Here is a 72,089-nt window from a genome sequence, read left to right as displayed (position 1 = left end):
GTGCCTCTGTACTAATGATGAAGGATAAGAAGAAATGTGGTGCTGCTGTTTTAAAAATATTATGTTGTAAATAAGTTTGTTATGTAGAAGCAGCAGCATGAATGTAGTTTAGAGTTTAGTTAGAAATTAACTGTTTTATGTTTATTAAAGTCACAAACGTTTCTATGAATCCAATTTTAAAATGAAGGAGATACTTGATGAATGTATGTAATAATGAATTAGGTAAGATTGAGCAATAACTTTAGGACGGAGCAGAGTAGGACCTTTACTGACCTGAAGGGTAACCAAACCTACAAGGTAGATATGGAATCAATCCTGTGATCCACCCCGCTTCGCGTTCAAGATCAAGAGGACGGCACGTAGCCATCTAAAATGGCCATCTGCAAAGGACCATGGGAATTGTGGTCAGCTTGGACACAGACAGGTACACTGCCTCTGTGCATTGTGCAAAGAAGCCAGACCTGACTGAAACTTGTATCCATTAAGAGTCAATCACCACCAGAGTTTGAATCAAGGAGTTACAATAGTAGCAGACTAACAGGTGCCACTTCCCCAAATTTGGAACGGCCTACGTGCATATGACAATGGTAGCTAGGACCCGCCCAGCCACTGAGGTATCCACCCCCTAATTGGCCAGGATCAATGAGGGTGATCGAAACCCTATCGATTTATTGGATGTGGAGATAGGACCGTCCAAAAGGGTGCGAAAGAGAAGAAGGATAAGAAGTCCTGCACACTAGGGATTGGCCTCTTTTGGACCGGCCTATGTGCGATCAAATGTAGCATATCAACTATCCAAGTTCAAGGACCCGCGATCGCTACCTGAAGGACGAGCCCAGCCGTGATGAACCTGAAGACTTCCAACCGACCCACGTTGAAACAGATAAAGGCCTTATCTCACACGGAGCCGGTCACCCCGAAGTTAAGTAAAGGTCATCTTGGTTAATAGGCCTCGTTTAGTGCGTAGTCACATGAATTAATGAATACAGAAATAAGTATTGTAATTAATAAACTGTCTTTGAACTAATACACTAGTGGTGTGGTCATTTGGTCAATATAAGAAACAGCTTGTGATTCATATAAATATAGAAGTCAACACCACCCAGTTTCTATCATTAAGCTAGTCCCATTTGCCCGCATTTGGCCCATATCTCTCTCTATACCCACACTGCCCATGTAACTGATTAACTGCTTTTTTGAAGACAAAATTGTACCCGTTTCGATCACTGCCTCTGGCTGCTCGTTCCAGACACTCGCCACCCTCTTGTTTGAAGAAAGTTCCCCTCTGGTCTCTTTTCTATCTCTCCCCACTCACCTGAGACCTCTAGTTCTGGACTCCTCGACCTTTAGGAAAAGATGTCGACTATCTACCTTATCTGTGCCCCTCATTATTTTACAGGCCTTTTATAAGATCACCCCTAGCCTCCTACGCTCCAGGAAAAAAATGTCCCAGCCTACCCAGCCTCTCCTTATAACTCAGACTATTAAGTCCTAGTAGCATCCTCGGAAATCTCTTCTGCACGATTTCTATTTTAAAAATATCCTTAGATTGGATGTAATTTGTTACGTGTGCTCAGGAAAGTTTCCTCAGGCAGTATTTCACGGCAGCCGAGCAGGAAGATACGTTGAGGGCAGCAGTAGTGGGGTCATGCCCGATTATATTATACTATAAATCATGTTTCCCCCCATTCTTGAGTGTACCTGACCACATCATTGAGGGGGAGGGGGGAGAAATCTAAACCTCTCAAATCCAGTTTTTGGGCTGTCACCAGATTTAGCGACCATTACGGGATTTGTGCCGGCAGCAAGCACAATCACTAAATTGCAGCGCGAGTGTCAACCTGCCCTCTGAACGGGAAAGTAAGGACCATAGTACGTCTGTCAAATCCCGCACTGTCATTAATAGGTATTAATCTACATATTCATAAAGAAACACTGAGTCACTTCAACTAACTGTTGCCCAATTGGTGATGGTTTCAAATGTACAGGTTTAGAATTTAACTTTAAATACACGCAGAAGCATCAAGTATTTCAGACAAATTCAAAAAACATACAATCCTGCTTTTCCAGCCTTCCAATTTCTGCTCCCCAGATTCATAAAAAAAAATTTAATGTACCCAATTCATTTTTTTCAATTAAGGGGCAATTTAACGTGGCCAATTCACCGAGCCTGCACATCTTTGGGTTATGGGGGCGAAACCCACGCAAACACGCGGAGAATGTGCAAATTCCACATGGACAGTGATCCAGAGCTGGGATCGAACCTGGGACCTCGGCGCCATGAGGCTGCAGAGCTAACCCACTAAGCCACCGTGCTGCCTTGCTCCCCAGATTCTGACACCCCAAGTGATTCCCAGAAGTGAAAAAATAGGTTTGAAATTTCAATTCCTTCATTTACCTTTGAGTCGGCTGGATATTTCGGGCGATTCTCGGATCATGTTCATCTAACCAAATAAATCAGAGCCTGTTTAAATAGAACATAGAACGATACAGCGCAGTACAGGCCCTTCGGCCCTCGATGTTGCACCGACATGGAAAAAAAACTAAAGGCCATCTAACCTACACTATGCCCTTATCATCCATATGCTTATCCAATAAATTTTTAAGTGCCCTCAATGTTGGCGAGTTCACTACTGTTGCAGGTAGGGCATTCCACGGCCTCACCACTCTGCGTAAAAAACCCACCTCTGACCTCTGACCTATATCTATTACCCCTCAATTTAAGGCTATGTCCCCTCGTGCTAGCCACCTCCATCCGCGGGAGAAGGCTCTCGCTGTCCACCCTATCTAACCCTCTGATCATTTTGTATGCCTCTATTAAGTCACCTCTTAACCTTCTTCTCTCTAACGAAAACAACCTCAAGTCCATCAGCCTTTCCTCATAAGATTTTCCCTCCATACCAGGCAACATCCTGGTAAATATCCTCTGCACCCGTTCCAAAGCTTCCACGTCCTTCCTATAATGAGGCGACCAGAACTGTACGCAATACTCCAAATGTGGCCGTACTAGAGTTTTGTACAACTGCAACATGACCTCATGGCTCCGGAACTCAATCCCTCTACCAAATAAAGGCCAACACACCATAGGCCTTCTTCACAATCCTATCAACCTGGGTGGCAACTTTCAGGGATCTATGTACATGGACACCGAGATCCCTCTGCTCGTCCACACTACCAAGAATTTTACCATTAGCCAAATATTCCGCATTCCTGTTATTCTTTCCAAAGTGAATCACCTCACACTTCTCCACATTAAACTCCATTTGCCACCTCTCAGCCCAGCTCTGCAGCTTATCTATGTCCCTCTGTAACCTGCAACATCCTTCCGCACTGTCTACAACTCCACCGACTTTAGTGTCGTCTGCAAATTTACTCACCCATCCTTCTGCGCCCTCCTCTAAGTCATTTATAAAAATGACAAACAGCAACGGCCCCAGAACAGATCCTTGTGGTACGCCACTCGTAACTGAACTCCATTCTGAACATTTCCCATCAACTACCACTCTCTGTCTTCTTTCAACTAGCCAATTTCTGATCCACATCTCTAAATCACCCTCAATCCCCAGCCTCCGTATTTTCTGCAATAGCCGACCGTGGGGAACCTTATCAAACGCTTTACTGAAATCCATATACACCACATCAACTGCTCTACCCTCGTCTACCTGTTCAGTCACCTTCTCAAAGAACTCGATAAGGTTTGTGAGGCATGACCTACCCTTCACAAAACCATGCTGACTATCCCTAATCATATTATTCCTATCTAGATGATTATAAATCGTATCTTTTATAATCCTCTCCAAGACCTTACCCACCACAGACGTTAGGCTCACCGGCCTATAGTTACCGGGGTTATCTCTACTCCCCTTCTTGAACAAAGGGACCACATTTGCTATCCTCCAATCCTCTGGCACTATTCCTGTAGCCAATGATGACCTAAAAATCAAAGCCAAAGGCTCAGCAATCTCTTCCCTGGCTTCCCAGAGAATCCTAGGATAAATCCCATCCGGCCCCGGGGATTTATCTATTTTCACCTTGTCCAGAATTGCCAACACTTCTTCCCTACGCACCTCAATGCCATCTATTCTAATAGCCTGGGTCTCAGCATTCTCCTCCACAATATTATCTTTTTCTTGAGTGAATACTGACGAAAAGTATTCATTTAGTATCTCGCTTATCTCCTCAGCCTCCACACACAACTTCCCACCACTGTCCTTGACTGGCCCTACTCTTACCCTAGTCATTCTTTTATTCCTGACATACCTATAGAAAGCTTTTGGGTTTTCCTTGATCCTACCTGCCAAAGACTTCTCATGTCCCCTCCTTGCTCGTCTCAGCTCTCTCTTTAGATCCTTCCTCGCTTCCTTGTAACTATCAAGCGCCCCAACTGAAACTTCATGCCTCATCTTCACATAGGCCTCCTTCTTCCTCTTAACAAGAGATTCCACTTCTTTGGTAAACCACGGTTCCCTCGCTCGACCCCTTCCTCCCTGCCTGACTGGTACGTACTTATCAAGAACATGCAATAGCTGTTCCTTGAACAAGCTCCACATATCCAGTGTGCCCAACCCTTGCAGCCTTATTCTCCAACCAACACATCCTAAGTCATGTCTAATGGCATCATAATTGCCCTTCCCCCAGCTATAACTCTTGCCCTGCGGGGTATACTTGTCCCTTTCCATCACTAACGTAAAGGTCACCGAATTGTGATCTGAAATTAATTCAGATTTTATCAAATTAGACCTGTGCATTTTATAGACATATCTGCAGTGTTTGAATCTGAAATTGAATTCACTGTGATTTTACCGACCACGTTTTTGTATTTCTTTCAGTGTTTTATCCAGCTTTGGGACCCCGTTGCGTATTTTCACAAATGATTCCCACATCACTCTCCGAGCACGAGAGCCTTTCTCCATCACCAGATTTAGAAGTTTGGAACTGTCCACCCTATTTCTCTTCTGTACAAGCTCAGTGACTTTCTGAAACTATATGAAGAATAATAATAAGATGCAGAGTGAAAGATAAACACTGAGAATGAGAAGGAATGGATTTGCTGAGTGATGGGATTTCCCAGTTATTCTGGGTGCAGGAAGAAGTCAAGGCCAGTTCCTGGTCAATATAATTCAGTCATTAACGAGAACTAAATCTGATTGCACAAAATCAATTCTGAAAAAAGAAACTTGAGGAAGCACTGAGAATCTGCTTCATAATTCATCTTTATATTAATATCTGCTTACTCATTATTAGTTTATTTGTCCATCAGTGGTCAAACTGTCAGGTCTTATGAAGCAGATCCCTTTTGCACGTCTTCCTTCACATCACCACCCAAAGTGGAAAATTTTGTTGTCCTATCCCCCATTTGGAATATCACTTCACCTATCTACCTCGCCCTCCTCCATAAACCATACCGTTTTGCTTTGATCCAGTCCCCCAAAATAATCTGATGGGAGGATGGTCATTTAAACAGGAGGCTTTCAAAAACAGGGAGCCATTACAGGTGAACATACAAACAATTCAAACATGACATGCGGAGGGTCAAGGGACAAATAACACAGCTCAAGTTTAAAGAAGGTGGAAGGCCAACCAGGAGTTAGACAGCAATGCAGGAAGTGAGCTGTTGTGGATTTGGAGATGCGCAATATCACCAGGAAAGAACGTGATCTTTGTGTTCAAGGGTTCAGCTTGAATTTGGACCATCTATCAATGGACAGACAGTTAAACTCAGACATTCAATTGTGAAGTGTCATGGAGATAGTCTTTGCTGAGACCACAAGATGATTGAAAGGGTTAATGAATGAAACATATACAGGTTTTAAATAAAACCCAAGCGTTCACACGGCCTGCTGCTTGCTGTAGCTGGTGAATTCCCAGACAGAAACAAGTTAGTAGAAAACTGTAGCTATAACAACAGATAAGGATACAAAGACCTTAATTACAGCAAGGATGCAGTCACTTGCAAGCAAATATTCAATTGATTATTTTGTAGCTGCCACTCTTGTGTACCTTACATAGACACTGGACAATGGGATGGGAGTATTGGTACGACAGCTCAGTATTCACTTTATCTCAAATGCCTAGCAGCTAGGAGGGAGACACAAATATGTGCTTGGTGATATTATAATACATACGTGCCTCGATTATGCTGGATAGTTATACTCATGTGATGCATTATGAAATCCTAATTATTAGGTTTGAATTGGGTATCGATAATTTCTAAGCTAATGTATTATTTTGATTGGTGTATGTGAATTACTTAAAAGGTAATAAACAATTTAACTACTTGGTATTTTCTGTGATCGGGGAGTTGATAAGCTACCTAGTGGATAGTTAGCTGCCGTGCTACATCTGGAGTGAAGAACCTGAACTGAAATAATGTCTGGCTTTATTTCTAACACTGAAAACAAAACTAAAACATACCCTGCAGCAAACAGCCTAAAACGAAAGTAAAAATCTGACTGACATCACTGCAGTTGTAAACCCCCATTTCTTAAAGGTACTACTACTTGTATATGAGGAAGTTACCTGTCTCCTTGGTGATGAGTCTCTGCCACTGGAGGCTTGGGACAAGTCTTTCCAGAGTGTCAACCTTCAGTCACTGAGCGTCTCTCAAGTTTCTGAGCTGCTATCCTTTTGTCTTTTTCCTTTCTCAGATTCTGATTATTGCAACGTAGACCATTGTTCCAGAAATCTGCCCGGCGCTCTTTTCCAAGGACACCGTCTCGTGCAGACATGTTTGAGATTTCTGAGATTTTCTAAATTGCACAATGTTTGTATTTCCTTGAACTCTTTGTGGCGCTTGCTAGACTTCTCAAGGTGGTAATAGACTGGAACAAGCAAGTCCACTGACTTGCCCCTTTCTCTGCAGACTGATGAAGATGGACGTCCAAGAATGAAAATATCTGGATTTTCTTTCTTCACAAAGGAAGCAACATTTTTGTGGTTCCCATCAGGGCCGGCTTAAGGTACCGGCAACTCGGGCAGTCGCCCGGGGCGCCATGTGCTCGGGGGCGCCAATCCCATCACGAGACAAAATCCCATCACGAGACAAAAAAAAAACTAACTTGTTTGAAGGAGAGAAAAGGAACCAGACGAAGGAATGAGAGAGAGAGTCAGAGAGAGAGACTAAACAAACTGTGAGTTAAACCCTCACAATCTTAGTTTGGGCTACAATAAGCTGAACAGCCACAAGTGGGCTGAAAGCAAACTTTAGGAGAATAATGCCTCAGACTCTGAGACTGGCTCGGAATTTTTCCTCCTCGGAGCGCTGCAGTTTCTGAGCTGCTATGCCTATTTAGCCCTCTTGGTGGAAATTGGAATGCGCACCTTAGGTCAGCGAGAGTCAGGTATTGTAGATTAACTGGGTCTAATTAGCTTCCCGAAATTTCATTATACTTCTGATGCTCTCTCGAAGTGTTGTTTAAAAAAACACACACACAAGGCAGATTTTGCCGCCGTAAATAGCATTTGGAGGGAGCTTCTTGTTTCTGGGTACTCCTTGCCGAGTTAACCTTATCTGTTAAGTTTATTTGCAAGGCTGAATTTTGAAACCTAAGCGTCGTGCTTATTGCGTGATTCAGAGTTCGCCCAGACACACTAGGTTTTCAAAATTCATCAGTTACAATACATTTAAGCAACTGACTGTAGTGTATTGTAACTGATGAATTTTGAAAACCTAGTGTGTCTGGGCGAACTCTGAATCACGCAATAAGCATCGACGCTTAGGTTTCAAAATTCAGCCTTGCAAATAAACTTAACAGATAAGGTTAACTTGGCAAGGAGTACCTAGAAACTCCCTCCAAATGCTATTTACGGCGGCAAAATCTGCCTCGTGTGTGTGTTTTTTTAAACAACACTTCGAGAGAGCACCAGAAGTATAGTGAAATTTCGGGAAGCTAATTAGACCCAGTTAGTTAATCTACAATACCTGACTCTATTATAAAATATAGAGTTTTATAACTCTTATAATAGAGTCAGGTATTGTAGATTAACTAACTGGGTCTAATTAGCTTCCCGAAATTTCATTATACTTCTGGTGCTCTCTCGAAGTGTTGTTTAAAAAAACACACACACGAGGCAGACTTTGCCGCCGTAAATAGCATTTGGAGGGAGTTTCTGGGTACTCCTTGCCGAGTTAACCTTATCTGTTAAGTTTATTTGCAAGGCTGAATTTTGAAACCTAAGCGTCGATGCTTATTGCGTGATTCAGAGTTCGCCCAGACACACTAGGTTTTCAAAATTCATCAGTTACAATACATTTAAGCAACTGACTGACCCTGACTATATTTTATATTATCTGAATCTGATTTACATAGACTTACATAGAATTTACAGTGCAGAAGGAGGCCATTCGGCCCATCGAGTCTGCACCGGCTCTTGGAAAGAGCACCCTACCCCCTATCCAAGGTCAACACCTCCAACCTATCCCCATTATCCAGTAACCCCACCCAACACTAGGGCAATTTTGGATACTAAGGGCAATTTATCATGGCCAATCCACCTAACCCGCACATTTTTGGACTGTGGGAGGAAACCGGAGCACCCGGAGGAAACCCACGCACACACGGGGAGGATGTGCAGACTCCGCACAGACAGTGACCCAAGCCGGAATCGAACCTGGGACCCTGGAGCTATGAAGCGATTGTGCTATCCACAAGGCTACCGTGCTGCCCCAGATGTTGACACAATGACATTGACACACGGACAAATCACAATAACGTGAAGAGCATTATATGAAGAAAACCCACACTGGTGGTAAACAGATTTATTCTGAACAGTTCCTCATCAGACTGGAACAAAAAGACCAGTATCTTACACTCACCAACAATAAATATATATATATATATATATATATATATATGTATATACTATACATATATATTATATTCCATTTTAGATTTGTTTTATTATTTTCCTAGATAGCAAATGCCTCCAAAAAAGTTATCCGGCTATGAAAACAGAAAAAGACGTCTTCAACAAGAAGCAGCAGCCAGGAAACACCCAAAGCTATCAAGTTTTTTCAGTCCTAAGTCTAACAGTGGGGACAATGCAGGCTCAACTTCTTCAGCTACATCTATCTCTCCAGATTTGTCATCTAATGATTGTGAAGTCAAACCAACTGAAGATACTGTACTTTCTGAAGGAAAGAACAATTGCATGCATGAATTAAAACATCAAGATCACAATTGTAATGCTGTTGACGACTTAGGCAATAATGTCACAGCAGGTAATACTGAGAATGTTGAAAGTAAATTTGAAAACTCCCCCAAAAGAAATATCAACTACAATGATCCAGCACACTGGCCAGATGAATTATCAATGGCTGAAAGTGATCACATCATTATGAATGGGCCGCATCCTATTAATAAACAGTACAATTTTCCAAAAGATGCAAATAAACGTAGTTTCTCTGTGACAATGATGTATAGGAAAATAAACAACGGTGAGAATTTTCTTAGAAGGTGGCTTATTTATTCAGAGAGCGCCAATAAAATTTATTGCTTTTGTTGCAAAATTTTTGGCTTCTCAAATAAGTCATTGTTAGGAAAATCTGGAATTAATGACTGGAAGCATGCTCATAAATATTTGCAGTCACATGAAAATGCAGTACATCATCTGGAATGTCTTAAGAAGTGGTTTGAAACATCACTGCGATTGCAGACTAATAAATCTATTGATAAGGGGATGCAGTCACGAGTGGGAAAAGAACGAGAGCATTGGTGTAAAGTTTTGGAACGTTTAATGAGCATCACTCTGTATTTAGCTGAACATAATTTGGCTTTCAGAGGAACTTCAGACACATTATTTACACCGCACAATGGGAATTTTTTAGGTCTTGTCGAGCTACTTGGAAAATATGATCTGACAATGAGTGAACATTTACGTCGGGTTGTGTCTAAAGAAACTCACATACACGATTGCGGAAAAAATGTTCAGAATGAAATAATCAATTTGTTGGGAAATGCTGTTCAGGAAAATATATTAAACCGAGCTAAAGAAGCCAAATATTTTAGTCTTATCTTAGACTGTACGCCAGATATAAGTCATGTGGAGCAGCTTTCATTTACAATACGATTTTTAGATGTAGAAGACATTTCAATAAAGGAACATTTTGTTAACTATAAACCAGTTATAGATACTACAGGCAAAGGATTATATGAAAGTATACTTGATTTTCTGAGAGCGAGCGAGCTAGAATTACATAACTGCAGAGGTCAGGGCTATGATAATGGTTCAAATATGAAAGGAAAGAATAAAGGGGTTCAGGCACGGATCATGAAAGAAAATCCACAGGCGTTTTATATGCCATGTGGATGTCATAGCCTAAACTTAGTGGTTGGTGACAGGGCAACAAGTTGCCGGGAATCCACTTCATTTTTTGGTACTGTCCAGCGCATATATATTTTGTTTTCTGCCTCTCCTTGCCGATGGCATGCACTGAAAAAACATGTTAAATGCCTCACTGCAAAACCTTTATGCGAGACTAGATGGGAGTGCAGATTAGAATGTGTCAAAGCCATTAAATATGAAATTATAGGAATCCGAGAAGCTCTTTATGAACTTTCAGAAATGCCTGCTTCTGATCCTGCAATGCGACATGAAGCAGAGACTCTTGTAACACAAATAGAAGATTACAGTTTTCTAGTGATGCTGAATGTCTGGTATGATGTCTTAGGCAGAGTAAATGTTGTCAGTAAAACTATGCAGAACACCTCTGTGGAAATGTCTACCGCAGTTTCATTAATGAATAATGTCACTGATTACTTAATTGATTATCGTGCAAATGGATATGAAAAAGCACTAGAGTCAGCAAAAGAATTAGCTACAGAATTAGATGTAGAGCCCATTTTCAGAAGTAAAAGAATAAGCAGAAAAAGGAAGCTGTTTGAATATGAGTGCATTGACGAGGTTCCAAATGCAGATGACCCAGAAAAAAGATTTCATAATCATGTGTTCAATGTAATACTCGACAGAGCTATTAATTCTTTATCAGAGAGATTTGAACAGTTACAAAGTTTCAATAACACATGGGGATTTTTAAATAACCTAAAAGATCTGCCAGATAAAAGTAAACTCAAAGTAGCATGTCAAGGTTTGGAGGATAAGTTAAAGTACCAAGAAAATAGTGATATTAATGGATGTGATCTCTTGACTGAACTGGATATTGCAAAAGAATTATTTCCTGAAGATGTAAAGCTTCCAATAGAAGCCGTTAGGTTCATAAACATTAATAAGTTACAGGCTGTCATGCCAAATCTGTGGGTTGCATTAAGAATAATGCTTACAATACCTAGTACTGTAGCCACCGGAGAGAGAAGCTTTAGTAAACTGAAGCTTACAAAGACATACTTACGGTCGTCCATGACTCAAGACAGATTAAATTCTTTGGCAATTTTGTCAATAGAAAATGATCTTGTAAAGAAGATAGATATGGAAAGTGCCATGAAAAGATTTGCAGATCTAAAGGCTAGAAAAAAAATGTTTTAGGTAGGATAATAAATGTTTTCCAGCGTCACTGTCTGTGCGGAGTCTGCACGTCCTCCCCGTGTGTGCGTGGGTTTCCTCCCGGTTCTCCGGTTTCCTCCCACAGTCCAAAGATGAGTGGGTTAGGTGGATTGGCCATGCTAAATTGCCCGTAGTGTCCTAAAAAGTAAGGTTGGGGGGGGGGGGGGGGGGTTGTTGGGTTACGGGTATGGGGTGGATGCGTGGGTTTGAGTGGGGTGATCATTGCTCGGCACAACATCGAGGGCCGAAGGGCCTGTTCTGTGCTGTACTGTTCTATGTTCTATCTGTTCATTTGTTTATACTTTTTATTAGGAGCAAATTCGTTACAGCTAGTTTTTATCATCGTGAACTTACGGAATATAGTATGCTTCTCAGTTTGTTCAGATTCTGTGCAGATTTGAATGCCTCGATTTTGTAATATTGTAATAAACTCTTTATTCTACATTTTCAGTTTTTCTCCTTGTGAAAATTAAAAAAAATTATACTTGTAAGGGCGCCGAAGTTCAGCTTGCCCGGGGCGCCAGCAACCCTAGGGCCGGCACTGGTTCCCATCATCACTGCTGCATTGTCTAGAGAAAATTTGTAGCACAGTGGTTAGCATTGTTGTTTCGTAGAGCCAGGAAGACGGGCTCGATTACCGCTTAGATCATTTTTTTCTATCACTGATTACCTTAATTTTTTTTTTCGTTAGGTTGAAGTAGTTTCAATAATTCTCGAAGACTTCCAGCTATAAACCGCAAACTTTATTCGAACATATTTACAGTAAGAACATTCCCTTACGCTAGCTTTGATTCATGCTGCTTCCTTCTAGACTCTCAGGTTACAGTGAATTGTAGAAACAGAGAATCCCGACAATGCAGGAGGTATCCATTCGGCCAAGTGAGTCTGCACTGACCCTCGGAAGAAGCACAACATCCGGGTCCACTACCCCACCACAACTCTGGAACCCCACTTCACCTTTTGGATACTAATGACAAATCCACCTAACCTGCACATCTTTGGACTGTGGGAGAAAACTAGCGCTTCCGGAGGAAACCGGCGCAGACACGGGGAGGAAGTGCAAACGCCACACAGGCAGTCACCCTAGGTCGGAGTTGAACCCAGGTCCCTGGCACTGTGAGGCAGCAGTGTTAACTATTGTGCCACCGTGCCTCCCCACAATATTGCAGACTACAACACCTAACTCCTTATGAGACATAGTCTAACCTACTCAAAGCGAAAGCAACCAAAACACCATATACTGTCCTGTGACATCATTAATTGCATGTACATTGTCATGAGTCCTGGTTCAGAGGACTGGAGAATCATGCAGGCACAGACACAGTTATCAAGCCCAACGGGCTGACTGGGATGTGTAACATGGTCAGGATGAACAGGGATCAATGTGTGCAACAGGCTGACTGGGATGTGTAACATGCTCAGGATGAACAGGGATCAATGTGTGGGACAGGCTGACTGGGATGTGTCACATGGTCAGGATTAACAGGGTTCACAGTATGGAACAGGCTGACTGGGATGTGTCACATGGTCAGGATGAACAGGGATCAATGTGTGGAACAGGCTGACTGGAATGTGTAACAAGCTCAGGATGAACAGGGATCAATGTATGGAACAGGCTGACTGAGATGTGAAATATGGCTAAGGGTGAACAGGGATCAATGTGTGCAACAGGCTGACTGGGATGTGTAACATGGTGAGGATGATCAGGGATCAATGTGTGTAACAGACTGACTGAGATGAGTAACATGCTCAGGATGAACAGGGATCAATGTGTGGAACTGGCTGACTGGGAAATGAAATGAAATGAAAATCGCTGATTGTCACAAGTAGGCTTCAAATGAAGTTACAGTGAAAAGCCCCCAGTTGACACATTCTGGCGCATGTCCGGGGAGGCTGGTTAATTAAACCGTGCTGCTGGCCTGTCTTGGTCTGCTTTAAAAGCCAGTCATTTAGCCCATTGTCGGATGAACAGGAATGAATGTGTGGAACAGGCTGACTGGGATGTGTAACATGGTCAGGATGAACAGGGATCAATGTGTGGAACAGGCTGACACGGATGTGTAACATGGTCAGGTTGAACAGGGATCAATGTGTGGAACAGGCTGACTGGGATGTGTAACATGTTCAGGGTGAACAGGGATCAATGTGTGGAACAGGCTGACTGGGATGTGTAACATGGTCAGGATGATCAGGGATCAATGTGTGGAATAGGCTGACTGGGATGCATAACATGGTCAGGATAATCAGGGGTCAATGTGGGGAACAGGCTGACTGGAATGTGTAACATGGTCAGGATGAACAGGGATCAATGTGTGGAACTGGCTGACTTGGAAATGAAATGAAATGAAAAATTCCATATTGTCAAAAGTAGGCTTCAAATGAAGTTACTGTGAAAAGCTCCTAGTCGCCACATTCTGGCGCCTGTCCGGGGCGGCTGGTACGGGAATTGAACCGTACTGCTGACCTGCCTTGGTCTGCTTTAAAAGCCAGCGATTTGGACCAGCGTCGGATGAACAGTGATCAATGTGTGGAACAGGATTACTGGGATGTGAAACATGCTGAGAATGAACAGGGATCAATGTGTGGAATAGGATTACTGGGATGTGAAACATGCTGAGAATGAACAGGGATCAGTGTGTGGAAAGGCTGACTAGGATGTGTAACATGGTCAGGATAAGCAGGGATCAATGTGTGGAACAGGCTGACAGGGATGTGTAACATGCTGAGAATGAACAGGGATCAGTGTGTGGAACAGACTGATAGGGATGTGTAACATGGCTCAGGATGAACAGGGATCAATATGTAGAACAGACTGACTGGGATGTGTAACATTGTCAGGATAAACAGGGATCACTGTGTGGAACAGGCTGACAGGGATGTGTTACATGGTCAAGATGAACAGGGATCATTGTGTGGAACAGGCTGACTGGGATGTCTAACAAAGTCAGGATGAACTGGGATCATTGTGTGGAACAGGCTGACTGGGATGTGTAACATGGTCAGGATGAACAGGGATCAATGTATGGAACATGCTGACTGGGATTTGTAACATGCTCAGGATGAACAGGGATCAATGTGTGGGACAAGCTGACTGGGATGTGTCACATGGTCAGGATGAACTGGGATCATTGTGTGGAACAGGCTGACTGGGATGTGTAACATGGTCAGGATGAACAGGGTTCACAGTATGGAACAGGCTGACTGGGATGTGTGGAACAGGCTGACTGGAATGTGTAACATGCTGAGAATGAACAAGGATCAATATGTAGAACAGACTGACTGGGATGTGCAACATTGTCAGGATAAACAGGAATCACTCTGTGGAACTGTGAAAAGCCCCTAGTCGCAAAATGCTGGCGCTCGTCCGGGGAGGCCGGTCCGGGAATTGAACCGTACTGCTGACCTGCCTTGGTCTGCTTTAAAAGCCAGCGATTTGGACCAGTGTCGGATGAACAGTGATCAATGTGTGGAACTGGCTGACTGGGATGTAAAACATGGTCAGGATGACCAGGGATCAATGTGTGGAACAGGATTACTGGGATGTGAAACATGCTGAGGATTAAAAGGGATCAATGTGTGAAACAGGCTGACTGCGATGTGTAACATGCTGAGAATGAACAGGGATCAGCGTGTGGAACAGGCTGACTGGGATGTGTAACATGGATCAGGATGAACAGGGATCAATATGTAGAACAGACTGACTGGGATGTGTAACATTGTCAGGATAAACAGGGATCACTGTGTGGAACAGGCTGACTGGGATGTGTAACATGGTCAGGATGAACAGGGTTCACAGTATGGAACAGACTGACTGGGATGTGTCACATGGTCAGGATGAACAGGGATCAATGTGTGGAACAGGCTGACTGGGATGTGTGGAACAGGCTGACTGGAATGTGTAACATGCTGAGAATGAACAGGGACCAATATGTGGAACAAACTGATAGGGATGTGTAACATGGCTCAGGATGAACAGGGATCAATATGTAGAACAGACTGACTGGGATGTGTAACATTATCAGGATAAACAGGGATCACTGTGTGGAACAGGCTGACAGGGATGTGTTACATAAGAACATAAGAACTCGGAGCAGGAGTAGGCCATCTGGCCCCTCGAGCCTGCTCCGCCATTCAATGAGATCATGGCTGATCTTTTGTGGACTCAGCTCCACTTTCCGGCCCGAACACCATAACACTTAATCCCTTTATTCTTCAAAAAACTATCTATCTTTACCTTAAAAACATGTTAAACTCAGGAGTACCCAATTCATTTTTTCCAATTAAGGGGCAATTTAGCATGGCCAATCCACCTAGCCTGTACATCTTTGGGATGTGGGGGTGAAACCCACACTGTGCAAACTCCACACGGACAGTGATCCAGAGCCGGGATCGAACCTGGGACCTCGGCGCCGTGAGGCAACAGGGCTAACCCACTGCACCACCGTGCTAATGACATGGTCAAGATGAACAGGGATCATTGTGTGGAACAGGCTGACTGGGATGTCTAACATAGTCAGGATGAACTGGGATCATTGTGTGGAACAGGCTGACTGGGATGTGTAAAATGGTCAGGATGAACAGGGATAAATGTATGGAACATGCTGACTGGGATTTGTAACATGCTCAGGATGAACAGGGATCAATGTGTGGGACAAGCTGACTGGGATGTGTCACATGGTCAGGATGAACTGGGATCATTGTGTGGAACAGGCTGACTGGGATGTGTAACATGGTCAGGATGATCAGGGATCAATGTGTGTAGCAGACTGACTGAGATGTGTAACATGCTCAGGATGAACAGGGATCAATGTGTGGAACTGGCTGACTGGGAAATGAAATGAAATAAAAATCGCTGATTGTCACAAGTAGGCTTCAAATGAAGTTACTGTGAAAAGCCCCCAGTTGACACATTCTGGCGCCTGTCCGGGGAGGCTGGTTAATTAAACCGTGCTGCTGGCCTGTCTTCGTCTGCTTTAAAAGCCAGCGATTTAGCCCATTGTCGGATGAACAGGAATCAATGTGTGGAACAGGCTGACTGGGATGTGTAACATGGTCAGGATGAACAGGGATCAATGTGTGGAACAGGCTGACACGGATGTGTAACATGGTCAGGTTGAACAGGGATCAATGTGTGGAACAGGCTGACTGGGATGTGTAACATGTTCAGGGTGAACAGGGATCAATGTGTGGAACAGGCTGACTGGGATGTGTAACATGGTCAGGATGATCAGGGATCAATGTGTGGAATAGGCTGACTGGGATGTATAACATGGTCAGGATAATCAGGGGTCAATGTGGGGAACAGGCTGACTGGAATGTGTAACATGGTCAGGATGAACAGGGATCAATGTGTGGAACTGGCTGACTTGGAAATGAAATGAGATGAAAAATCGCATATTGTCAAAAGTAGGCTTCAAATGAAGTTACTGTGAAAATCCCCTAGTCGCCACATTCTGGCGCCTGTCCGGTGCGGCTGGTACGGGAATTGAACCGTACTGCTGACCTGCCTTGGTCTGCTTTAAAAGCCAGCGATTTGGACCAGCGTCGGATGAACAGTGATCAATGTGTGGAACAGGATTACTGGGATGTGAAACATGCTGAGAATGAACAGGGATCAATGTGTGGAACAGGATTACTGGGATGTGGAACATGCTGAGAATGAACAGGGATCAATGTGTGGAAAGGCTGACTAGGATGTGTAACATGGTCAGGATGACTTGGAAATGAAATGAGATGAAAAATCGCATATTGTCAAAAGTAGGCTTCAAATGAAGTTACTGTGAAAATCCCCTAGTCGCCACATTCTGGCGCCTGTTGGACTTTAACCTGGTGTTGTAAGACTTCTTACTATGGTCAGGATAAGCAGGGATCAATGTGTGGAACAGGCTGACAAAGATGTGTAACATGCTGAGAATGAACAGGGATCAGTGTGTGGAACAGACTGACTGGGATGTGTAACATGGCTCAGGATGAACAGGGATCAATATGTAGAACAGACTGACTGGGATGTGTAACATTGTCAGGATAAACAGGTTTGTTTCAAACACGAGCTTTCGGAGCACGGCTCCTTCTTCAGGTGAATGGAAAGGCTTGTTCCAGAAATGTTTATATAGACACAGTCAGAGATGCCCCGGAATGCGAGCACCTGCAGGCAATCAAATCATCAAAGATGCAGAGAGAGAGGTAACTCCAGGTTAAAGAGGTGTGAATTGTCCCAAGCCAGTTCAGTCGGTAGGCCTCTGCAAGTCCAGGCTTGTTGGTGGGGGCCGAATGTAATGCGACATGAATCCCAGATCCCGGTTGAGTCCGCATTCATGCGTGCGGAACTTAGCTATAAGTTTCTGCTCAGCAATTTTGCGTTGTCGCGTCTCCTGAAGGCCTCCTTGTAGAATGCTGACCCGGAGATCAGAGGCTGAATGTCCTTGACTGCTGAAGTGTTCCCCAACTGGAAGGGAACAGTCCTGCCTGTTGATAGTCGCACGATGCCCGTTTATTCGTTGTCGCAGTGTCTGCATGGTCTCGCCAATGTACCACGCTTCGGGACATCCTTTCCTGCAGCGTATGAGGTAGACTACATTGGTCGAGTCGCACGAGTATGCGCCGCGTACCTGGTGGGTGGTGTTTCCACGTGTAATGGTGGTGTCCATGTCGATGATCTGGCATGTCTTGCAGAGATTACCCTGGCAGGGTTTTGTGGTGTTGTGGTTGCTGTTCTGAAGGCTGGGTAATTTGCTGCAAACAATGGTTTGTTTGAGGTTGCGCGGTTGTTTGAAGGCCAGTAGTGGGGGTGTGGGGATGACCCTGGCAAGATGTCCATCCTCGCTGATGATGTGTTGGAGGCTGCGAAGAAGATGTCGTAGTTTCTCCGCCCCAGGAAAGTACTGGACGACGAAGGGTACTCTGTCAGTGGTGTCCCGTGTTTGTCTTCTGAGGAGGTCGGTGCGGTTTTTTGCTGTGGCGCGGTGGAACTGTCGATCAATGAGTCGAGCGCCATATCCCGTTCGTACGAGGGCATCTTTCAGCATCTGTAGGTGTCTGTTGCGCTCCTCCTTGTCTGAGCAGATCCTGTGTATACGGAGGGCTTGTCCATAGGGGATGGCTTCTTTAATGTGTTTCGGGTGAAAGCTGGAGAAGTGGAGCATCGTGAGATTATCTGTGGGCTTGCGGTAAAGCGAGGTGCTGAGGTGACCGTCCTTGATGGAGACGAGTGTGTCCAAGAATGGAACTGAATTTGGAGAATAGTCCATGGTGAGTTTGATGGTGGGATGGAACTTATTGATGTCATCGTGTAGTCGTTTCAGTGATGTCTCGCCGTGGGTCCAAAGGAAAAAAATGTCATCGATGTATCTGGTGTATAGCATCGGTTGAAAGTCCTGTGTGGTGAGGAAGTCCTGTTCAAACTTGTGCATGAAGATGTTGGCATATTGAGGTGCAAATTTGGTCCCCATGGCTGTTCCGTGCGTCTGGATGAAGAATTTGTTGTCGAAGGTGAAGACGTTGTGGTCTAGAATGAAACGGATGGTCATCCGTTTGAACAGGACTTCCTCACCACACACTATCTCTCTCTCCTCCCCCCACAGTCACACTCTCTCCTCACACACTGTCACACTCTCTCTCTCCCCACACACTGTCACACACTCTCTCTCCCCACACACTGTCTCACTCTCTCTCTCCCCACACACTGTCACACTCTCTCTCTCCCCACACACTGTCTCACTCTCTCTCTCCCCCCACACACTGTCACACTCTCTCTCTCCCCACACACTGTCACACTCTCTCTCTCTTTCCCCACACACTGTCACACTCTCCCTCTCCCCACACTGTCACACACTCTCTCTCTCCCGCACACGTCACACACTGTCTCTCTCTCCCCACACACTGTCTCTCTCTCCCTCCCACACACTGTCTCTCTCTCTCCCTCCCCACACACTGTCTCACTCTCTCTCTCCATCCCCACACACTGTCTCTCTCTTTCTCTCCCCACACACTGTCTCTCTCCCCTCCCCACACACTGTCTCTCTCTCTCTCCCCACACACTGTCTCTCTCTCTCTCTCTCCTCACAAACTGTCTCTCTCTCTCTCTCCCCACACACTGTCTCTCTCTTCTCTTCCCCACACACTGTCTCTCTCTCTCCTCACACACTGTCTCTCTCTCTCTCTCTCTCTCTCTCCCTCCCACACACTGTCTCTCTCTCTCTCTCCCCACAGTCTCTCTCTCTCTCTCTCCTCCCCACACACTGTCTCTCTCTCTCTCTCTCCCCACACACTGTCTCTCTCTCTCTCTCCTCACACACTGTCTCACTCTCTCTCTCCTCACACACTGTCTCTCTCTCTCTCCTCTCCTCCCCACACACTGTCTCTCTCTCTCTCCCTCCCCACACACTGTCTCTCTCTCTCTCTCTCTCCCTCCCCACACACTGTCTCTCTCTCTCTCTCCCTCCCCACACACTGTCTCTCTCTCTCTCTCCCTCCCCACACACTGTCACACTCTCTCTCCCTCCCCACACACTGTCTCTCTCTCTCTCCCTCCTCACACACTGTCTCTCTCCCTCCCCACACACTGTCTCTCTCTCTCCCTCCCCACACACTGTCTCTCTCTCTCCCTCCCCACACACTGTCTCTCTCTCTCTCCCTCCCCACACACTGTCTCTCTCTCTCTCCCTCCCCACACACTGTCTCTCTCTCTCTCTCCCCACACACTGTCTCTCTCTCTCTCCCTCCCCACACACTGTCTCTCTCTCTCTCTCCCCACACACTGTCTCTCTCTCTCTCCCTCCCCACACACTGTCTCTCTCTCTCCCTCCCCACACACTGTCTCTCTCTCTCTCCCTCCCCCACACACTGTCTCTCTCTCTCTCTCTCCCCACACACTGTCTCTCTCTCTCTCCCTCCCACACACTGTCTCTCTCTCTCTCCCTCCCCACACACTGTCTCTCTCTCTCTCCCTCCCTCCCCACACTGTCTCTCTCCCTCCCTCCCCACACACTGTCTCTCTCTCTCCCTCCCCACACACTGTCTCTCTCTCTCTCTCCCCACACACTGTCTTCTCTCTCTCCCTCCCCACACACTGTCTCTCTCTCTCTCTCTCCCTCCCCACACACTGCCTCTCTCTCTCTCCCTCCCCACACACTGTCTCTCTCTCTCTCTCCCCCCACACTGTCTCTCTCTCTCTCCCCACACACTGTCACTCTCTCTCTCCCTCCCCACACACTGTCTCTCTCTCTCTCCTCCCTCCCCACACACTGTCTCTCTCCCTCCCTCCACACACTGTCTCTCTCTCTCTCCCTCCCACACACTGTCTCTCTCCCTCCCTCCCCACACACTGTCTCTCTCTCTCTCTCCCCACACACTGTCTCTCTCTCTCTCCCTCCCCACACACTGTCTCTCTCTCTCTCCCTCCCCACACACTGTCTCTCTCTCTCCCTCCCCACACACTGTCTCTCTCTCTCTCCCTCCCCACACACTGTCTCTCTCTCTCCCTCCCCACACTGTCTCTCTCTCTCCCTCCCTCCCCACACACTGTCTCTCTCGGGCTGAGCGCGGTGACGTTGGGATGGCGGTTGGCGCTCTGCCTCTCGCGGGGGAGTGCGCCGGGCGACGGTTAACGGTCGGTGCGCGCGGAGTGTCCGTTCGACTGAGTCCGGGCCACGTGATCGCTGTCAGCCAATCAGAGTGCGGGAAGAGGCGGGTAGTGCGCTTGCGCTGGGCTAGTTCCGGGGACTGATCAGTGGCGGCCGAGTTGTTGCGGGAAAATCAAATTAATTTGAATTAAATTCTCGTGGTGGAGATGGCGGCGGTGACTCTGTGGAGGGAGCAGCCTGACAGCGGGGGAAGGGCAGCGGGGTAAAATGCAGCAGCGTCAGGGGCAGCAGGGTAAAGGGTAGCGGGGTAAAGGACAGGGGGGTAAAGGCGCAGCGGGGTAAAGGGCAGCAGGGTCAGGGGCAGGGGGTAAGGGGCAGGGGGTAAAGGGCAGCAGGGCAGGGGGGTAAAGGCGCAGCGGGGTAAGGGGCAGCAGGGTAAGGGGCAGGGGGTAAAGGGCAGTGGGGTATGGGGCAGCGGGGGGTAAGGGGCGGGGGGTAAGGGGCAGGGGGTAAGGGGCAGGGGGTAAGGGGCAGTAGGTAAAGGGCAGCGGGGTAAGGGGCAGGAGGTAAAGGGCAGGGGGGTAAGGGGCAGTGGGGTAAGGGGCAGTGGGGTAAGGGGCAGTGGGTAATGGGCAGGGGGTAAGGGGCAGTGGGTAATGGGCAGGGGGTAATGGGCAGGGGGTAAGGGGCAGTGGGGTAAGGGGCAGGAGGTAAAGGGCAGGGGATAAGGGGCAGCGGGGTAAAGGACAGCTGGGTAAAGGGCAGCGGGGTAAGGGGCGGGGGGGTAAAGGGCAGGGGTAAAGGGCAGCAGCTGAAGATGCAGCAGGGTAAAGGGCAGTGGGGTAAAGGGCAGCGGGGTAAAGTGCAGCTGGGTAAAATACAGCAGCTGAAGATGCAGCGGGGTAAAGGGCAGTGGGGTATAAAGTGCAGCCGGTAAAGTTTGGAATCAGTGGCTTTCAGAAAGTTGACCCTCTGTTCCATCCTGTGTGGAGACAGCAGCCAGTCTGTGTGCGGGATCTCAGAGTGAAGGGATTTTAAATCAGAAACCAGTCAGAAGCTTCATTTCTCTCAATGTCAGTCATTTATTGACGTTTAGCTGCTGATTCATGACCCCTTCCGAGCCCTCCTAATTTCCTGCTTCAGTACCTTCCTACTTTCTTTATACTCCTCAAGGGTTTTGACTGTCCCCACCCTTCTAGACCGTACTAAATTCTCCTTTTTCTTTTTGAGGCGGTTCACAATTCCCTCATTATCCAAGGCTCCCTAAACTTCCCATACGTATCCGTTGTTCTCTCAGGAATGTGATTTTCCTTAATCCTAATCAACTGTCGCTTGAAAGACTCCCACATGTCCGATGTTGATTTACTATCCAAGAGCCGCACCCAATTCATGTTCTTCAATTCCTGTCTGATGCTATTGTAATTTATCTCTCCGCAGTTTAGCACCTTCACGTCCAAAAGTACCATAAAACCTATGGAATTGTGGTCACTACTCCCTACTGAAATCTCAACCACCTGTCCAGGCTCATTCCCCAATTTCCTCTGGTTTCCTCCCACAGGCCAAAGGTGTGAAGGTTGGGTAGATTGGCCATGATAAATTTCCACTTTCTGTCCAGAGATGTGTAGGTTAGGTTAAGGGGTTATTGGGATAGGGTGGCGGAGTTGGCTTGGGTAGAGTGCTCTTTCAGAGGGTTGGTGCAGAATCGATGGGCCAAATGGCCACCTTCTGCACTCTACCGATCCTATGATTCGTGTGAGTTCAGGGTGTGATACGTATAAGAAATTGTCATATTTTATATGAAATGAAATGAAATGAATGTTTGTATGTTTGCAGTAATGTTATTAAACCTGGGTTAGATTGCAAACCAACAGTATGATTGCTAGAGCTGTGATTAAAACGAGACGAAAACTGTTGTGTGCTTTGAGTAACAAAATACCTAACGGAAGGGTGACTGAACCTGGTTGTTAACATTATACACAAGTGATATTTAAAATAGAGGCTTTGCTTTGCTGAATTGGAATCAAGAGGCAGATTTCAGAAGAGAGTTGCATCATATAATCACTATAGCGCAGAAGGAGTCCATTTGGCCCATCAAGTCTGCACTGACCAGCTGAAAGATAACCCTACCTCGCTCTAATCCCCCAATTTATCCCTGTAACTCTATAATCTAACCTACACATCTTTGGAAACTAACGGGCTATTTAGCATGACCAATCCACCTAACTACCTCCTGCTCTATCGGATATTGGTCAACTTCCTGGGTTATTACACCAATCGATAATAGTTTCATGACTGAGACTCGCTTTCAACTGCAGATTTTACTCGTTAATTGAATTTTGATTCCACCAGCTGCTGGGGTGGGATTGAAAGCCATAACCCTGGATGGTGCCCAGAGACATTACCTTTGTACTGTCTTCCAACAATCCACTGACAACAAAGTGAATGAAGCAATGGAAAGGGCAGCATCTCATCTAGTTGGAGCTTTGGAAGTATCTCGATCTGAGAATAGTGAATGGAATTGATAAAACTGTTGGAGCTTAAATTAGTTTGGTAGGAAGTTTCATGAATTTGATCCTGCGATGGTGGAGGAAGGACAATAAATATTACAAATCAGGAAAGTGTGTGGCTTGGAGCAGAATCTGTTGGCAGTGGTGTTCCCAGGCACCTTCTCGATGATGCAATGTATTAGCCATAAATCAGTCTTTAGATCTCCATGGATCTCATAGGAAACTCACCTTGATTATAATATTTTCAGTTCAGTGAAAATATATCTGGATTCAGTAATAATGAGGAATTCTGTGAGAGCTCAGCAAGTTGTTACAGGGGTTTTTAAGATTGAATGTACATGTGTACAGGCAAAGAGCATTGGAACGAAAAAATTAGTGAACGTTTAGAGAAACACAGGGTGAACCAGGGAGTCTGGAACAGATAAACTGAAGGGAAGTCGTGTCTGACCAACTTACCCAATTTCTAAGAATAGGGACAGGTGGTCTATGCAGGATTTAATATGGTGCTTCATTGTGAAATTCAACTGCAGTGTCCGTGGAATAGGTGGGGGCAGGTTTAGCTCAGTGAGCTGGACAGATGGTTTGTTGCAGAGCGAGGCCAGCAGAGCCGGTTCAATTTGTGTACCAGCTGAGGTTATTCATGCAGACCCCACCTTCTCAACCTTGCCCCTCACCTGAGGTGTGGCGATCCTCGGGTTAAATCACCACCTGTACGTTCTCTCTCTCCTCCTCCTCCTCCTCCTCTCTCTCTCTCTCTCTCTCTCTCTTCCCCCCCTCCCCAAAAAAAAGGGGAATGCAGCCGATGGTCATCTGGGACAATAGCGACTTTTTACTTACTTGTAACTGACTGGGCAGTAAGTTGAAATGAAAATCGCTTATTGTCACGAGTAGGCTTCAATGAAGTTACTGTGAAAAGCCCCTAGTCGCCACATTCCGGCGGCTGTCCGGGGAGGCTGGTACGGGAATTTAACCGTGCTGCTGGCCTGCTTGGTCTGCTTTAAAAGCCAGCGATTTAGCCTGGTGAGCTAAACCAGCCCCTCAACAGTTGATGTGTTTAATCGTTATTTGTGTTCACAGGTCTCAACTCTCCAATGACTGTTCTTGACAAAGTGTGGGGATTGCCAGCTTTTCTTGTTGCCAAAATTCTACCGGGACAGACAGGAACAGGTAGCTGAGGAAGGACTGGATGGAGTCAGCTTATCTTTAACATATGAGGGGCTTTTCCGTGGACAAGAACATCGGGTAAGTAAGAGGAACAGATAGAGTTTAGATGATTTATATACCATACAACTGACAATAATGACACAGGAAATTCTCAATGAAGAAAAACCGATCAAAGCCTTGCTGGAATAGAAACAGAACACTCCTACAGTGCAGAAGGAGGTCATTCGGCCCATCGGGTTTGCACCGACCGAAAGAGAACCCAACCTCGGCCCATTCCCATGACCCATCCCAAAACACCTCCTAACCTGAATATTCCTGAACACAAAGGGCCAATCTATCTTGGCCAATCCATCCAACCTGCACATCTTTGCACTGTGGGAGGAAACCCACACAGACACGGGGAGAAAGTGCAAAGGGGCAGCAGGGTAGCATGGTGGTTAGCATAAATGCTTCACAGCTCCAGGGTCCCAGGTTCGATTCCCGGCTGGGTCACTGTCTGTGTGGAGTCTGCACGTCCTCCCCCTGTGTGCGTGGGTTTCCTCCGGGTGCTCCGGTTTCCTCCCACAGTCCAAAGATGTGCGGGTTAGGTGGATTGGCCATGCTAAATTGCCCGTAGTGTCCTAATAAAAGTAAGGTTAAGGGGGGGTTGTTGGGTTACGGGTATAGGGTGGATACGTGGGTTTGAGTAGGGTGATCATGGCTCAGCACAACATTGAGGGCCGAAGGGCCTGTTCTGTGCTGTACTGTTCTATGTTCTATGTCCACACGGTCATCCCAGGTTGGAATTTTACCCGCGTTCCTGGGTGCTGTGAGGCTGTGAGATTGTTTTCTAATATCCTGACAGTCATCAGCTGCAATTATATTATAGTTATTAACTAATCTTAGCAATCATTCCACACACAACTAACCTAGATATAAACTGAGGAAACCCCCAGCGATGAGGAGCTTTCAGAACCATCGATACAAAATCACCTGTTCACCCTGAGCATGTGACACATCCCAGTCAGCCTGTTCCACACATCCCAGTGAGCCTGTTCCATACATTGATCCCTGTTCATCCTGACCATGTCACACATCTCAGTCAGCCTGTTCCACACATTGATCCCTGTTCACCCTGAACATGTTACACATCCCAGTCAGCCTGATCCACACATTTATTCCTGTTCATCCTGAACATTTTACACATCTCAGTCAGCCTGTTCCATACATTGATCCCTGTTCATCCTGACCACGTTAGACATCCCAGTCAGCCTGTTCCACACCGATTCCTGTTCATCCTGAGCATGTTACACATCCTAGTAAGCCTGTTCCATACATCCCAGTCAGCCTGTTCCATACATCCCAGTCAGCCTGTTACACACATTGATCCCTGTTCATCTGCAACATGTGTCACATCCCAGTCAGCCTGTTCCACACAATGATCCCTGTTCATACTAACCATGTTACACATCCCAGTCAGCCTGTTCCACACAATGATCCCTGTTCATCCTGACCATGTTACACATCCCAGTCAGCCTGTTCTGCACATTGATCCCTATTCATCCTGACCATGTTTCGCCTCCCAGTCAGCCTGTTCCACACATTGATCCCGACCATGTTTCACATCCCAGTCAGCCTGTTCCACACATTGATCCCTATTGATCCTGACCATGTTTCACATCCCAGTCTGCCTTTTCCACACATTGATCCCTGTTCATCCTGAGCATGTTACAAATCCAGCAGAGGGCAGCAGAGCAGAGCTACTGATCAGCTGTTCTGGGGAAATTTGCATACGTGCAGTGCCGTCAGCCTAATTTGAAGGTGGTTTGTGGAGGGGCTGTTGTCAAGTGACAGTTAAACCCGAAACACTTCGTCAGTGCCTCCCACCCTACCTCCTCCTCTAACCAACCCCCCCCCCCCTCCCCCCCCGGTCATTGGGAAGCGGGAGCAGGGCCTGTCGTGAAGGTGAGTGAGTGTCTTTAAATTTGCTTACCTTTCAGCGGGAGCGGGTTTGAGGGAATATCAGGTAAACTCTTCCTTTATTTTTCTTTTTCTTGTTTTTTTTTAAATCTAGAGGTGATGTCAGGGAAGGCAGTACAATGCTCCTCCTGCAGAATGTTTGAGGTGAGGGACACCGTCAGTGTCCCTGCTTATTTCATCTGTGGGAAGTGCACCCAACTAAAGCTACTCAAAAACCGTGTTAGGGACCTGGAGCTTGAGCTGGATGAACTTCGGATCATTCGGGAGGCAGAGGGGGTCATAGATAGGAACTTCAGGGAAGTAGTTACACCAAAGACTGGAGACAGATGGGTAACTGTAAGAGGGACTGGGAAGAAGCAGTCAGTGCAGGGGCCCCCTGCGGTCGTTCCCCTGAGTAACAAGTATACCGTTTTGGATCCTTGTGGGGGGGGGGACTTACCAGGAGTAAGCCATGGGGTAAGGGCCTCTGGCACGGAGTCTGTCCCTGTTGCTCAGAAGGGAAGGGGGGGGGGGGGGAAAGGAGTAGAACATTAGTAATTGGGGACTCAATAGTCAGGGGCACAGATAGGAGATTTTGTGGGAGCGAGAGAGACTCACGTTTGGTATGTTGCCTCCCAGGTGCAAGGGTACGTGATGTCTCGGATCATGTTTTCCGGGTCCTTAAGGGGGAGGGGGAGCAGCCCCAAGTCGTAGTCCACATTGGCACTAATGACATAGGTAGGAAAGGGGAAAAGGATGTCAGGCAGGCCTTTAGGGAGCTAGGATGGAAGCTCAGAGCGAGAACAAACAGAGTTGTTATCTCTGGGTTGTTGCCCGTGCCACGTGATTATGAGATGAGGAATAGGGAGAGAGAGCAATTAAACACGTGGCTACAGGGATGGTGCAGGCGGGAGGGATTCAGATTTCTAGATAACAGGGGCTCTTTCTGGGGAAGGTGGGACCTCTATAGACAGGATGGTCTACATCTGAACCTGAGGGTCACCAATATCCTGGGGGGGAGATTTGTTAGTACTCTTTGGGGGGGTTTCAACTAATTCAGCAGGGGCATGGGAACCTGGATTGTAGTTTTGGGGTACGGGAGATTGAGAGTATAGAGGTCAGGAGCACAGATTTGACTTTGCAGGAGGGTGCCAGTGTTCAGGTAGGTGGTTTGAAGTGTGTCTACTTCAATGCCAGGAGTATACGAAATAAGGTAGGGGAACTGGCAGTATGGGTTGGTACCTGGGACTTCGATGTTGTGGCCATTTCAGAGACATGGATAGAGCAGGGACAGGAATGGTTGTTGCCGATTCCGGGGTTTAGGTGTTTTAGTAAGCTCAGAAAAGGGGGCAAAAGAGGGGGAGGTGTGGCGCTGCTAGTCAAGGACAGTATCACGGTGGCGGAAAGGATGCTAGATGGGGACTCTTCTTCCGAGGTAGTATGGGCTGAGGTTAGAAACAGGAAAGGAGAGGTCACCCTGTTGGGAGTTTTCTATAGGCCACCTGATAGTTCTAGGGATGTAGAGGAAAGGATGGCGAAGATGATTCTGGAAAAGAGCAAAAGTAACAGGGTAGTTGTTATGGGAGACTTTAACTTTCCAAATATTGACTGGAAAAGATATAGTTCGAGTACATTAGATGGGTCGTTCTTTGTACAATGTGTGCAGGAGGGTTTCCTGACACAATATGTTGACAGGCCAACAAGAGACGTTGCCACATTGGATTTGGTTTTGGGTAATGAACCAGGCCAGGTGTTAGATCTGGAGGTAGGTGAGCACTTTGGAAACAGTGATCACAATTCGGTGACCTTCACGTTAGTGATGGAAAGGGATAAGTATACCCCGCAGGGCAAGAGTTATAGCTGGGCGAAGGGCAATTATGATGCCATTAGACATGACTTAGGATGTGTAGGTTGGAGAAGTAGGCTGCAATGGTTGGGCACACTGGATATGTGGAGCTTGTTCAAGGAACAGCTATTGCATGTTCTTGATAAGTACCTACCAGTCAGGCAGGGAGGAAAGGGTCGAGCGAGGGAACCATGGTTTACCAAAGAAGTGGAATCTCTTGTTAAGAGGAAGAAGGAGGCCAATGTGAAGATGAGGCGTGAAGTTTCAGTTGGGGCCCTTGATAGTTACAAGGAAGCGAGGAAGCATCTAAAGAGAGAGCTAAGACGAGCAAGGAGGGGACATGAGAAGTCGTTGGCAGGTAGGATCAAGGAAAACCCAAAAGCTTTCTATAGGTATGTCAGGAATAAAAGAATGACTAGGGTAAGAGTAGGGCCAGTCAAGGACAGTGGTGGGAAGTTGTGTGTGGAGGCTGAGGAGATAAGCGAGATACGAAATGAATACTTTTCGTCAGTATTCACTCAGGAAAAAGATAATATTGTGGAGGAGAATGCTGAGACCCAGGCTATTAGAATAGATGGCATTGAGGTGCGTAGGGAAGAATTGTTGGCAATTCTGGACAAGGTGAAAATAGATAAGTCCCCGGGGCCTGATGGGATTTATCCTAGGATTCTCTGGGAAGCCAGGGAAGAGATTGCTGAGCCTTTGGCTTTGATTTTAGGTCATCATTGGCTACAGGAATAGTGCCAGAGGACTGGAGGATAGCAAATGTGGTCCCTTTGTTCAAGAAGGGGAGTAGACATAACCCCGGTAACTATAGGCCGGTGACCATAACGTCTGTGGTGGGTAAAGTCTTGGAGAGTTTTATAAAAGATACGATTTATAATCATTTAGATAGGAATAATATGATTAGGGATAGTCAGCATGGTTTTGTGATGGGTAGGTCATGCCTCACAAACCTTATCGAGTTCTTTGAGAAGGTGACTGAACAGGTAGACGAGGGTAGAGCAGTTGTGGTGGTGTATATGGATTTCAGTAAAGCGTTTGATAAGGTTCCCCACGGTCGGCTATTGCAGAAAATACGGAGGCTGGGGATTGAGGGTGATTTAGAGATGTGGATCAGAAATTGGCTAGTTGAAAGAAGACAGAGAGTGGTAGTTGATGGGAAATGTTCAGAATGGAGTTCAGTTACGAGTGGCGTACCACAAGGATCTGTTCTGGGGCCGTTGCTGTTTGTCATTTTTATAAATGACCTAGAGGAGGGCGCAGATGGATGGGTGAGTAAATTTGCAGATGACACTAAAGTCGGTGGAGTTGTAGACAGTGCGGAAGGATGTTGCAGGTTACAGAGGGACATAGATAAGCTGCAGAGCTGGCTGAGAGGTGGCAAATGGAGTTTAATGTGGAGAAGTGTGAGGTGATTCACTTTGGAAAGAATAACAGGAATGCGGAATATTTGGCTAATGGTAAAATTCTTGGTAGTGTGGATGAGCAGAGGGATCTCGCTGTCCATGGACATAGATCCCTGAAAGTTGCCACCCGGGTTGATAGGGTTGTGAATAAGGCCAATGGTGTGTTGGCCTTTATTGGTAGAGGGATTGAGTTCCGTAGCCATGAGGTCATGTTGCAGTTGTACAAAACTCTAGTCCGGCCGCATTTGGAGTATCGCGTACAGTCCTGGTCGCCTCATTATAGGAAGAATGTGGAAGTTTTGGAACGGGTGCAGAGGAGATTTACCAGGATGTTGCCTGGTATGGAGGGAAAATCTTATGAGGAAAAGCTCATGAACTTGAGGTTGTTTTCGTTAGAGAGAAGAAGGTTAAGAGGTGACTTAATAGAGGCATACAAAATGATCAGAGGGTTAGATAGGGTGGACAGCGAAAGCCTTCTCCAGCGGATGGAGGTGGCTTGCACGAGGGGACAGAGCCTTAAATTGAGGGGTAATAGATATAGGACAGACGTCAGAGGTAGGTTTTTTACGCAAAGAGTGGTGAGGCCGTGGAATACCCTACCTGTAACAGTCGTGAACTCGCCAACATTGAGGGCATTTAAAAGTTTATTGGATAAGCATATGGATGATAAGGGCATAGTGTAGGTTAGATGGCCATTAGTCTTTTTCCATGTCGGTGCAACATCGAGGGCCGAAGGGCCTGTACTGCGCTGTATTGTTCTATGTTACACATCCCAGTCAGCCTGTTACACACATTGATCGCTGTTCATCCTGACCATGTTACACATCCCAGTCAGCCTGTACCACACAACGATCCCTGTTCATCCTGACCATATTTCACATCCCAGTCAGCCTGTTCCACAAATTGATCCATGTTTATTCTGAGCGTGTTACATATCCCAGTCAGCCTTTTCCACACACTGATCCCTGTTCATCCTGACCATGTTACACATCCCAGTCAGCCTGTTGCCTACATTGATCCCTGTTCATCCTGACCATGTTAAAAATCCCATTCAGCCTGTTCCACACAACGATCCCGGTACATCCTGACCATGTTATACATCCGAGTCAGCCTGTTCCACACATTGATCCCTGTTCATCCTGACCATGTTACACATCCCTGTCAGCCTGTTCCACACATTGATCCCTGTTCATCCTGACCATGTTATACATCCCAGTCAGCCTGTTCCACACGTTGATCCCTATTCATCCTTAGCCATGTTTCACATCCCATTCAGCCTGTTCCGCACATTGATCCCTATTCATCCTGACCATGTTTCACCTCCCAGTCAGCCTGTTCCACACATTGATCCATATTGATCCTGACCATGTTTCACATCCCAGTCAGCCTGTTCCACACATTGATCCCTATTGATCCTGACCATGTTTCACATCCCAGTCTGCGTTTTCCACACATTGATCCCTGTTCATCCTGAGCATGTTACACATCCTTGTAAGCCTGTTCCACACATCCCAGTCAGCCTGTTCCACACATCCCAGTCAGCCTGTTCCACACACTGATCCCTGTTGACTCTGAGCATGTTACACATCCCAGTCAGCCTGTTCCACACATTGACCCCTGTTCATCCGGCACTGGGCTTAATCGCTGGCTTTTAAAGCAGACCAAGACAGGCCAGCATAACGGTTCAATTCCCGTACCAGCCGCCCCGGACAGGCGCCAGAATGTGGCGACTAGGGGATTTTCACAGTAACTTCATTTGAAGCCTATGTATGACAATAAGCGATTTTGATTTGATTTATTTTCCCAGTCGGCCAGTTCCACACCCTGATCATCCTGAGCATGTTACACATCCCAGTCAGCCAGTTCCACACATTCGTCTCTGTTCATCCTGACCATGTTACACATCCCAGTCAGCTCTATTCCACACATTGATCCCTGTTCATCCTGACCATGTTTCACATCCCATTCAGCCTGTACCAGACAGTGAACCCTGTTCATACTCAGCGTGTTACACATCCCAGTCAGCCTGTTCCTCAAATTGATCCATCTTTATCCTGAGCATGTTACATATCCCAGTCAACCTATTCCACACACTGATCCCTGTTCAACCTGACCATGTTACACATCCCAGTCAGCCTGTTGCCTACATTGATCCCTGTTCTTCCTGACCATGTTACACATCCCAGTCAACCTGTTCCACACAAGGATCCCTGTTCATCCTGACCATGTTAGAAATCCCAGTCAGCCTGTTCCACACATTGATCCCCGTTCATCCTGACCATGTGACACTTCCCAGTCAGCCTGATCCACACATTGATCCCTATTCATCCTTTAGCCATGTTACACATCCCAGTCAGCCTGTTCCACACATTGATCCCGATTGTTCCAGACCATGTTTCACCTCCCAGTCAGCCTGTTCCACACACTGATCCCGATTGATCCTGACCCTGTTTCACATCCCAGTCAGTCTGTTCCACACATTGATCCCGACCATGTTTCACATCCCTGTCTGCCTTTTCCACACATTGATCCCTGTTCATCCTTACCATGTTAAACATCCCATTCAGCCGGTTCCACACAATGATCCCTGTTCATTCTGACCATGTTACACATCCCAGTCAGCCTGTTCCACACAATGATCCCTTTTTATCCTGTGAATGTTACCCATCCCAGTCAGCCTGTTCCAAACAATGATCCCTGTTTATCCTGTGAGTATTACCCTTCCCAGTCAGCCTGTTCCACACACTGATCCCTGTTCACTCTGAGCATGTTACACATCCCAGTCAGCCTGTTGCCTACATTGATCTCTGTTCATCTTGTGCATGTTACACATCCCACTCAGCCTGTTACACATATTGTTTCCTGTTCATCCTGACCATGTTACACATCCCAGTCAGCCTATTCCACACATTGATCCCTGCTCATCCTGAGCATTTTACACATCCCAGTCAGCCTGTACCAGACAGTGATCCCTGTTCATCCTTGGCATGTTACACATCCCAGTCAGCCTGTTTCACACATTAATCCCTGGTCATCCTGACAATGTTTCACATCCCAGTCAGCCTGTTCTCCACATTGATCACTGTTCATCCTTAGCCATGTTACACATCCCAGTCAGCCTGTTACACACAATGATCCGAATAAGCCTGTTACACATATTGTTTCCTGTTCATCCTGACCATGTTACACATCCCAGTCAGCCTATTCCACACATTGATCCCTGTTCATTCTGACCATGTTACACATCCCACTCAGCCTATTCCACACACTGATCCCTGTTCATCCTGACCATGTTACACATCCCAGTCAGCCAGTTACAGACATTGATACCTGTTCATCCTGAGCATGTTAAACATCCGAGTCAGCCGGTTTCACACATTGATCCCTGTTCATCATGAGCAAAGTACACCGTCTCAGTCAGCCTGTTCCACACATTGATCGCTGTTTATCCTGACCATGTTACATATCTCACTCAGCCTCTTCCACACACTGATCCCTGTTCATCCTGACCGTGTTACACATCCCAGTCAGACTGTTCCACACATTGTTCCCCGTTCATCCTTAGCCATGTTACACATCCCAGCCAGCCTGTTCCATACATTGATCCCTATTCATCCGGAGAATGTTTCACATCCAAGTCAGCCTGTTGCCCACATTGATCCCTGTTCATCCTGGCCATGTTACACATCCCAGTCAGCCTGTTCCACGCATTGACCCCTGTTCATCCGGCATTGGGCTAAATCGCTGGCTTTAAAAGTAGACCAAGACAGGCCAGCAGCACGGTTGAATTCCCGTACCAGCCGCCCCGGACAGGCGCCAGAATGTGGCGATTAGGGGATTTTCACAGTAACTTCATTTGAATCCTACGTATGGCAATAAGCGATTTTGATTTCATTTCATTTCCCAGTCAGCCAGTTCCACACCCTGATCATCCTGAGCATGTTACACATCCCAGTCAGCCAGTTCCACACCCTGATCATCCTGAGCATGTTACACATCCCAGTTAGCCAGTTCCACTCATTGATCTCTGTTCATCTTGTGCATGTTTCACCTCCCAGTCAGCCTGTTCCACACATTGATCCCTATTGATCCTGACCATGTTTCACATCCCAGTCTGCCTTTTCCACACATTGATCCCTGTTCATCCTGAGCATGTTACACATCCCAGTCAGCCTGTTCTACACTGATTCCTGTTCATCCTGAGCATGTTACACATCCTAGTAAGCCTGTTCCATACATCCCAGTCAGCCTGTTCCACACATCCCAGTCAGCCTGTTCCACACAATGATCCCTGTTCATCCTGTGAGTGTTACACATCCCAGTCAGCCTGTTCCACACAATGATCCCTGATTATCCTGACCATGTTACACATCCCAGTCAGCCAGTTCCACACATTCGTCTCTGTTCATCTTGTGCATGTTACACATCCCACTCAGCCTGATACACCCATTGTTCCCTGTTCATCCTGACCATGTTTCACCTCCCAGTCAGCCTGTTCCACACATTGATCCCGATTGATCCTGACCATGTTTCACATCCCAGTGAGTCTGTTCCACACATTGATCCGGATTGATCCTGACCATGTTTCACATCCCAGTCTGCCTTTTCCACACATTTATCCCTGTTCATCCTGAGCATGTTACACATCCCAGTCAGCCTGTTCCACACCGATTCCTGCTCATTCTCAGCATGTTAGACATCCTAGTAAGCCTGTTCCATACATCTCAGTCAGCCTGTTCCATACATCCCAGTCAGCCTGATCCACACATCCCAGTCAGCCTGTTCCACACAATGATCCCTGTTCATCCTGTGAGTGTTACACATCCCAGTCAGCCTGTTCCACACCATGATCCCTGATTATCCTGACCATGTTACACATCCCAGTCAGCCAGTTCCACACATTAGCTTCTGTTCATCTTGTGCATGTTACACATCCCACTCAGCCTGATACACCCATTGTTCCCTGTTCATCCTGACCGTTTCACCTCCCAGTCAGCCTGTTCCACACATTGATCGCGATTGATCCTGACCATGTTTCACCTCCCAGTCAGCCTATTCCACACATTGATCCCGATTGATCCAGACCATGTTTCACATCCCAGTGAGTCTGTTCCACACATTGATCCGGATTGACCCTGACCATGTTTCACATCCAAGTCTGCCTTTTCCACACATTGATCCCTGTTCATCCTGAGCATGTTACACATCCCAGTCAGCCTGTTCCACACCGATTCCTGTTCATCCTCAGCATGTTAGACATCCTAGTAAGCCTGTTCCATACATCCCAGTCAGCCTGATCCACACATCCCAGTCAGCCTGTTCCACGCAATGATCCCTGTTCATCCTTACTATTTTACACATCCCATTCAGCCGGTTCCACACAATGATCCCTGTTCATCGTTACCATGTTACTCATCCCTTTCTGCCTGTTCCACACAATGATCCCTGTTCATACTAACTATGATGCACATCCCAGTCAGCCTGTTCCACACAATGATCCCTGTTCATCCTGACCATGTTACACATCCCTGTCAGCCTGTTCCACACAATGATCCCTTTTTATCCTGTGAATGTTACCCATCCCAGTCAGCCTGTTCCACTCAATGATCCCTGTTCATCCTGTGAGTATTACCCATCCCAGTCATCCTGTTGCCTACATTGATCCCTGTTCATCCTGACCATGTTACACATCCCAGTCAGCCTGTTCCACGCATTGACCCCTGTTCATCCGGCACTGGGCTAAATCGCTGGCTTTTAAAGCAGACCAAGACAGGCCAGCAGCACGGTTGAATTCCCGTACCAGCCGCCCCGGACAGGCGCCACAATGTGGCGACTAGGGGATTTTCACATTAACTTCATTTGAATCCAACGTATGGCAATAAACGATTTTGATTTCATTTCATTTCCCAGTCAGCCAGATCCACACCCTGATCATCCTGAGCATGTTACACATCCCAGTCAGCCAGTTCCACACCCTGATCATCCTGAGCATGTTACACATCCCAGTCAGCCAGTTCCACACATTGATCTCTGTTCATCTTGTGCATGTTACACATCACACTCAGCCTGTTACACATATTGTTCCCTGTTCATCCTGGCCATGTTACAATCCCAGTCAGCCTATTCCACACATTGATCCCTGCTCATCCTGAGCATGTTACACATCCCAGTCAGCCTGTTCCACACATTGATCCCTGTTCATCCTGACCATGTTTCACATCCCAGTCTGCCTGTTACACACATTGATCGCTGTTCATTCCTTAGCCATGTTACACATCCCAGTCAGCCTGTTACACACATTGATCGCTGTTCATCCTGACCATGTTACACATCCCAGTCAGCCTGTTCCCCACATTGATCACTGTTCATCCGTAGCCATGTTACACATCCCATTCAGCCTGTTCCACACAATGATCCGAGTAAGCCTGTTCCACACACTGATCCCGGTTCATCCTGACAATGTGACACATCCCATTCAGCCGGTTCCACACAATGATCCCTGTTATCCTGACCATGTTACACATCCCACTCAGCCTATTCCACACATTGATCCCTGCTCATCCTGACCATGTTTCACGTCCCAGTCAGCCTGTTCCACACATTGATCACTGTTCATCCTTAGCCATGTTACACATCCCAGTCAGCCTGTTACACACATTGATCGCTGTTCATCCTGACCATGTTACACATCCCAGTCAGCCTGTTCCCCACATTGATCACTGTTCATCCGTAGCCATGTTACACATCCCATTCAGCCTGTTCCACACAATGATCCGAGTAAGCCTGTTCCACACACTGATCCCTGTTCATCCTGACAATGTGACACATCCCATTCAGCCGGTTCCACACAATGATCCCTGTTTATCCTGACCATGTTACACATCCCACTCAGCCTATTCCACACACTGATCCCTGTTCATCCTGAGCATGTTACACATCCCAGTCAGCCTGTTCCCTACATTGATCACTGTTCATCCGTAGCCATGTTACACATCCCATTCAGCCTGTTCCACACAATGATCCGAGTAAGCCTGTTCCACACACTGATCCCTGTTCATCCTGACAATGTGACACATCCCATTCAGCCGGTTCCACACAATGATCCCTGTTCATACTAACCATGTTACACATCCCAGTCAGCCTGTTCCACACAATGATCCCTGTTTATCCTTACCATGTTACTCATCCCATTCTGCCTGTTCCACACAATGATCCCTGTTCATCCTTACCATGTTACTCATCCCAGTCAGCCTGTTCCACACATTGATCACTGTTCATCCTGACCATGTTACACATCCCAGTCAGCCTGTTCCACACATTGATCCCTGTTCATCATTAGCCATGTTACACATCCCAGTCAGCCTGTTCCGCACATTGATCCCTATTCATCCTGACCATGTTTCACCTCCCAGTCAGCCTGCTCCACACATTGATCCCTATTGATCTGACCATGTTTCCCATCCCAGTCTGCCTTTTCCACACATTGATCCCTGTTCATCCTGAGCATGTTACACATCCCAGTCAGCCTGTTCCACACTGTTTCCTGTTCATCCTGAGCATGTTACACATCCAAGTAAGCCTGTTCCATACATCCCAGTCAGCCTGTTCCACACATCCCAGTCAGCCTGTTCCACACAATGATCCCTGTTCATCCTGTGAGTGTTACACATCCCAGTCAGCCTGTTCCATACAATGATCCCTGATTATCCTGACCATGTTACACATCCCAGTCAGCCAGTTCCATACATTCGTCTCTGTTCATCTTGTGCATGACATCCCACTCAGCCTGATACACATATTGTTCCCTGTTCATCCTGACCATGTTTCACCTCCCAGTCAGCCTGTTCCACACATTGATCCCGATTGATCCAGACCATGTTTCACCTCCCAGTCAGCCTGTTCCACACATTGATCCCGATTGATCCTGACCATGTTTTACCTCCCAGTCAGCCTGTTCCACACATTGATCCCGATTGATCCTGACCATGTTTCACATCCCAGTGAGTCTGTTCCACACATTGATCCGGATTGATCCTGACCATGTTACACATCCCAGTCAGCCTGTTCCACGCATTGACCCCTGTTCATCCGGCACTGTGCTAAATCGCTGGCTTTTAAAGCAGACCAAGACAGGCCAGCAGCACTGTTGAATTCCCGTACCAGCCGCCCCGGACAGGCGCCAGAATGTGGCGACTACGGGATTTTCACAGTAACTTCATTTGAATCCTACGTATGGCAATAAGCGATTTTGATTTCATTTCATTTCCCAGTCAGCCAGCTCCACGCCCTGATCATCCTGAGTATGTTACACATCCCAGTCAGCCAGTTCCACACCCTGATCATCCTGAGCATGTTACACATCCCAGTCAGCCAGTTCCACTCATTGATCTCTGTTCATCTTGTGCATGTTACACATCCCACTCAGCCTGTTACACACATTGTTCCCTGTTCATCTTGTGCATGTTACACATCCCAGTCAGCCTATTCCACACATTGATCCCGATTGATCCAGACCATGTTTCACATCCCAGTGAGTCTGTTCCACACATTGATCCGGATTGACCCTGACCATGTTTCACATCCAAGTCTGCCTTTTCCACACATTGATCCCTGTTCATCCTGAGCATGTTACACACCCCAGTCAGCCTGTTCCACACCGATTCCTGTTCATCCTCAGCATGTTAGACATCCTAGTAAGCCTGTTCCATACATCCCAGTCAGCCTGATCCACACATCCCAGTCAGCCTGTTCCACGCAATGATCCCTGTTCATCCTTACTATTTTACACATCCCATTCAGCCGGTTCCACACAATGATCCCTGTTCATCGTTACCATGTTACTCATCCCTTTCTGCCTGTTCCACACAATGATCCCTGTTCATACTAACTATGATGCACATCCCAGTCAGCCTGTTCCACACATTGATCCCTGTTCATCCTGACCATGTTACACATCCCAGTCAGCCTGTTCCACACAATGATCCTTTTTTATCCCGTGAATGTTACCCATCCCAGTCAGCCTGTTCCACTCAATGATCTCTGTTTATCCTGTGAGTATTACCCATCCCAGTCAGCCTGTTGCCTACATTGATCCCTGTTCATCCTGACCATGTTACACATCCCAGTCTGCCTGTTCCACGCATTGACCCCTGTTCATCCGGCATTGGGCTAAATCGCTGGCTTTAAAATCAGACCAAGACAGGCCAGCAGCACGGTTGAATTCCCGTACCAGCCGCCCCGGACAGGCGCCACAATGTGGCGACTAGGGGATTTTCACATTAACTTCATTTGAATCCAACGTATGGCAATAAACGATTTTGATTTCATTTCATTTCCCAGTCAGCCAGATCCACACCCTGATCATCCTGAGCATGTTACACATCCCAGTCAGCCAGTTCCACACCCTGATCATCCTGAGCATGTTACACATCCCAGTCAGCCAGTTCCACACATTGATCTCTGTTCATCTTGTGCATGTTACACATCCCACTCAGCCTGTTACACATATTGTTCCCTGTTCATCCTGGCCATGTTACAATCCCAGTCAGCCTATTCCACACATTGATCCCTGCTCATCCTGAGCATGTTACACATCCCAGTCAGCCTGTTTCACACATTAATCCCTGGTCATCCTGACCATGTTTCACGTCCCAGTCAGCCTGTTCCACACATTGATCACTGTTCATCCTTAGCCATGTTACACATCCCAGTCAGCCTGTTACACACATTGATCGCTGTTCATCCTGACCATGTTACACATCCCAGTCAGCCTGTTCCCCACATTGATCACTGTTCATCCGTAGCCATGTTACACATCCCATTCAGCCTGTTCCACACAATGATCCGAGTAAGCCTGTTCCACACACTGATCCCGGTTCATCCTGACAATGTGACACATCCCATTCAGCCGGTTCCACACAATGATCCCTGTTTATCCTGACCATGTTACACATCCCACTCAGCCTATTCCACACATTGATCCCTGCTCATCCTGACCATGTTTCACGTCCCAGTCAGCCTGTTCCACACATTGATCACTGTTCATCCTTAGCCATGTTACACATCCCAGTCAGCCTGTTACACACATTGATCGCTGTTCATCCTGACCATGTTACACATCCCAGTCAGCCTGTTCCCCACATTGATCACTGTTCATCCGTAGCCATGTTACACATCCCATTCAGCCTGTTCCACACAATGATCCGAGTAAGCCTGTTCCACACACTGATCCCGGTTCATCCTGACAATGTGACACATCCCATTCAGCCGGTTCCACACAATGATCCCTGTTTATCCTGACCATGTTACACATCCCACTCAGCCTATTCCACACATTGATCCCTGCTCATCCTGAGCATGTTACACATCCCAGTCAGTCTGTTTCACACATTAATCCCTGGTCATCCTGACCATGTTTCACGTCCCAGTCAGCCTGTTCCACACATTGATCACTGTTCATCCTTAGCCATGTTACACATCCCAGTCAGCCTGTTACACACATTGATCGCTGTTCATCCTGACCATGTTACACATCCCAGTCAGCCTGTTCCCCACATTGATCCCTATTGATCTGACCATGTTTCCCATCCCAGTCTGCCTTTTCCACACATTGATCCCTGTTCATCCTGAGCATGTTACACATCCCAGTCAGCCTGTTCCACACTGTTTCCTGTTCATCCTGAGCATGTTACACATCCAAGTAAGCCTGTTCCATACATCCCAGTCAGCCTGTTCCACACATCCCAGTCAGCCTGTTCCACACAATGATCCCTGTTCATCCTGTGAGTGTTACACATCCCAGTCAGCCTGTTCCATACAATGATCCCTGATTATCCTGACCATGTTACACATCCCAGTCAGCCAGTTCCATACATTCGTCTCTGTTCATCTTGTGCATGACATCCCACTCAGCCTGATACACATATTGTTCCCTGTTCATCCTGACCATGTTTCACCTCCCAGTCAGCCTGTTCCACACATTGATCCCGATTGATCCAGACCATGTTTCACCTCCCAGTCAGCCTGTTCCACACATTGATCCCGATTGATCCTGACCATGTTTTACCTCCCAGTCAGCCTGTTCCACACATTGATCCCGATTGATCCTGACCATGTTTCACATCCCAGTGAGTCTGTTCCACACATTGATCCGGATTGATCCTGACCATGTTACACATCCCAGTCAGCCTGTTCCACGCATTGACCCCTGTTCATCCGGCACTGTGCTAAATCGCTGGCTTTTAAAGCAGACCAAGACAGGCCAGCAGCACTGTTGAATTCCCGTACCAGCCGCCCCGGACAGGCGCCAGAATGTGGCGACTACGGGATTTTCACAGTAACTTCATTTGAATCCTACGTATGGCAATAAGCGATTTTGATTTCATTTCATTTCCCAGTCAGCCAGCTCCACGCCCTGATCATCCTGAGTATGTTACACATCCCAGTCAGCCAGTTCCACACCCTGATCATCCTGAGCATGTTACACATCCCAGTCAGCCAGTTCCACTCATTGATCTCTGTTCATCTTGTGCATGTTACACATCCCACTCAGCCTGTTACACACATTGTTCCCTGTTCATCTTGTGCATGTTACACATCCCAGTCAGCCTATTCCACACATTATTCCCTGGTCATCGTGACCATGTTTCACATCCCAGTGAGTCTGTTCCACACATTGATCCGGATTGATCCTGACCATGTTTCACATCCGAGTCTGCCTTTTCCACACATTGATCCCTGTTCATCCTGAGCCATGTTACACATCCCAGTCAGCCTGTTCCGCACCGATTCCTGTTCATCCTCAGCATGTTAGACATCCTAGTAAGCCTGTTCCATACATCCCAGTCAGCCTGATCCACACATCCCAGTCAGCCTATTCCACGCAATGATCCCTGTTCATCCTTACTATGTTACACATCCCATTCAGCCGGTTCCACACAATGATCCCTGTTCATCCTGACCATGTTACTCATCCCATTCGGCCTGTTCCACACAATGATCCCTGTTCATACTAACCATGTTACACTTCCCAGTCAGCCTATTCCACACATTGATCCCTGCTCATCCTGAGCATGTTACACATCCCAGTCAGTCTGTTTCACACATTAATCCCTGGTCATCCTGACCATGTTTCACGTCCCAGTCAGCCTGTTCCACACATTGATCACTGTTCATCCTTAGCCATGTTACACATCCCAGTCAGCCTGTTACACACATTGATCGCTGTTCATCCTGACCATGTTACACATCCCAGTCAGCCTGTTCCCCACATTGATCACTGTTCATCCGTAGCCATGTTACACATCCCATTCAGCCTGTTCCACACAATGATCCGAGTAAGCCTGTTCCACACACTGATCCCTGTTCATCCTGACAATGTGACACATCCCATTCAGCCGGTTCCACACAATGATCCCTGTTTATCCTGACCATGTTACACATCCCACTCAGCCTATTCCACACACTGATCCCTGTTCATCCTGAGCATGTTACACATCCCAGTCAGCCTGTTCCCTACATTGATCACTGTTCATCCGTAGCCATGTTACACATCCCATTCAGCCTGTTCCACACAATGATCCGAGTAAGCCTGTTCCACACACTGATCCCTGTTCATCCTGACAATGTGACACATCCCATTCAGCCGGTTCCACACAATGATCCCTGTTCATACTAACCATGTTACACATCCCAGTCAGCCTGTTCCACACAATGATCCCTGTTTATCCTTACCATGTTACTCATCCCATTCTGCCTGTTCCACACAATGATCCCTGTTCATCCTTACCATGTTACTCATCCCAGTCAGCCTGTTCCACACATTGATCACTGTTCATCCTGACCATGTTACACATCCCAGTCAGCCTGTTCCACACATTGATCCCTGTTCATCATTAGCCATGTTACACATCCCAGTCAGCCTGTTCCGCACATTGATCCCTATTCATCCTGACCATGTTTCACCTCCCAGTCAGCCTGCTCCACACATTGATCCCTATTGATCTGACCATGTTTCCCATCCCAGTCTGCCTTTTCCACACATTGATCCCTGTTCATCCTGAGCATGTTACACATCCCAGTCAGCCTGTTCCACACTGTTTCCTGTTTATCCTGAGCATGTTACACATCCAAGTAAGCCTGTTCCATACATCCCAGTCAGCCTGTTCCACACATCCCAGTCAGCCTGTTCCACACAATGATCCCTGTTCATCCTGTGAGTGTTACACATCCCAGTCAGCCTGTTCCATACAATGATCCCTGATTATCCTGACCATGTTACACATCCCAGTCAGCCAGTTCCATACATTCGTCTCTGTTCATCTTGTGCATGACATCCCACTCAGCCTGATACACATATTGTTCCCTGTTCATCCTGACCATGTTTCACCTCCCAGTCAGCCCGTTCAACACATTGATCCCGATTGATCCAGACCATGTTTCACCTCCCAGTCAGCCTGTTCCACACATTGATCCCGATTGATCCTGACCATGTTTCACCTCCCAGTCAGCCTGTTCCACACATTGATCCCGATTGATCCTGACCATGTTTCACATCCCAGTGAGTCTGTTCCACACATTGATCCGGATTGATCCTGACCATGTTACACATCCCAGTCAGCCTGTTCCACGCATTGACCCCTGTTCATCCGGCACTGTGCTAAATCGCTGGCTTTTAAAGCAGACCAAGACAGGCCAGCAGCACTGTTGAATTCCCGTACCAGCCGCCCCGGACAGGCGCCAGAATGTGGCGACTACGGGATTTTCACAGTAACTTCATTTGAATCCTACGTATGGCAATAAGCGATTTTGATTTCATTTCATTTCCCAGTCAGCCAGCTCCACGCCCTGATCATCCTGAGTATGTTACACATCCCAGTCAGCCAGTTCCACACCCTGATCATCCTGAGCATGTTACACATCCCAGTCAGCCAGTTCCACTCATTGATCTCTGTTCATCTTGTGCATGTTACACATCCCACTCAGCCTGTTACACACATTGTTCCCTGTTCATCTTGTGCATGTTACACATCCCAGTCAGCCTATTCCACACATTGATCCCGATTGATCCAGACCATGTTTCACATCCCAGTGAGTCTGTTCCACACATTGATCCGGATTGACCCTGACCATGTTTCACATCCAAGTCTGCCTTTTCCACACATTGATCCCTGTTCATCCTGAGCATGTTACACATCCCAGTCAGCCTGTTCCACACCGATTCCTGTTCATCCTCAGCATGTTAGACATCCTAGTAAGCCTGTTCCATACATCCCAGTCAGCCTGATCCACACATCCCAGTCAGCCTGTTCCACGCAATGATCCCTGTTCATCCTTACTATTTTACACATCCCATTCAGCCGGTTCCACACAATGATCCCTGTTCATCGTTACCATGTTACTCATCCCTTTCTGCCTGTTCCACACAATGATCCCTGTTCATACTAACTATGATGCACATCCCAGTCAGCCTGTTCCACACAATGATCCCTGTTCATCCTGACCATGTTACACATCCCTGTCAGCCTGTTCCACACAATGATCCCTTTTTATCCTGTGAATGTTACCCATCCCAGTCAGCCTGTTCCACTCAATGATCCCTGTTCATCCTGTGAGTATTACCCATCCCAGTCATCCTGTTGCCTACATTGATCCCTGTTCATCCTGACCATGTTACACATCCCAGTCAGCCTGTTCCACGCATTGACCCCTGTTCATCCGGCACTGGGCTAAATCGCTGGCTTTTAAAGCAGACCAAGACAGGCCAGCAGCACGGTTGAATTCCCGTACCAGCCGCCCCGGACAGGCGCCACAATGTGGCGACTAGGGGATTTTCACATTAACTTCATTTGAATCCAACGTATGGCAATAAACGATTTTGATTTCATTTCATTTCCCAGTCAGCCAGATCCACACCCTGATCATCCTGAGCATGTTACACATCCCAGTCAGCCAGTTCCACACCCTGATCATCCTGAGCATGTTACACATCCCAGTCAGCCAGTTCCACACATTGATCTCTGTTCATCTTGTGCATGTTACACATCACACTCAGCCTGTTACACATATTGTTCCCTGTTCATCCTGGCCATGTTACAATCCCAGTCAGCCTATTCCACACATTGATCCCTGCTCATCCTGAGCATGTTACACATCCCAGTCAGCCTGTTTCACACATTAATCCCTGGTCATCCTGACCATGTTTCACGTCCCAGTCAGCCTGTTCCACACATTGATCACTGTTCATCCTTAGCCATGTTACACATCCCAGTCAGCCTGTTACACACATTGATCGCTGTTCATCCTGACCATGTTACACATCCCAGTCAGCCTGTTCCCCACATTGATCACTGTTCATCCGTAGCCATGTTACACATCCCATTCAGCCTGTTCCACACAATGATCCGAGTAAGCCTGTTCCACACACTGATCCCGGTTCATCCTGACAATGTGACACATCCCATTCAGCCGGTTCCACACAATGATCCCTGTTTATCCTGACCATGTTACACATCCCACTCAGCCTATTCCACACATTGATCCCTGCTCATCCTGAGCATGTTACACATCCCAGTCAGTCCTGTTCACACATTAATCCCTGGTCATCCTGACCATGTTTCACGTCCCAGTCAGCCTGTTCCACACATTGATCACTGTTCATCCTTAGCCATGTTACACATCCCAGTCAGCCTGTTACACACATTGATCGCTGTTCAACCTGACCATGTTACACATCCCAGTCAGCCTGTTCCCCACATTGATCACTGTTCATCCGTAGCCATGTTACACATCCCATTCAGCCTGTTCCACACAATGATCCGAGTAAGCCTGTTCCACACACTGATCCCTGTTCATCCTGACAATGTGACACATCCCATTCAGCCGGTTCCACACAATGATCCCTGTTTATCCTGACCATGTTACACATCCCACTCAGCCTATTCCACACACTGATCCCTGTTCATCCTGAGCATGTTACACATCCCAGTCAGCCTGTTCCCTACATTGATCACTGTTCATCCGTAGCCATGTTACACATCCCATTCAGCCTGTTCCACACAATGATCCGAGTAAGCCTATTCCACACACTGATCCCTGTTCATCCTGACAATGTGACACATCCCATTCAGCCGGTTCCACACAATGATCCCTGTTCATACTAACCATGTTACACATCCCAGTCAGCCTGTTCCACACAATGATCCCTGTTTATCCTTACCATGTTACTCATCCCATTCTGCCTGTTCCACACAATGATCCCTGTTCATCCTTACCATGTTACTCATCCCAGTCAGCCTGTTCCACACATTGATCACTGTTCATCCTGACCATGTTACACATCCCAGTCAGCCTGTTCCACACATTGATCCCTGTTCATCCTTAGCCATGTTACACATCCCAGTCAGCCTGTTCCGCACATTGATCCCTATTCATCCTGACCATGTTTCACCTCCCAGTCAGCCTGCTCCACACATTGATCCCTATTGATCTGACCATGTTTCCCATCCCAGTCTGCCTTTTCCACACATTGATCCCTGTTCATCCTGAGCATGTTACACATCCCAGTCAGCCTGTTCCACACTGTTTCCTGTTCATCCTGAGCATGTTACACATCCCAGTCAGCCTGTTCCATACAATGATCCCTGATTATCCTGACCATGTTACACATCCCAGTCAGCCAGTTCCATACATTCGTCTCTGTTCATCTTGTGCATGACATCCCACTCAGCCTGATACACATATTGTTCCCTGTTCATCCTGACCATGTTTCACCTCCCAGTCAGCCTGTTCCACACATTGATCCCGATTGATCCAGACCATGTTTCACCTCCCAGTCAGCCTGTTCCACACATTGATCCCGATTGATCCTGACCATGTTTTACCTCCCAGTCAGCCTGTTCCACACATTGATCCCGATTGATCCTGACCATGTTTCACATCCCAGTGAGTCTGTTCCACACATTGATCCGGATTGATCCTGACCATGTTACACATCCCAGTCAGCCTGTTCCACGCATTGACCCCTGTTCATCCGGCACTGTGCTAAATCGCTGGCTTTTAAAGCAGACCAAGACAGGCCAGCAGCACTGTTGAATTCCCGTACCAGCCGCCCCGGACAGGCGCCAGAATGTGGCGACTACGGGATTTTCACAGTAACTTCATTTGAATCCTACGTATGGCAATAAGCGATTTTGATTTCATTTCATTTCCCAGTCAGCCAGCTCCACGCCCTGATCATCCTGAGTATGTTACACATCCCAGTCAGCCAGTTCCACACCCTGATCATCCTGAGCATGTTACACATCCCAGTCAGCCAGTTCCACTCATTGATCTCTGTTCATCTTGTGCATGTTACACATCCCACTCAGCCTGTTACACACATTGTTCCCTGTTCATCTTGTGCATGTTACACATCCCAGTCAGCCTATTCCACACATTATTCCCTGGTCATCGTGACCATGTTTCACATCCCAGTGAGTCTGTTCCACACATTGATCCGGATTGATCCTGACCATGTTTCACATCCGAGTCTGCCTTTTCCACACATTGATCCCTGTTCATCCTGAGCCATGTTACACATCCCAGTCAGCCTGTTCCGCACCGATTCCTGTTCATCCTCAGCATGTTAGACATCCTAGTAAGCCTGTTCCATACATCCCAGTCAGCCTGATCCACACATCCCAGTCAGCCTATTCCACGCAATGATCCCTGTTCATCCTTACTATGTTACACATCCCATTCAGCCGGTTCCACACAATGATCCCTGTTCATCCTGACCATGTTACTCATCCCATTCGGCCTGTTCCACACAATGATCCCTGTTCATACTAACCATGTTACACTTCCCAGTCAGGCTGTTCCACACAATGATCCCTGTTCATCCTGACCATGTTACACATCCCAGTCAGCCTGTTCCAAACAATGATCCCATTTTATCCAGTGAATGTTCACCATCCCAGTCAGCCTGTTCCACTCAATGAACCCTGTTCATCCTGTGAGTATTACCCATCCCAGTCAGCCTGTTGCCTACATTGACCCCTGTTCATCCTGACTATGTTACACATCCCAGTCAGCCTGTTCCACACATTGACGCCTGTTTATCCGGCACTGGGCTAAATCGCTGGCTTTTAAAGCAGACCAAGACAGGCCAGCAGCACGGTTGAATTCCTGTACCAGCCGCCCCGGACAGGCATCAGAATGTGGCGACTAGGGGATTTTCACAGTAACTTCATTTGAATCCTACGTATGGCAATAAGCGATTTTGATTTCATTTCATTTCCCAGTCAGCCAGTTCCACACCCTGATCATCCTGAGCATGTTACACATCCCAGTCAGCCAGTTCCACACCCTGATCATCCTGAGCATGTTACACATCCCAGTCAGCCAGTTCCACTCATTGATCTCTGTTCATCTTGTGCATGTTACACATCCCACTCAGCCTGTTACACACATTGTTCCCTGTTCATCTTGTGCATGTTACACATCCCAGTCAGCCTATTCCACACATTGATCCCGATTGATCCAGACCATGTTTCACATCCCAGTGAGTCTGTTCCACACATTGATCCGGATTGACCCTGACCATGTTTCACATCCAAGTCTGCCTTTTCCACGCATTGATCCCTGTTCATCCTGAGCATGTTACACATCCCAGTCAGCCTGTTCCACACCGATTCCTGTTCATCCTCAGCATGTTAGACATCCTAGTAAGCCTGTTCCATACATCCCAGTCAGCCTGATCCACACATCCCAGTCAGCCTGTTCCACGCAATGATCCCTGTTCATCCTTACTATTTTACACATCCCATTCAGCCGGTTCCACACAATGATCCCTGTTCATCGTTACCATGTTACTCATCCCTTTCTGCCTGTTCCACACAATGATCCCTGTTCATACTAACTATGATGCACATCCCAGTCAGCCTGTTCCACACAATGATCCCTGTTCATCCTGACCATGTTACACATCCCTGTCAGCCTGTTCCACACAATGATCCCTTTTTATCCTGTGAATGTTACCCATCCCAGTCAGCCTGTTCCACTCAATGATCCCTGTTCATCCTGTGAGTATTACCCATCCCAGTCATCCTGTTGCCTACATTGATCCCTGTTCATCCTGACCATGTTACACATCCCAGTCAGCCTGTTCCACGCATTGACCCCTGTTCATCCGGCACTGGGCTAAATCGCTGGCTTTTAAAGCAGACCAAGACAGGCCAGCAGCACGGTTGAATTCCCGTACCAGCCGCCCCGGACAGGCGCCACAATGTGGCGACTAGGGGATTTTCACATTAACTTCATTTGAATCCAACGTATGGCAATAAACGATTTTGATTTCATTTCATTTCCCAGTCAGCCAGATCCACACCCTGATCATCCTGAGCATGTTACACATCCCAGTCAGCCAGTTCCACACCCTGATCATCCTGAGCATGTTACACATCCCAGTCAGCCAGTTCCACACATTGATCTCTGTTCATCTTGTGCATGTTACACATCACACTCAGCCTGTTACACATATTGTTCCCTGTTCATCCTGGCCATGTTACAATCCCAGTCAGCCTATTCCACACATTGATCCCTGCTCATCCTGAGCATGTTACACATCCCAGTCAGCCTGTTTCACACATTAATCCCTGGTCATCCTGACCATGTTTCACGTCCCAGTCAGCCTGTTCCACACATTGATCACTGTTCATCCTTAGCCATGTTACACATCCCAGTCAGCCTGTTACACACATTGATCGCTGTTCATCCTGACCATGTTACACATCCCAGTCAGCCTGTTCCCCACATTGATCACTGTTCATCCGTAGCCATGTTACACATCCCATTCAGCCTGTTCCACACAATGATCCGAGTAAGCCTGTTCCACACACTGATCCCGGTTCATCCTGACAATGTGACACATCCCATTCAGCCGGTTCCACACAATGATCCCTGTTTATCCTGACCATGTTACACATCCCACTCAGCCTATTCCACACATTGATCCCTGCTCATCCTGAGCATGTTACACATCCCAGTCAGTCTGTTTCACACATTAATCCCTGGTCATCCTGACCATGTTTCACGTCCCAGTCAGCCTGTTCCACACATTGATCACTGTTCATCCTTAGCCATGTTACACATCCCAGTCAGCCTGTTACACACATTGATCGCTGTTCATCCTGACCATGTTACACATCCCAGTCAGCCTGTTCCCCACATTGATCACTGTTCATCCGTAGCCATGTTACACATCCCATTCAGCCTGTTCCACACAATGATCCGAGTAAGCCTGTTCCACACATTGATCCCTGTTCATCCTGACAATGTGACACATCCCATTCAGCCGGTTCCACACAATGATCCCTGTTTATCCTGACCATGTTACACATCCCACTCAGCCTATTCCACACACTGATCCCTGTTCATCCTGAGCATGTTACACATCCCAGTCAGCCTGTTCCCTACATTGATCACTGTTCATCCGTAGCCATGTTACACATCCCATTCAGCCTGTTCCACACAATGATCCGAGTAAGCCTGTTCCACACACTGATCCCTGTTCATCCTGACAATGTGACACATCCCATTCAGCCGGTTCCACACAATGATCCCTGTTCATACTAACCATGTTACACATCCCAGTCAGCCTGTTCCACACAATGATCCCTGTTTATCCTTACCATGTTACTCATCCCATTCTGCCTGTTCCACACAATGATCCCTGTTCATCCTTACCATGTTACACATCCCAGTCAGCCTGTTCCACACATTGATCCCTGTTCATCCTGACCATGTTACACATCCCAGTCAGCCTGTTCCACACATTGATCCCTATTCATCCTTAGCCATGTTACACATCCCAGTCAGCCTGTTCCGCACATTGATCCCTATTCATCCTGACCATGTTTCACCTCCCAGTCAGCCTGTTCCACACATTGATCCCTATTGATCTGACCATGTTTCCCATCCCAGTCTGCCTTTTCCACACATTGATCCCTGTTCATCCTGAGCATGTTACACATCCCAGTCAGCCTGTTCCACACTGTTTCCTGTTCATCCTGAGCATGTTACACATCCAAGTAAGCCTGTTCCACACATCCCAGTCAGCCTGTTCCACACAATGATCCCTGGTCATCCTGTGAGTGTTACACATCCCAGTCAGCCTGTTCCATACAATGATCCCTGATTATCCTGACCATGTTACACATCCCAGTCAGCCAGTTCCATACATTCGTCTCTGTTCATCTTGTGCATGACATCCCACTCAGCCTGATACACATATTGTTCCCTGTTCATCCTGACCATGTTTCACCTCCCAGTCAGCCTGTTCCACACATTGATCCCGATTGATCCAGACCATGTTTCACCTCCCAGTCAGCCTGTTCCACACATTGATCCCGATTGATCCTGACCATGTTTTAATTCCCAGTCAGCCTGTTCCACACATTGATCCCGATTGATCCTGACCATGTTTCACATCCCAGTGAGTCTGTTCCACACATTGATCCGGATTGATCCTGACCATGTTACACATCCCAGTCAGCCTGTTCCACGCATTGACCCCTGTTCATCCGGCACTGTGCTAAATCGCTGGCTTTTAAAGCAGACCAAGACAGGCCAGCAGCACTGTTGAATTCCCGTACCAGCCGCCCCGGACAGGCGCCAGAATGTGGCGACTACGGGATTTTCACAGTAACTTCATTTGAATCCTACGTATGGCAATAAGCGATTTTGATTTCATTTCATTTCCCAGTCAGCCAGCTCCACGCCCTGATCATCCTGAGTATGTTACACATCCCAGTCAGCCAGTTCCACACCCTGATCATCCTGAGCATGTTACACATCCCAGTCAGCCAGTTCCACTCAATGATCTCTGTTCATCTTGTGCATGTTACACATCCCACTCAGCCTGTTACACACATTGTTCCCTGTTCATCTTGTGCATGTTTCACCTCCCAGTCAGCCTGTTCCACACATTGATCCCGATTGATCCAGACCATGTTTCACCTCCCAGTCAGCCTGTTCCACACATTGATCCCGATTGATCCTGACCATGTTTTACCTCCCAGTCAGCCTGTTCCACACATTGATCCCGATTGATCCTGACCATGTTTCACATCCCAGTGAGTCTGTTCCACACATTGATCCGGATTGATCCTGACCATGTTACACATCCCAGTCAGCCTGTTCCACGCATTGACCCCTGTTCATCCGGCACTGTGCTAAATCGCTGGCTTTTAAAGCAGACCAAGACAGGCCAGCAGCACTGTTGAATTCCCGTACCAGCCGCCCCGGACAGGCGCCAGAATGTGGCGACTACGGGATTTTCACAGTAACTTCATTTGAATCCTACGTATGGCAATAAGCGATTTTGATTTCATTTCATTTCCCAGTCAGCCAGCTCCACGCCCTGATCATCCTGAGTATGTTACACATCCCAGTCAGCCAGTTCCACACCCTGATCATCCTGAGCATGTTACACATCCCAGTCAGCCAGTTCCACTCATTGATCTCTGTTCACCTTGTGCATGTTACACATCCCACTCAGCCTGTTACACACATTGTTCCCTGTTCATCTTGTGCATGTTACACATCCCAGTCAGCCTATTCCACACATTATTCCCTGGTCATCGTGACCATGTTTCACATCCCAGTGAGTCTGTTCCACACATTGATCCGGATTGATCCTGACCATGTTTCACATCCGAGTCTGCCTTTTCCACACATTGATCCCTGTTCATCCTGAGCCATGTTACACATCCCAGTCAGCCTGTTCCGCACCGAATCCTGTTCATCCTCAGCATGTTAGACATCCTAGTAAGCCTGTTCCATACATCCCAGTCAGCCTGATCCACACATCCCAGTCAGCCTATTCCACGCAATGATCCCTGTTCATCCTTACTATGTTACACATCCCATTCAGCCGGTTCCACACAATGATCCCTGTTCATCCTGACCATGTTACTCATCCCATTCGGCCTGTTCCACACAATGATCCCTGTTCATACTAACCATGTTACACTTCCCAGTCAGCCTGTTCCACACAATGATCCCTGTTCATCCTGACCATGTTACACATCCCAGTCAGCCTGTTCCAAACAATGATCCCATTTTATCCAGTGAATGTTCACCATCCCAGTCAGCCTGTTCCACTCAATGATCTCTGTTCATCCTGTGAGTATTACCCATCCCAGTCAGCCTGTTGCCTACATTGACCCCTGTTCATCCTGACTATGTTACACATCCCAGTCAGCCTGTTCCACACATTGACGCCTGTTTATCCGGCACTGGGCTAAATCGCTGGCTTTTAAAGTAGACCAAGACAGGCCAGCAGCACGGTTGAATTCCTGTACCAGCCGCCCCGGACAGGCGCCAGAATGTGGCGACTAGGGGATTTTCACAGTAACTTCATTTGAATCCTACGTATGGCAATAAGCGATTTTGATTTCATTTCATTTCCCAGTCAGCCAGTTCCACACCCTGATCATCCTGAGCATGTTACACATCCCAGTCAGCCAGTTCCACACCCTGATCATCCTGAGCATGTTACACATCCCAGTCAGCCTGTTTCACACATTAATATCTGGTCATCCTGACCATGTTTCTCATCCCAGTCAGCCTGTTCCACACATTGATCACTGTTCATCCTTAGCCATGTTACACATCCCAGTCAGCCTGTTCCACACATTGATCACTGTTCATCCTGACCATGTTACACATCCCTTTCAGCCTGTTCCACACAATGATCCGAGTAAGCCTGTTCCACACAATGATCCCTGTTCATCCTGACAATGTGACACATCCCATTCAGCCGGTTCCACACAATGATCCCTGTTCATCCTGACCATGTTATACATCCCAGTCAGCCTGTTCCACACACTGATCCCTTTTTATCCTGTGAATGTTACCCATCCCAGTCAGCCTGTTCCACTCAATGATCCCTGTTCATCCTGTGACTATTACCCATCCCAGTCCGCCTGTTGCGTACGTTGATCTCTTTTCATCCTGACCATGTTACACATCCCAGTCAGCCTGTTCCACACATTGATCCCTGTTCATCCTGACCATGTTACACATCCTAGTCAGCCTGTTCCACGCATTGACCCCTGTTCATCCGGCACTGGGCTAAATCGCTGGCTTTTAAAGCAGACCAAGACAGGCCAGCAGCACAGTTGATTTCCCGTACCTGCCGCCCCGGACAGGTGCCAGAATGTGGCGACTAGGGGATTTTCACAGTAACTTCATTTGAATCCTACGTATGGCAATAAGAGATTTTGATTTCATTTCATTTCCCAGTCAGCCAGCTCCACGCCCTGATCATCCTGAGCATGTTACACATCCCAGTCAGCCAGTTCCACACCCTGATCATCCTGAGCATGTAACACATCCCAGTCAGCCAGTTCCACACCCTGATCATCCTGAGCATGTAACACATCCCAGTCAGCCAGCTCCACTCATTGATCTCTGTTCATCTTGTGCATGTTACACATCCCACTCAGCCTGTTACACACATTGTTCCCTGTTCATCCTGAGCATGTTACACATCCCAGTCAGCTAGTTCCACACCCTGATCATCCTGAGCATGTTACACATCCCAGTCAGCCTGTTTCACACATTAATCCCTGGTCATCCTGACCATGTTTCACATCCCAGTCAGCCTGTTCCACACATGGATCACTGTTCATCCTTAGCCATGTTACACATCCCAGTCAGCCTGTTACACACATTGATCGCTGTTCAACCTGACCATGTTACACATCCCAGTCAGCCTGTTCCCCACATTGATCACTGTTCATCCGTAGCCATGTTACACATCCCTTTCAGCCTGTTCCACACAATGATCCGAGTAAGCCTGTTCCACACACTGATCCCTGTTCATCCTGACAATGTGACACATCCCATTCAGCCGGTTCCACACAATGATCCCTGTTCATCCTGACCATGTTACTCATCCCTTTCGGCCTGTTCCACACAATGATCCCTGTTCATACTAACCATGTTACACATCCCAGTCAGCCTGTTCCACACATTGATCCCTTTTTATCCTGTGAATGTTACCCATCCCAGTCAGCCTGTTCCACTCAATGATCCCTGTTCATCCTGTGACTATTACCCATCCCAGTCAGCCTGTTGCCTACGTTGATCCCTTTTCATCCTGACCATGTTACACATCCCAGTCAGCCTGTTCCACACATTGATCCCTGTTCATCCTGACCATGTTACACATCCTAGTCAGCCTGTTCCACGCATTGACCCCTGTTCATCCGGCACTGTGCTAAATCGCTGGCTTTTAAAGCAGACCAAGACAGGCCAGCAGCACAGTTGAATTCCCGTACCTGCCGCCCCGGACAGGCGCCAGAATGTGGCGACTCGGGGATTTTCACAGTAACTTCATTTGAATCCTACGTATGGCAATAAGCGATTTTGATTTCATTTCATTTCCCAGTCAGCCAGCTCCACGCCCTGATCATCCTGAGCATGTTACACATCCCAGTCAGCCAGTTCCACACCCTGATCATCCTGAGCATGTTACACATCCCAGTCAGCCAGTTCCACACCCTGACCATCCTGAGCATGGAACACATCCCAGTCATCCAGCTCCACTCATTGATCTCTGTTCATCTTGTGCATGTTACACATCCCACTCAGCCTGTTACACACATTGTTCCCTGTTCATCCTGACCATGTTACACATCCCAGTCAGCCTATTCCACACATTGTTCCCTGTTCAACCTGACCATGTTACACATCCCAGTCAGCCTATTCCACACATTGATCCCTGCTCGTCCTGAGCATGTTACACATCCCAGTCAGCCTATTCCACACATTGATCCCTGTTTATCCTGACCATGTTACACATCCCAGTCAGCCAGTTCCATACGTTGACCCCTGATCATCCTGAGCATGTTTCACATCCCAGTTAGCCTGTTCCACACATTGACCCCTGATCATCCTTAACCATATTTCTCATCCCAGTCAGCCTGTTCCACACATTGATTCCTGTTCATCCGACAATGGGCTAAATCGCTAGCTTTTAAAGCAGACCAAGACAGGCCAGCAGCACGGTTTAATTAACCAGCCTCCCCGGACAGGCGCCAGAATGTGGCGACTAGAGGCTTTTCACAGTAACATCATTGAAGCCTACTTGTGACAATAAGCGATTTTCATTTCATTTCATTTCCCAGTCAGCGAGTTCCATACATTGACAACTGATCATTCTGACCCTGTTACACATCCCAGTCAGCCTGTTCCACACATTGATCCCTGTTCATCCTGAGCATGTTACACATGCCAGTCAGCCTGTTCCACACATTGATCCCTGTTCTTCCTGACCATGTTACAAATCCCAGTCAGCATGTTCCACACATTTGTCCCTGTTCATCCTGACCATGTTACGCATCCCAGTCAGCCTGTTCCACACAATGATCCCAGTTCAACCTGACTATGTTAGACATCCCAATCAGCCTGTGCCACACAATGATCCCTGTTCATCTTGACCATGTTACACATCCCTGTCAGCCTGTTCCACACAGTGATCCCTGTTTATCCTGACAATGTTACACATCCCAGTCAGTCTGTTCCACATATTGATCCCTGTTCATTCTCAGCATGTTACACATTCCAGTCAGCCTGTTCCACACTTCCCAGTCAGCCTGTTCCACACATTGATCCCTGTTCATCCTGACCATGTGACACATCCCAGTCAGCCTGTTCCATACTGTCAACCCTGTTCATCCTGACCATGTTACACATCCCAGTCAGCCTGTGCCACACAGTGATCCCTGTTTATCCTGACAATGTTACACATCCCAGTCAGTCTGTTTTACATATTGATCCCTGTTCATCCTGATCCATGTTACACATCCCAGTCAGCCTGTTCCACACATTGATCCCTGTTCATCCTGATCCATGTTACACATCCCAGTCAGCCTGTTCCACACATTGATCCCTGTTCATCCTGAGCATGTTACACATGCCAGTCAGCCTGTTCCACACATTGATCCCTGTTCATCCTGAGCATGTTACAAATCCCAGTCAGCATGTTCACACATTTATCCTTGTTCATCCTGACCATGTTACGCATCCCAGTCAGCCTGTTCCACACAATGATCCCGGTTCATCCTGACTATGTTAGACATCCCAATCAGCCTGTGCCACACAATGATCCCTGTTCATCATGACCATGTTACACATCCCTGTCAGCCTGTTCCACACAGTGATCCCTGTTTATCCTGACAATGTTACGCATCCCAGTCAGTCTGTTCCACATATTGGTCCCTGTTCATTCTCAGCATGTTACACATTCCAGTCAGCCTGTTCCACACATTGATCCCTGTTCATCCTGACCATGTGACACATCCCAGTCAGCCTGTTCCATACTGTGAACCCTGTTCATCCTGACCATGTTACACATCCCAGTCAGCCTGTTCCACACAGTGATCCCTGTTTATCCTGACAATGTTACACATCCCAGTCTGTCTGTTCTACATATTGATCCCTGTTCATCCTGATCCATGTTCCACATCCCAGTCAGCCTGTTCCACACGCTGATCCCTGTTCATTCTCAGCATGTTACACATCGCAGTCAGCCTGTTTCACACATTGATCCCTTTTAATCCTCAGCATTTTTCACATCCCAGTAATCCTGTTCCACACATTGATCCCTGTTCATCCTGACCATGTTTTACATCCCAGTCAGCCAGTTCCACACATTGATCACTGTTCATCCGACGCTGGTCCAAATCGCTGGCTTTTAAAGCAAACCAAGGCAGGTCAGCAGTACGGTTCAATTCCCGGACCGGCCTCCCCGGACGAGCGCCAGCATTTTGCGACTAGGGGCTTTTCACAGTAACTTCATTTGAAGCCTACTTTTGACCATATGCGATTTTCATTTCATTTCATTTCCCAGTCAGCCAGTTCCACACATTGATCCCTGTTCATCCTGACCATGTTACACATTCCAGTCAGCCTGTTCCCCACATTGACCCCTGATTATCCTGATCATGTTGTACATCCCAGTCAGCCTATTCCACACATTGATCCCTGTTCATCCTGAGCATGTTACAAATCCCAGTCAGCATGTTCCATACATTTATCCCTGTTCATCCTGACCATGTTACACATCCCAGACAGCCTGTTCCACACAATGATCCCAGTTCATCCTGACTATGTTAGACATCTCAGTCACCCTGTTCCACACAATGATCCCTGTTCATCTTGACCATGGTACGCATCCCTGTCAGCCTGTTCCACAGAGTGATCCCTGTTTATCCTGACAATGTTACACATCCCAGTCACTCTGTTCTACATCTTGATCCCTGTTCATTCTCAGCATGTTACACATTCCAGTCAGCCTGTTCCACACATCCCAGTCAGCCTGTTCCATACTGTGAACCCTGTTCATCCTGACCATGTTACACATCCCAGTCAGCCTGTTCCACACAATGATCCCAGTTCATCCTGACCATGTGACACATCCCAGTCAGCTTGTCCCACACATTGATCCCTGTTAATCCTGAGCATGTTACAAATCCCAGTCAGCATGTTCCATACATTTATCCCTGTTCATACTGACCATGTTACACATCCCAGTCAGCCTGTTCCACACAATGATCCCAGTTCATCCTGACCATGTGACACATCCCAGTCAGCTTGTCCCACACATTGATCCCTGTTAATCCTGAGCATGTTACAAATCCCAGTCAGCCTGTTCCACACAATGATCCCTGTTCATCCTGACCATGTTACACATCCCAGTCAGCCTGTTCCACACAATGATCCCAGTTCATCCTGACTATGTTAGACATCTCAGTCACCCTGTTCCACACAATGATCCCTGTTCATCTTGACCATGGTACGCATCCCTGTCAGCCTGTTCCACAGAGTGATCCCTGTTTATCCTGACAATGTTACACATCCGTGTCAGCCTGTTCCACACATTGATCCCTGTTCATCCTTACCATGTTACACATCCCACTCAGCCTTTTCCACACATTCTTTCCTGTTCATCCGACAATGGGCTAAATCGCTGGCTTTTAAAGCAGACCAAGACAGGCCAGCAGCACGGTTTAATTAACCAGCCTCCACGGACATGCGCCAGAATGTGTCAACTGGGGGCTTTTCACAGTAGCTTTATTTGAAGCCTACTTGTGACAATCAGCGATTTTCATTTCATTTCATTTCCCAGTCAGCCAGTTCCACACATTGATCCCTGTTCATCCTGAGCATGTTACACATCTCAGTCAGTCTGTTACACACATTGATCCCTGATCATCCTCACCATGTTACACATCCCAGTCAGCCTGTTGCACACATTGATCCCTGTTCACCCTTAGCCATATTTCACATCTCAGTCAGCCTGTTCCATACATTGATCCCTGTTCATCCTGAGCTTGTTACACATTCCAGTCAGCCTGTTCCACGCATTGATCCCTGTTCATCCTGACCATGTGACACATCCCAGTCAGCCTGTTCCATACTGTGAACCCTGTTAATCCTGACCATGTGACACATCCCAGTCAGCCTGTCCCACACATTGATCCCTGTTCATCCTGAGCATGTTACACATCCCAGTCAGCCTGTTGCACACATTGATCCCTGTTCATCCTGACCATGTTACACATCCCAGTCAGCCCATTGGGCTTGATAACTGTGTCTGTGCCTGCATGATTCTCCAGTCCTCTGAACCAGGACTCATGACAATGTACATGCAATTAATGATGTCACAGGACAGTATATGGTGTTTTGGTTGCTTTCGCTTGGAGTAGGTTAGACTATGTCTCATAAGGAGTTAGGTGTTATAGTCTGCAATATTGTGGGGAGGCACGGTGGCACAATAGTTAACACTGCTGCCTCACAGTGCCAGGGACCTGGGTTCAACTCCGACCTAGGGTGACTGCCTGTGTGGCGTTTGCACTTCCTCCCCATGTCTGCGCCGGTTTCCTCCGGAAGCGCTAGTTTTCTCCCACAGTCCAAAGATGTGCAGGTTAGGTGGATTTGTCATTAGTATCCAAAAGGTGAAGTGGGGTTCCAGAGTTGTGGTGGGGTAGTGGACCTGGATGTTGTGCTCCTTCCGAGGGTCAGTGCAGACTCACTTGGCCGAATGGATACCTCCTGCATTGTCGGGATTCTCTGTTTCTACAATTCACTGTAACCTGAGAGTCTAGAAGGAAGCAGCATGAATCAAAGCTAGCGTAAGGGAATGTTCTTACTGTAAATATGTTCGAATAAAGTTTGCGGTTTATAGCTGGAAGTCTTTGAGAATTATTGAAACTACTTCAACCTAAAGAAAAAAAAATTAAGGTAATCAGTGATAGAAAAAAATGATCTAAGCGGTAATCGAGCCCGTCTTCCTGGCTCTACGAAACAACAATGCTAACCACTGTGCTACAAATTTTCTCTAGACAATGCAGCAGTGATGATGGGAACCACAAAAATGTTGCTTCCTTTGTGAAGAAAGAAAATCCAGATATTTTCATTCTTGGACGTCCATCTTCATCAGTCTGCAGAGAAAGGGGCAAGTCAGTGGACTTGCTTGTTCCAGTCTATTACCACCTTGAGAAGTCTAGCAAGCGCCACAAAGAGTTCAAGGAAATACAAACATTGTGCAATTTAGAAAATCTCAGAAATCTCAACCATGTCTGCACGAGACGGTGTCCTTGGAAAAGAGCGCCGGGCAGATTTCTGGAACAATGGTCTACGTTGCAATAAGCAGAATCTGAGAAAGGAAAAAGACAAAAGGATAGCTCAGTGGGCTTGAGAGACGCTCAGTGACTGAAGGTTGACACTTCTGGAAAGACTTGTCCCAAGCCTCCAGTGGCAGAGACTCATCACCAAGGAGACAGGTAACTTCCTCATATACAAGTAGTAGTACCTTTAAGAAATGGGGGTTTACAACTGCAGTGATGTCAGTCAGATTTTTACTTTCGTTTTAGGCTGTTTGCTGCAGGGTATGTTTTAGTTTTGTTTTCAGTGTTAGAAATAAAGCCAGACATTATTTCAGTTCAGGTTCTTCACTCCAGATGTAGCACGGCAGCTAACTATCCACTAGGTAGCTTATCAACTCCCCGATCACAGAAAATACCAAGTAGTTAAATTGTTTATTACCTTTTAAGTAATTCACATACACCAATCAAAATAATACATTAGCTTAGAAATTATCGATACCCAATTCAAACCTAATAATTAGGATTTCATAATGCATCACATGAGTATAACTATCCAGCATAATCGAGGCACGTATGTATTATAATATCACCAAGCACATATTTGTCTCTCCCTCCTAGCTGCTAGGCATTTGAGATAAAGTGAATGCTGAGCTGTCGTACCAATACTCCCATCCCATTGTCCAGTGTCTATGTAAGGCACACAAGAGTGGCAGCTACATAATGATCAATTGAATATTTGCTTGCAAGTGACTGCATCCTTGCTGTAATTAAGGTCTGTGTATCCTTATCTGTTGTTATAGCTACAGTTTTCTACTAACTTGTTTCTGTCTGGGAATTCACCAGCTACAGCAAGCAGCAGGCCGTGTGAGCGCTTGGGTTTTATTTAAAACCTGTATATGTTTAATTCATTAACCCTTTCAATCATCTTGTGGTCTCAGCAAAGACTATCTCCATGACACTTCACAATTGAATGTCTGAGTTTAACTGTCTGTCCATCGATAGATGGTCCAAATTCAAGCTGAACCCTTGAACACAAAGATCACCTTCTTTCCTGGTGATATTGCCCATCTCCAAATCCACAACAGCTCACTTCCTGCATTGCTGTCTAACTCCTGGTTGGCCTTCCACCTTCTTTAAACTTGAACTGTGTTATTTGTCCCTTGACCCTCCGCATGTCATGTTTGAATTGTTTGTATGTTCACCTGTAATGGCTCCGTGTTTTTGAAAGCCTCCTGTTTAAATTACCATCCTCCCATCAGATTATTTTGGGGGACTGGATCAAAGCAAAACGGTATGGTTTATGGAGGAGGGCGAGGTAGATAGGTGAAGTGATATTCCAAATGGGGGATAGGACAACAAAATTTTCAACTTTGGGTGGTGGTGTGAAGGAAGACGTGCAAAAGGGATCTGCTTCATAAGACCTGACAATTTGACCACTGATGGACAAATAAACTAATAATGAGTAAGCAGATATTAATATAAAGATGAATTATGAAGCAGATTCTCAGTGCTTCCTCAAGTTTCTTTTTTCAGAATTGATTTTGTGCAATCAGATTTAGTTCTCGTTAATGACTGAATTATATTGACCAGGAACTGGCCTTGACTACTTCCTGCACTCAGAATAACTGGGAAATCCCATCACTCAGCAAATCCATTCCTTCTCATTCTCAGTGTTTATCTTTCACTCTGCATCTTATTATTATTCTTCATATAGTTACAGAAAGTCACTGAGCTTGTACAGAAGAGAAACAGGGTGGACAGTTCCAAACTTCTAAATCTGGTGATGGAGAAAGGCTCTCGTGCTCAGAGAGTGATGTGGGAATCATTTGTGAAAATACGCAACGGGGTCCCAAAGCTGGATAAAACACTGAAAGAAATACAAAAACGTGGTCGGTAAAATCACAGTGAATTCAATTTCAGATTCAAACACTGCAGATATGTCTATAAAATGCACAGGTCTAATTTGATAAAATCTGAATTGATTTAAACAGGCTCTGATTTATTTGGTTAGATGAACATGATCCGAGAATCGCCCGAAATATCCAGCCGACTCAAAGGTAAATGAAGGAATTGAAATTTGAAACCTATTTTTTCACTTCTGGGAATCACTTGGGGTGTCAGAATCTGGGGAGCAAGGCAGCACGGTGGCGCAGTGGGTTAGCCCTGCAGCCTCACGGCGCCGAGGTCCCAGGTTCGATCCCAGCTCTGGATCACTGTCCATGTGGAGTTTGCACATTCTCCGCGTGTTTGCGTGGGTTTCGCCCCATAACCCAAAGATGTGCAGGCTCGGTGAATTGGCCACGTTAAATTGCCCCTTAATTGAAAAAAATGAATTGGGTACATTAAATTTTTTTTTAAAGAATCTGGGGAGCAGAAATTGGAAGGCTGGAAAAGCAGGATTGTATGTTTTTTGAATTTGTCTGAAATACTTGATGCTTCTGCGTGTATTTAAAGTTAAATTCTAAACCTGTACATTTGAAACCATCACCAATTGGGCAACAGTTAGTTGAAGTGACTCAGTGTTTCTTTATGAATATGTAGATTAATACCTATTAATGACAGTGCGGGATTTGACAGACGTACTATGGTCCTTACTTTCCCGTTCAGAGGGCAGGTTGACACTCGCGCTGCAATTTAGTGATTGTGCTTGCTGCCGGCACAAATCCCGTAATGGTCGCTAAATCTGGTGACAGCCCAAAAACTGGATTTGAGAGGTTTAGATTTCTCCCCCCTCCCCCTCAATGATGTGGTCAGGTACACTCAAGAATGGGGGGAAACATGATTTATAGTATAATATAATCGGGCATGACCCCACTACTGCTGCCCTCAACGTATCTTCCTGCTCGGCTGCCGTGAAATACTGCCTGAGGAAACTTTCCTGAGCACACGTAACAAATTACATCCAATCTAAGGATATTTTTTAAATAGAAATAGTGCAGAAGAGATTTCCGAGGATGCTACTAGGACTTAATAGTCTGAGTTATAAGGAGAGGCTGGGTAGGCTGGGACATTTTTTTCCTGGAGCGTAGGAGGCTAGGGGTGATCTTATAAGAGGCCTGTAAAATAATGAGGGGCACAGATAAGGTAGATAGTCGACATCTTTTCCTAAAGGTCGAGGAGTCCAGAACTAGAGGTCTCAGGTGAGTGGGGAGAGATAGAAAAGAGACCAGAGGGGAACTTTCTTCAAACAAGAGGGTGGCGAGTGTCTGGAACGAGCTGCCAGAGGCAGTGGTCGAAGCGGGTACAATTTTGTCTTCAAAAAAGCAGTTAATCAGTTACATGGGCAGTGTGGGTACAGAGAGAGATATGGGCCAAATGCGGGCAAATGGGACTAGATTAATGATAGAAACTGGGTGGTGTTGACTTCTATATTTATATGAATCACAAGCTGTTTCTTATATTGACCAAATGACCACACCACTAGTGTATTAGTTCAAAGACAGTTTATTAATTACAATACTTATTTCTGTATTCATTAATTCATGTGACTACGCACTAAACGAGGCCTATTAACCAAGATGACCTTTACTTAACTTCGGGGTGACCGGCTCCGTGTGAGATAAGGCCTTTATCTGTTTCAACGTGGGTCGGGTTGGAAGTCTTCAGGTTCATCACGGCTGGGCTCGTCCTTCAGGTAGCGATCGCGGGTCCTTGAACTTGGATAGTTGATATGCTACATTTGATCGCACATAGGCCGGTCCAAAAGAGGCCAATCCCTAGTGTGCAGGACTTCTTATCCTTCTTCTCTTTCACACCCTTTTGGACGGTCCTATCTCCACATCCAATAAATCGATAGGGTTTCGATCACCCTCATTGATCCTGGCCAATTAGGGGGTGGATACCTCAGTGGCTGGGCGTGTCCTAGCTACCATTGTCATATGCACGTAGGCCGTTCCAAATTTGGGGAAGTGGCACCTGTTAGTCTGCTACTATTGTAACTCCTTGATTCAAACTCTGGTGGTGATTGACTCTTAATGGATACAAGTTTCAGTCAGGTCTGGCTTCTTTGCACAATGCACAGAGGCAGTGTACCTGTCTGTGTCCAAGCTGACCACAATTCCCATGGTCCTTTGCAGATGGCCATTTTAGATGGCTACGTGCCGTCCTCTTGATCTTGAACGCGAAGCGGGGTGGATCACAGGATTGATTCCATATCTACCTTGTAGGTTTGGTCACCCTTCAGGTCAGTAAAGGTCCTACTCTGCTCCGTCCTAAAGTTATTGCTCAATCTTACCTAATTCATTATTACATACATTCATCAAGTATCTCCTTCATTTTAAAATTGGATTCATAGAAACGTTTGTGACTTTAATAAACATAAAACAGTTAATTTCTAACTAAACTCTAAACTACATTCATGCTGCTGCTTCTACATAACAAACTTATTTACAACATAATATTTTTAAAACAGCAGCACCACATTTCTTCTTATCCTTTATCATTAGTACAGAGGTACAAATGGCACATTTTTGCAGCAGTTGTTACAGTTGATTATAAGGAATACATTCTTATGATGGCTTTATTGAAGTCCAAAGAAGGGGGCCTGGAACTGTGTATATAAGGGGGGCGGGCGGGAGGCTTTTGCCTTCTGTTTACCGAGTCAGAGTGTGAGGACGACTGTGTATTATCGCAATCAGGAGGAGGGCCTCTACTATGTATGAGAGTGGGTTCCATTTTGCAATGTGTTCCCACCAGAAGCATGTTTCGATCTCGATCTTTAACAGTGGTTGGGTGGTATCCGGACTGGAGGTGGTCTGTTGTGTGGTGTCGTTTGGATTGGCCTGTGTCCTGTTCTGATTATGTATATTCCCAAGTTACCTTTAGTGGGTGACCCACGGCAATTTTGTCTGATTCTGAAAGTGTTTCCTGCACTTCTCTTTAAACATCCAATTTGGAGGCACGCTTCATTTGTAAGTTCCCACCAATCTCCTTTTCCAGTTGTGCTGATGTAACATTCTGATGTGGTTCCATTAGGTTTCTGATACATGGTTCTTTGGTTATTGCACCCAAAGAGGATGCTTCTGTTGGGCTTAACCCACAATGTTCCATCCTTGCATTCCCCTGCATCCGGGGGGGTCTGTACCATAAGCTGCCAGGCTGTGGAGAGTGTGTGGTGTTTTGTGCAGAGTCCAGTGTGTCCAGCGATTATCCATGTGAGAAATATGTCTCTTGGATTCATCCTGCGGTGTTTCTGTTCTGTGTAATCCTAGGGGAATCGAGCATAGTGTCTTATTATCGTTGGTTAATATCTGTGAGCATTCGTCTTTCTCTGAGTTCCAATCGCCCTTTATGATTCTCACCATGTATGACTCCCTCATTTTATTCAAAAAAAGGAGAAATTTTGGGGAGGTACAAATTCAAGTCCTGCAATGCAATCATTCAAGTGTCTCACAGCATGTGTGGTAGATGCTAGGAGTGGCCGGATGCTTTCTTCGACCAATCTCCATCTTTACTAACAACCATGGGAGGTTGAGGCTTTGCTTAACCAGCCGAATTTCACGGCGGCCAGTTTCATAAAGTTTCTTTCCAGGGGCTCCGAGGGAGCAGCAGTGATCACCAACAATTGTGATTTTAAGTGTAAATAGCATTCGGAAGCGACCCAAAGGGGTCTAAAGAAAGGTGAAAGAAGTAAGGGTTTGGAGAGTTGAACGAAACGAAGATTCAAGACCTGCACAGTGTCAGGCCGACATTAATTAAAACCATGTGCTGAGTAGGAAGATAAGGTGGAAAAGAAGAAGACGGGCAGGCTCCATCCGAAATTAGGACACCTTAATTCTTAGCTAGTGTCTGTTTCTCATCATCTGGACACCTCCGATATTTGCATGCATCAATTACGTTAAATCATTGCTCAAGAGGGGCTCAGTGCTTTTTTTCTCCTGGTTGCCAGACTCGTGTATGCAGATTTTGAGCGTTAGTCGCATACACGTGCGGATGGTCCGATTCATGATGTCTTACCAGCCTGTAGGAATTGTCACAGTGCCAAAGAGGAGTTTCGGGGTATTGGCGTGATGGAGGGTAGTTGGGGAGTGGTGAACTGGAAGTGGAAGCAGTGTTGCTGGGGGTGGGCAGAGGATCAGTCGATGGGTGGGGATTGTCATTGAAAGGGTCGAGGAGATTCAGGGTGTCGTTCCGGGGCTAGAGTAGCTGATGGCGGAGAGATCACGCCAGTTGTCAGGGATGTCCCTCAAATCCTGGGGGCTCTCATCAGAGTCAAGTGCGAGGTTGAAGCCTGCGAGTGTGGGCGGAGTGGAGGGATAATCGTTGCCAGGACGGCGGGGGGAGGGTTGGAGTGGGCGTTGGGCTGAACCGTCAGTAGGCAGAGCGTCATACTCTCCCATTGCCAAGGTTAACTGGTAGGCGTGGCTACGTTGTGATCCGTGGCATCCAACCAGTCTTGCTGTGAGGGAACGCTATTTTGTACATGGATGGGCTTACTTTGTCTGCAATGGAGTCGGGGCCTGAGAATCTTGGGCACAGGAAGGAAATGGGGTTGGACAACGAGATCATAACTTGCTGGCTGACTGTGTGCTCTACAGGGTGAACCTTTTTGTCGAAGCTGGCTTTACTCTGCTTATTTCTAGCACCAAGTCGGACAGCAGCAGCTAGCTGTGGCATTTTAATGTTCTCTGCGAACTGTTGAACTGCTTTTTGGTGGGTGAGAGCGGTTAATGCGGGATTTGCCAAATCGAGTCCTGATAAATATTCAATGCCTTTCATAAGGCTGTGGGGGACACACCCACACCCAACAGACACGCACTCTCACATGTACACACACACTCTCTCACACGCATATAGAGACACACTCACACACAATAACACACATACTCAGCAACAATCACCTACTCACTCCCACACACACCCGATCTCACATACTCACACGCAGACACTCATTCGTACACGCACCAACGCACCCACACACTACTCTCACATACCCTCACAGGCACACTCACACACAGACACATGCACATTTATGCACCCACATACACTCACACAGGTCCACATACACCCTCACATGCACGCACACCCTGGCGCGCGCACACACAAACTCATGCACACAGTCACACGCAAAGCCACACACAGACCCTCACAGACACTCACTCACACATGCACAAACATACACACTCAGGCACACTTATTCATACATTCCACACACGCTCACATACGCACATGCTCACACACACCGCTCTCACACACCCAAAGCTCGCTCGCTCGGTCACACACACACACACGTGCCAGCAAGCACCGACACTCACATGCGCACATCAACCTGCACACCCTCACCCACACACACGCAAATTCAGTAACACATCCACACACACAGACACGCACCTTTATAACTGCATCAGAGATGCATGTTATAAAGGAACATATGTGATCATGGGTGATATTAATCCGAATACAGATTGAGTCACTCACATTAGTCACAGTACAATAGGGGAGGAATCGCTGGAGTGTCTGGGGGATGGTTTTCTGGACCAGGATATTAAGTAACCAGCAAGAGAACAGGCCATCTTGGACTGGGTGTTGTGCAGTGGGAAAAGGTTAGTTGGCAATTGGTTTGTGAGAGAACCCTTGGGGCTGAGTGACCATAACAAGGTTGAATTCTTTATCAAGGTGAATATTGAGGTAGTTGATTCTGAGCCCAAGGTCGTGAGCCTCAACTGAGGTAACTATGATGGTTTCAGGCAAGACGGATTGGGAAACATTACTGGAAGGGCGAACAGCGGACAGACAACGGCAGGCATTCAGGGAACGAACAGGTGAACTTCAAAAGTTGATTCTCCCTATTTGACGAAGAGTAGAAAGGGTACTGTGTCGAAACATGGCTGACAAATGAAATTAGAGGAAGTATTAGATTCAAAGAAGAAGCATACAAATTAGCCAGACTTGAGGATTGAGAACAGTTTGAAATAATGATGAAAAGTAAACCAGCTGGGAAATTAAAAACTGATTGTAAACGTTTCTCCAGATACGTAAAGCGGATAAAGCTTGATAGAAACTAATGTGGCACCTTCCAGTCACAAATGATGGAATTCATTACGGCAAAAAAAGAATTGGCTGAGGAACTAAATCCGTACTTTGCTTCTGACTTCACAACGGAAGAAATTAATTATGTAACGGAAATTCTAAGAAATAGGTTTCCGTGAGGAGCTGAAGGAAATTGGTATTACTCCAAAACTAGGGCGAAATTCACCGTTGGCCAACGCTGGAATTTAGAAACGTGTTTGGACCGAGAATCGGTTCCGATGCTGATATCGTGGCCAGTGCTGGGTGGATGCCAAATCGCAGAACTCCGTCGCCTGGAAACGGCGTCAATGTATCACGTGGCCCACCCAAGGACAATGTCCATGATAGCCCCTCCAGTGGCTGAGAGGGGACCACGGAGTGAACCGCTGACATGGGCAGCGGCGGCTGATGGTACACCTGGCAGTAGGGGCGGGTGCCAGGGTCGGAGCCCCCCACGGTGCCGGGCACCAATGGTCACGGGTGCGGAGTCGGGAGGAGGAGAAAATCCGAGGAAGGGTCTGTCGTGCCAGCAGTCGCTACCATGTAGTCCTTTGCATGTGATGGGGCATGAAGGTAGGTACCATGCTAATATGTTGGCATTTCACACCCTGCAGATAATGGAATTCAACCAGAAATGGTGGCCTTCCTGCTGGTCACCGCAGTCCTGGGGGATGCACTGTGGCTGTACGAGCTGGAGCTGTTCGAAGAGGAGGCGATATGTGCAGGAGACTGCCACTCAGGATGGAGAGCCTGCTGCACAACAGGCTGTGCGCCCATACCCGGGAAGTGTGCGCCCATACCCGGGCCGTGTTCTCCCATTCCCGGTCAGTGCGCGGCCATACCCGGTCCATACCCGGGCAGTGCACGCCCATACCCGGGCAGTGCGCGCCAATACCTGGTCAGTGCGCGCCCATACCCGGGCAGTGCGTGCCCATAACCGGTCAGTGCGTGCCCATACCCGGGCAGTGCATGCCCATACCCGGGCAGTGCGCGCCCATACCCGGGCAGTGCGCGCCCATACCCGGTCAGTGCGCGCCAATACCCGGGCAGTGCGCGCCCATACCCGGGCAGTGCGCGCCCATACCCGGTCAGTGCGCGCCCATACCCGATCAGTGCTCGCTCATACCCGATCAGTGCGCGCCCATACTCGGGCAGTGCGCGCCCATACCCGGGCGCTGAGTGCCCATACCCGGGCAGTGTGCGCCCATACCCGGGCAGTGTGCGCCCATACCCGGGCAGTGCGCGCCCATACCGGGCAGTGCGCATCCCGGGCAATGTATAACGATACCTGGGCAGTGTACGCCCAATAACCGGACAGTGTGCACCGGTACCCAGGCAGTTTGCACTCCGCCTTCATCCTGGAACACTATGATTTCTGACGTCCGCCCATGCTCTGGCTGACGGGTTGGCTTCTGGGTGACGGGGTTTATCCACTACGGTCGTCTGCGCCATCTCCGCCTGGGACTGTGCCATCTCCTCCTGGGACTGCGCCATCTCCTCCTGGGACTGCGCCATCTCCTCCTGGGACTGCGCCATCTCCTCCTGGGACTGCGCCATCTCCTCCTGGGACTGCGCCATCTCCTCCTGGGACTGCGCCATCTCCTCCTGGGACTGCGCCATCTCCTCCTGGGACTGCGCCATCTCCTCCTGGGACTGCGCCATCTCCTCCTGGGACTGCGCCATCTCCTCCTGGGACTGCGCCATCTCCTCCTGGGACTGAGCCATCTCCGCATGGGACTGAGCCACCTCCATCTGGTCTGGGCGACTGAAGACAGACAAAGCTTTGGAAGAGTATCGGGAATTTAGGACCAATCTGAAACAAGGAATCAAGGGCTAAAAGTGGTCATGAAATATCTTTAGCAAACAGGTAAAGGGAAATCCCAAAGCCTTTTATTCATATATAAGGAGCAAGAGGGTAAATAGAGAAAGGGTTGGTCACTCAAGGACAAAGGAGGAAAGTTATGCATGAAGTCAGAGAAAATGGGCAAGATTCTTAACAAGTACTTTGCATCGGTATTCACCAAGGAGAAGAGAGTGGTCAAGAAAGCATACGGCATGCTTTCCTTCATCGGAAGTGGTATTGAGTACAAATGTTGGCAGGTCATGTTACAGTTGTATAAGACTTTGGTTCGGCCACATTTGGAATACTGCGTACAGTTCTGATCGCCACATTACCAAAAGGATGTAGATGCTTTGGAGAGGGTTCACCGGGATTTTGCCTGGTATGGATGGTGACAGCTGTGAAGAGGTTGAGTAGATTAGGATTATTTTCATTAGAAAGACGGAGGTTGAGGGGGGATCTCATTGAGGTCGACAAAATCATGAGCGGTATAGACAGGGTGGATAGCAAGAAGCTTTTTTCCAGAGTGGCGGACTCGATTACCAGGGGTCATGAGTTCAAGTTGAGAGGGGAAAAGTTTCAGGGAGATATGCGTGGAAAGTTCTTTACGCAGAGGGTGGTGGGTGCCTGGAACGTATTGCTGGTGGAGGTGGTAGAGGCGGGCACGATAGCGTCATTTAAGATGTATCTAGACAGATACATGAATGGGAAGGGAGCAGAGGGATAAAGATCCTTAGAAAATAGGTGACAGTTTTAGGTAGATGATCTGGATCGGCGCAAGCTTGGAGGGCCAAAGGGCCTGTTCCTGTGCTGTAATTTTTCTTTGTTCTTTGTCCTCTTTGTAACCATGAATTTATCGAGATGCCTCTTGAACACCATAAATGTACCTGAGTCCACAAGCTCCCCTGGCAACACGTTCCAGATATTCACCACCCTCTGTGTAATCAACCTGCTTTGCACATCTCCTCTAATCTTTGCCCCACTGACCTCTGGTGACAAACCGCAACTTGGGATAGAGTCCCTGCAGCATACACTCTATCCATGCGCTCAATAATCTTGCAGACATCTATCAGGTCGCCCCTCAACCTCCAGGGTTCTAATGAAAACAGTCGGAGTCTATTCATTCTCTCCACATAATAAACACTTTGCTGACCAGGCAACATCCTGACACAGTACTCTGGATCCTCTCCAAAGCGTCTGCATCATTCTGGTAGTGTGGCGATCAGAATTATGTGCACGATCCTAAAGGCAGCCTTATAACAGTTCCATACTAAATGTAGGATGACTTGTCAATTTTTATACTGATATCCATCAGCATTATTCATAACGTTGGTCTGTCACTTCACCAGCGAGCATATATACATGACCCATATTCTGTTACTGTGCCTCGCAGTTCATCAGCGAGCTGACATGTACAACCTTATTCAATAACCGTGACTCCTCGGTCTCCAGCGAGGTTACATACATGACCCATATTCTGTAACTGTGTACAATTTCCGCAGCTAGCTCATATTAATGATGTGTCGTCTCTTCCAATGTCTCCAAGTTCTCTGGCTATATATTTTTCAAAGTGTATTATATTTATCGTCCATTATTTTGAAGGTTTGGTAATATAGTTTCCTCTAAATTTGCATTTAATATT

At 47.1% G+C, this 72,089-nt stretch overlaps 1 long non-coding RNA gene across 2 annotated transcripts; it reads left to right on the top strand.

The window, feature by feature from the left end:
* The first annotated feature begins 21,219 nt into the window (after positions 1 to 21,219).
* On the top strand, positions 21,220 to 62,693 carry LOC119960713. Of its 2 annotated transcripts, none has more exons than XR_005459498.1 (5): positions 21,220 to 21,342; positions 24,665 to 24,829; positions 60,337 to 60,777; positions 62,315 to 62,489; positions 62,592 to 62,693. It is a non-coding gene; the product is annotated as an uncharacterized LOC119960713 (long non-coding RNA). The 2 variants fall into 2 exon arrangements; XR_005459497.1 differs by lacking the exon at positions 21,220 to 21,342 and adding an exon at positions 22,719 to 22,832.
* The last annotated feature ends 9,396 nt before the right edge of the window (positions 62,694 to 72,089 follow it).

The sequence above is a fragment of the Scyliorhinus canicula genome, unplaced genomic scaffold (genome assembly GCF_902713615.1).
Source record: "Scyliorhinus canicula unplaced genomic scaffold, sScyCan1.1, whole genome shotgun sequence".
Taxonomy (NCBI): domain Eukaryota; kingdom Metazoa; phylum Chordata; class Chondrichthyes; order Carcharhiniformes; family Scyliorhinidae; genus Scyliorhinus; species Scyliorhinus canicula.
This window is presented reverse-complemented; position numbering and strand designations above follow the sequence as displayed.